The sequence below is a fragment of the Rhinolophus sinicus genome, chromosome 5, assembly GCF_057876585.1.
Source record: "Rhinolophus sinicus isolate RSI-liver-muscle chromosome 5, RSI-T2T, whole genome shotgun sequence".
Lineage (NCBI taxonomy): Eukaryota > Metazoa > Chordata > Mammalia > Chiroptera > Rhinolophidae > Rhinolophus > Rhinolophus sinicus.
This window is the reverse complement of record NC_142505.1, coordinates 63,917,738-63,989,826: the sequence shown is the minus strand read 5'-3', so window position 1 is coordinate 63,989,826 and position 72,089 is coordinate 63,917,738.

Here is a 72,089-nt window from a genome sequence, read left to right as displayed (position 1 = left end):
AAACCCCAAACCCAGTGGGAGCCAGGTGGGGATGTAAACAAGAGATGCAGGCTGTATGTACAAGGACAGAGAACTGTGGAGAAAACGGTGAAGTGGACTGGAGTGCATCCTCCAGCTAGGTGCTCAGTCACTACTTGGCTGGAAGCTGCTGACATGCAAACGTATCACCCTGACCTGATTTTTAAGAGAAGCTGAAAAGCAGGAAGGTATGTGAAATTTCTTGCTATTTAAAACAATGGGTTAGAGGCCACAGTTTGCAACTTCTGACTGAAAGATAGAAAATACATTTCTGAATAACATTTTAGTCATTAAAAAAAAATGAGGAAACTGGTATGGAAGAGTGTCCATAATATATTGTTCAATGTTGAATGAAAAAAGCCATTTGCAATTCAAAATCTATTGAATGATTCCACCTTGGATACAACAGTATATGCAATTATGGGAAATGCAGAAGAAATTATTTATAGAGATTTGGGAGTGAATAATACCTACATAGATGTGTGCTGTTTGCTTTTCCCTAACATGTGTCACTTGTGATCACAAAGTTTCATTGATCCTAAGATACATTTTCTTCTACCTTTCCCCAAATTGAGGTTAGGCTTACAATTACAATTCACATTAGTACATAAAGTAATGGTGCATTATACAAGCAAGGCATCTTAGATTCAACGAAATATCTAAAAAGTTAAAAGCAAAAACTTAAAAAGAAAATTTATTTAATTCCATTCTTTGACATCTGAGGCCTGAGGAAAACAATTTGGTAGTTATGTTTCTTATAATTTATCTATTTATTTAAAAAATATAAAAATATTCAGATGCAAACTGAAAATTCAGTTACCTTCTTAGTTGACTACTACTCATGAGGTCACATTTTTTTACATTGGAAAGTACCTGAATTATTTCACTTTCCATTTTAATGGCTGAAGTGTCAAGCATCAAAACTCAAAATTTTCACATGACCCACAATCTCAGGGGCAGATTTTGGCATATGTAGAAATTCTTGCTTCTAAAGAAGTTAGGCCCAAACTGTTAAAGACTAATTGCCAGAACCTGTAATTGCCCCAGAAAACAAAAGAATCTTTTGTGCAGGTTTCACTCCGAGGTCTGATGTGCTCTGTACGGCTACCAGCACCCAGAGCTGGGCAGCTCCACCCAGCACCAGCTGACGCATCCACGAGGTCTTGGGTCTGCCATACTGTTAGGTGAAATTATGAATAATTCCTAGGAAATACTTAATGAATAATTTCTTTTCCCCCTCATATGTGTCATTATGGCCTAGACCTTAAAGAAATTGCTAATAAAAGTATATTACATTCTCTTTTCTTCATTAGTAACTACAATGTGTAAGCCATTGGTGTCAGGAGAGTTCAGTATAAATCTGCAATCAGGTATATTGCACGAGGTACCACAACAGCCAATATTAAAATACAACACACCCGAATCTACTGATGTGTTGTATTTTTTTATGCTATAGACCATGAAATTATAGAATCTCCCATAGTTCTGACATATTATTTCTCCTCCTAAATCATTATAATCACCAGAGCCATCTCATGCCTCAATCTCTAAATGATAATGGGAGCAGAATCACAGGATAATCAGGGAAGCTCTCAAGATTCATTTTCAGAAAAATACGATGCTCTCCTTTGCTAAGTAGAATTCTTCATTAATTAATAGTGTCATTGATGGCATCAAGTCACCCACCACCAACTTCTGAAAATCTTCCTTTATGGCACCATAAAAATCAGCATCTGTGGAAAGTATTATATGAATAAATAGTCATGTTATAGTCAAACAGGAACACTGGTGTGAAGAGACTCTAAAAATTCCTTAGTCCCCCTTATTTTCTGGAAATGGTTCTTTCCCCGTGAATGGAGTGCATGGACTGACTTTTTCCCTCCAGACCTCCATTACATGTTACCAGTGAGGGATATTATATGAATATGCAAGAGGCCTATTATATGAATTCCCCTCTCTCTGTCCCTTGCATTTCCAACGTGACTACCTTGGTCCAGGCTCTTATTAGCTCACTCCCTAGCTGGGTTTGGCTCTCAGTGAAGCTATCTTATTTGATGCTTCTAGACTAATTATAGAGAAAGGATGAGACTCGAATGTGTAGAAGATTGGTGCCTGGCCATAATAGGCATACAACAAAAGTGTATAAAATTAGTGAGTTAAATTAGTGAATTCGTAAACATAGTATGTGCCCGTTTGACAAAAAGAGAAAGAGACAGAAAAGTCCCACTGACTGTCACTCCCCTATATGGTCTCTTCCTCCTCTATAAGCACTGCTTCCAATCATGGGTACAGCTGTGACTGCCCGATACATGCATACATACATGTACATGTACATATATGTACACATCAGTCTATAACCTGTTTTCATCTTCATAACCAAAGTGACATCTTTCTAAGTCAATGGTTAGAAATCTGCTTCATTAGCTGCAATGGTTATATAGTATTCTCCAATATTCATTTGATCCCCAATTATGGTCATAAAAATTGGTTCCAATGATGCACTCTGTAAACAGTGCTGTACTGAACAACTTGTACGTTACAAAATATCTCAACTTTTTTTGGGAGGTGAGTTTATTCTCATTTCCATCACATCTTCATCGGACTTCCTTTCCCTCCTAAGTGTATACATTCTTTACATCCTTTCTCCTGATTTCCCAACAACACAGTCATTCACAGTGGAAATGTTTGGATTTTGGAATTAGACACATGCATGAGGTTGAATCCTGGATCTGCTACTTACTACCTGGGTGAGCATGCCTCCTTGCGCCTTGGTACCCCAAACCTCAAGTTGTGTGAGGATTAGACAATGACGTGCATGGGGAATGTCAGCACAGTGCCTGGCGCATAGACGTTCTTCACATCGAAGAAGTTGACATCATTGATGTCACTTCTACTACGAAAAGGCTTTTCAGGTACATGATAATACCATCATAGAGCAGTAGTCTAGAATAGTATAGTAATTCATTTGTGGAACAGGAATTCACCCTGCCTGTCAGCCACCAGACTAAAGGATGATGTACAACCAGCTGAATCCACAAGACAATACCCCATGCTAGGAGACTGTGGCAATATTTTTGCAAAGTGAATACATTTTACTTACATTAATATAATGTCCCCATATTTATTTGCTTTTACCCTAATTTACGGTCCACGTCACTGAGGTTTGAATTCATGCCTGTCTGATTTTGAAGCCACTGCTGTCGTTAAAATGCAAACCTGTTTTCTTCTTTGTCAAGTTAAAAGAGAAGAACACCCTATATAAAAGTGTTAAAAAATTGCAAATACTAAATTCACAAAAAGTGAAGTGATTATTGTTTTCTAACAATGTTATGGAGATATAATTTATACACCACACAATTCACTCATTTGATTATTGTATTTTAAACAAAATTTCTTGTTAAATAGCTTAGTAACTTCTTAGTAATATTCATTCTTTAATACATATTTATTGGTAGCCTGTTATATGGCAGATCCTATTCTAGGCACTGCAGATAAGACTTAGTGCAATAAATCAGGGCTTTTTGACCTCAGCGTTCTTGATATTTTAGGTCAGAGAGTTCTTTACTGTGGGGGCTGCCCTGTGTATTGTAGGATGCTGAGCAACATCCCTGACCTCTCCCTACTACACGCCAGTGGCCTCTCCTCCCCTTGTTGTGAAAACCGACAATGTCTCCAGACATTTCTCAATGTCTCCTGAGGAGCACGGTCATCCCTGTTGAGAATCACTGCTCTAAACCAGAGAGTCGAGCTCCACCCAGGCTCAGGGAGGCTCGTCTGTAATGCACTTTCAATGCCTCATTTTGATAGAAAAGTATGTACCTGCTTACGTATGTATACATCCTTGCACCCACCACAGTGCCAAAAGCAGCCTGGCACCAGTATATGACTACTTAAATATTTGTTGACTCATTTAAATTTTATAGTCAGTTCTATATCAAGTGGTTAAATTATTGCTTTATTGTATAACCCAAGGTATATATGTTAGGCAATATATTTTAAGTCCATGATAATCTCAGAAGTAAAAAGATTTAAATTTCTTAATTTGTATAGTTTGTGAGTTTATCGACTTATATTTTAAATATTTGTATCAGAATGTGTCTGTACAGCTTCCCTACTCAACATTCACACAAAAGAAACAACAAATGACTCAATAATCCCCCCAAAAGCTACTTTGTCAGGACAAATTTTCTTGTCCATATGCTGGATGACACTGATTGATACCTGCCTGCTGGCATTGTTTAGACAGCACAAAATTTAAGGCCATGTTGTGACCCCTGCCACGTCATTCCTCATTCTAAATTCCTGATTGATGCTGTTTCACTTACGTGAATGTGCAGTCTGTCTTCAGAACCCTCTACTTCCCTCACTGAGCACAATTCATGCTCAGCTTTGTCTTCTGTCTGTAGTCAACAGAGTAGAATGTGGCCAGAAATGGTTGCTACATCCCTTTGAAACCCAAGATAGAATGATAAAAGCCAAGAAGGCAAACTCCCTTTGAAGTGTGGCTGAGGAAAATTATTCTTTATTGGCTGGCTGGAGATATCCATGGTGGTATTTTAACAACTGTTTGGGTGCTCAGATTGTCACATGCCCAGTGCACAGGATTTCCATTTGACATACCTGATAATAATTCCTATCTGGAAATTACACAAGAACTATAATGAGACACCATTACCTAACAGCTACTTGCCTAAATGATTGCATTAGTGAGGTGTAAATCAATAAATGGTGATTAATGTGGTTACATTTCATTTGTGTTGATTCAGTGGTGCTCAATAAAATAAACTTTGGTTGCCTGTATTAGTTAAAATAGAAACATAGCAATAAAACAATTTCTTTTTCTTCTTTTACTAACATTCTCTTTTATGATTTGTCTGTGTGTGTTTTTTTTCCATAGCAACCCAAAGAGGAAAAAAAAGATTATTAAAAGATAGGAATGTGCCATATGGAGATCATGTCACGGTCCTTCATTGTAATAAAATAGGCAGTTATAATAATAAAAATGCCTGGTTTTATTGAGCAACTTACTGTATGCCAGGCCCTGTGTAAACAGCTTTACACGCATTACATCTTTTAACTCTCCCAACTCTCACATGAGACCATGTGAAAGGAGCTTGACTTCATTAGTCATCAGGGAAAAGAAAATTCAAACCACTGGACAATACCTCAGCGTGTCAGAATGACTGAAATAGCAAAGGCAATGATGGCCGTGGTTGGGATAATGTGGAATGACTGGAACTCTCAGGTACCATTAGTGGGACAGTAAGTTGGTATAACCATATTCGAATGATGTTTGGCAGACCTGCTAAAGTTAAATGCTCACATGCTCTGTGACCTGGTGGTTCTATTCCTAAGTATATAACCAATGTAAATATGTACATATATTTACTAATGACATGTACAGAATATCTATGGAAAAATATTCAAACTAGCCCCAAACTAGAAAGGAAACAAATACTTTTCAATAACAGAGTGGTGTATTCATACACACACACACATACACATACTCACACACACGCACACACGCATGCACACACAAACCAAAACTGTGCAATAATGATAATGAAAAAAACTATAGCTAGAGACACCAAGGATGATCTTCCCAAATATAGTATTGAGACAAAGAAACTAGACAAAGGAGTCTATATTACATAATTATGTAAAATAGGTTAAAAAAAAAGCACCAACATATAATGCTGGAAATCATGAGAGGATGAATGTTGGTGAGATGGTGGCGACCCGAAGGGGGTAGGAGGAGGGCTTACGTGGTGTTGTTTTTTAATCTGGGAACTGGGTACATGGTTGTGTTTACTTTGCAAAAACTCACCGAGCTCTGTACTTAATGATACACACTCTCCTGTATGTGTAAGCTGCAATAAAACAGTATACTAAGATGTTCTTAGAGAGCACAGACTACCATTTCCCCCCATTTTATATAGATGCAGACGTGGAGGATTGATGAAGTTAAGTAATTTGGCTAAGGTCACAAAGGGAGAATTGGAATCTAGTTGGTTTGACTGTAAATGCCTATTCTTAATTGTCGCTCTGGATGCCAGACTAGAGAGGTTTACTTTTGCTCTTCTCTTCAATGCTCATCACTTGCCTATGATTATCCAGAGCTGAAGCAATCATGAGAATTAAGCAGGATCACTGGGGTCTTCTCACACCAGTCCTTGAGTTTTTCCTCCTTGGGGAGGCCTGGGAAAAGACCTAACTGACCACTGTGTCCACACACCCGGAATATCACAAGTCACCGTATTCTCAGTTGCTAAACAACATGTCCAATTTCAGGAAATGAATTTCCCTCCAGGTTTGATCCCAGGAGAGAAACTTAAAGGTGAAGTCCTATACACAAATACGGTTGAATGTCCAGGGATATGGAATAAGGAAGCTAGAAACTGGAAGAGCTTCTAGTGAGAACTGCACAATGAAAAATGAGTAGCTGACGAGGGGGCCTCATGAGATAGGTTCGCTCTAATGCAGCAATGACACTTGGGGAAAAACTGGTTTGGTGAGCTGCCATTGAAAGAACATGCCTCTGCTGGTCTTCCAGCGTGTCTAGGCCCTTGGGTTAAAAGCACAAGAGAAAAATAGAATGGTACAGAGAGTTCATTCATTTTTCAAGCAGCATTTTGCAGGTTACATTTTAATTTAGTTTTAAATTGCTTTACAAACATGGCTTTGATTAAAAATAACAAAACCAAGAACAAAAGAAAGAATAAAATAAATCCCCAGTAATCCAAGTTATGCAAACCAAACTCATTTCTTAAGTACATTCTTATACACATATACACATAGTTTCTTAAGCCTTCCAAGCTTTCTAAAAATGTTAGCACGATATATATCCCGGAGTTAATTGAAGAAATAGTATAAATGTTGATATATTCCAGGAATTGGAAAAAAATGATAGTAATACCAGTGGCTTAGAATTTCAAAGCATGATACAGGATTTATACTTCCAGATTCTCTAAATATACCAGTAGAAAATATTGCTTTCCCCAAGATACTACTTGTTGCGTGATTATTTCTACACCCTAGAAAATTAGTATCTAATTTAAAATTTTATTTAACTTTATTCTATTTGATTATTATTTAACAATTAACTTGTAATGTATTTTAGAGAATTCTGCTTTTTCTGACAAAAGTTACTAGGGAATGTCTTACATCTATAACACATTTAGCCTGAGCTATTAGCATATTTTTAAAACATTATTTTTCAATTATAGTTGACATTCAGTATTATATTAGTTTCAGGTACACAGCAATATTATATTAAGTTCAGGTGTACATCATAACTTATGAAACAGTCCCCCCAGTGAGTCTTGCACCCCCTGACACCATGCATAGTTATTACAATATTATTGACTATATTCCCTAAGCTATACTTTACACCCTGTGACTATTTTGTAACTGCCAATTTGTACTTCTTAAGCCCTTCACCTTCTTTACCAGCACTTCAAACCCCCTCCCATGTGGCAACCATCAATTTTTTTCTCTGTATCTATGAGTCCGTTTCTGTTTTGTTTGTTCGTTTATTTTATTTCTTAGATTCCACATATGTGTATAAGTGAAATCATAGGGTATTTAACTTTCTCTGTCTGACTGATTTCACTTAGCATAATCACCTCTAAGTCCATAAATGTTGTCACAAATGGTAATATTTCATTCTTTTTTATGGCTGAGTAATATTCCATTGCATATACTTATGTATTGCATTGTATGTACCACCTCTTGTTTATCCAGTCGTCTTTTGATCAGAGCATTTAATCCATTTACATTTAAAGTAATTATTAATAGGTATGTAGTTATTGCGATTTTATTAATTGTTTTCTGATTGTTTTTGTAGTTCTTCTCTGTTCCTTTCTTATTCTTGCTCGCTTGTAGGTTGATGACTTTCTGTAGTGTTGTGTTTGGATTCCTGTTTCTTTATTTCTTCTGTATCTCTTGTAGATTTTGGGGTTGTGGTTACCATGTGCTTCATATATGCCAAGCTATGTATATACCAGTCTATTTTAAGTTGATGGTCACTTAAGTTCGAACCCATTCTAAAATCACTACCATTTTTACTCACCCCCACCACGTTTGTTTTTGTCACTAGTTTTTACTGCTTTTGTATGTATGTGTGTGTTTGTGTGTATCCCTTAATGTTGTAATTATATGATCTTCCTACTTTTGCCTTTTAACCTTTACACTAGCTTGGGGCTGGTTGATCTACTGCTTTTATGTGTTTGCCTTCGTCAGTGAGAATTTTTTTCTTTACTATATTTTTTATTTATTTTTTCTTCTTCTTCTGAAAGAAGTTCCTTTACCATTTCTTGTAATACTGGCTAGTGGTGATAAACTCCTTTAGCTTTTTTTTGTTTGGGAAACTATCTCACCTTCAATTCTAAGTGATAGCTTCCCTGGTTAGAGTGATATTGGTTGTAAGTCCTTGCTTTTCATCACTTTAAATATTTTGTGCCAATCCCTTCTGGCCTGCAAAGTTTCTGTTGAGAAATCAGCTGACAATCTTATGGGAGTTCCTTTGTAGGTAACTAACTACTTTTCTCTTGCTGCTTTTATGATTCTCTTTGTTTTTAACCTTTGGCATTTTAATTATAATGCATCTTGGTGTGGGCCTACTTGGGTTCATCTTGCTTGGGACTCTCTGCACTCCTGAACTTGCATGTCTATTTCCTTCACCAGGTTAAGTAAGTTTTCAGTCATTATTTCTTCAAATAGATTTTCAATTCCTTGCTGTCTCTCTTCTCCTTCTGGCACTCCTATAATGTGAATGTTGGTATGCTTGATGTTGTCCCAGAGATTCTTTAAACTGTCCTCATTTTTTAAATACTTTTTTTCTTTTTGCTATTCTCATTGGGTACTTCTGTCACTTTGTTTTTCAAATCACTGATCTGATCCCCTGCTTCATCTAATCTGCTATTGATTTCCTCTAATGTATTTTTCATTTCAGTTATTGTGATCTTCATCTCTGACTGGTTCTTTTTTATGTCTTTTTAAATCTCCTTTATAATGTTTCCTATCTCTTTGTTAAAGTTCTCACTGAGTTCATCTATTCTTCCCCTAAGGTTTCTGAGCCCCCTTATAACCAGTGTTTTGAACTCTGTATCTGGTAAATTGCTTGCCTCCATTTTGTTTGGTTCTTTTTCTGGAGTTTTCTCCTGTTCTTTTATTTGTGACATGTTTCTTTGACTCCTTATTTTGGCTGCCTCACTGTGTTTGTTTCTGTGTATAAGGTAGATCTGCTTCATCTCCCAGTCTTAGTGAATGTAGTAGGTGTCCTGTGGGACCCAGTGGCACAGTCTCTCTGGTCACCTGAGCCAAGGTCTCCAGGTGTGTGCCTTGTGTGGGTTGTGAGTGCCCTCTAATTGTAGTTGAGCCTTGATTGCTGTTGACAAGTGAGTGGGTAGGCTTGACCCTCAGGCTACTAGCTGTGAAGTCTGGCCATGACTATAGCAGACAAGCTGCCAGGGCTGACCCCACAGAGTAGGATTCACTTTAGAGGGCCTATGATGTCTGCCAAGTTCACCCTTTGGGTGTGTCATTTGTGGTACTAATTGGATGGTGCTCTGGTGTGGTCTGAAGCTGGCCACCAGGAATGTTTGTTCTGGAAGCTCTTGGGAGGAGCTCTGGTGCAGGCCAAGGTCAGCCACTGCCTGTGTCCAGCGTGGGGCCACTTGGCAGAAATTACAAAGTGATCTGCAGATGGTAGCTGCCTGTGCTGGGTTTGAAGACACCTGGGAGTTATTATGCTGCAAACTAAGGCCAGATGCCCCTAGTGCCAGGATTGAGGCCAGTTAGCAAGAGGTACAGGATACTCCAAGGCCCGCCACCATTTGTTTGGGGTTTTTGGATCTTTGAGTGATTTTAAGAAAGTCTGCATTGTGAGCCCAGGCTGGCTGCTTGTCTAGCATATTTGTCAATGGCATTTTGTATTACATAATCAAAGAATGTCCTATACTTTTACAAAGCATTTAAAGGAAAATCTATAAACATACATATAATAACATAAATAGTATGACATACATTAAATTTTTAAAAATTTGTCTCATGTTGCTTAGATTTAAAGTTTCCTAAAAACGAAAAACAAAAAATCTAGATTGTGAGCTTTTGCTTTGAAGTAGGATGTAACAGGTTACAGCAAATGGATATTCTCACTGACAATTAGACAAAGCTGAGTAATTACAAAAGTCATATTTTTATAGGCATTAGAGGCAACAAAAATCTTATAGTTGACAATGTTAGATTGAGGAGAACCAGTAGGAGGTGAGTTCATCAGTTCTTGAGCAATTATTTTACTGAGGGTATTTGTCATACTGGGAACAAGGGTCAGATCTTGGTGCAAGCGGAAGTCTATTATGGGAAAAAAAAGCAAAGTTTTTAGTGATACAATGAAGCCAGAATAATTAAATTTGGACATTTGAGGAATTTCAAAAAGCCCATTTCTACCAAAATTGATTCATCTAAGGCTGTGTGGAAGGCTAAAGAAATGGACCAAAAGATTCTGAAAGCCACAATGAAAAAGCCACAATCTTACAGACTTAGGAAACAAAGACTTTCTGGGGAGAAGACCTGCAAATGAATTGAGCAGCATATGAAAATCCTTAAAGATGGATGGATTAGCACTGAAGGTCTGCAACTGATGTTACTTGGGTGCACTTACTGATTTTAGACGCAGCTAAAGCTAAGAATACAGAAAGGTGCTCTTATGGGACAAGAAATTGTATGATTTTTGAATACTTATGTGGGAATGACAGTAAGGATGGAAGCTTAGAGGCCTCCAATGCATCGCCTTAATAAACATTTACTAAATTTTGAAGCTGCATAAAGTGAAAGGTCAAAGAGCTAAGGTGAAAAATTTTGAAGGGTAGAACTCAAACTTCTACAGAGATGGACTGAGTTTGCAAAAGCTACAGCCTGGCCCAAATCCGGCTGAATCCCTGATTTCATTCAGCCAGACTGTTCCTCACATATCTGCCTAAGCAGAGGGAAGAAGATAATTCTTTTGTGGAAGTTAACAACAGTTGAAATCTCTACAGTTTTTTTTATACATAATGTTTTACATACAATAAAAAATGATTATACACAAGCAAAATGGTCATAATCAATAACCAAGAGAAAAAATAGACAACAGAAACAAACCCACAGATAATGTAGATGCTGACATTAGCCAACGAAGTCTTTCAAATAGTTATGGTTAATGAGCTCAAGGTAAGAGAGAAAAAGATGGGGAAAATAAACGAAGGAGAATTTCAAAATACATATTTTAATCCATAAAAAATTATTCCAATGGGCAGTTTAGCATTAGAAACAAAATATCTGAATTTAGGAACTCAGTGAAGGGGTTTAACACAATGGAAAATGAGATTGGTAAACTCAAGACAGGTCAATAAAACTAGTTATTTAGTTCAAACTAAAACAGCAAGAAAAAAGTAAGGAAAGAACATAAAAGAGAGCAAGAGACATGTGAGACAGACAATAGTAGTATCACATGTGGAATTAAAGTTCCAGAAGTAGAAGAGAAAGACAATGGAAAAGTTCTCAAACAAATGAAAAAATCAAATAAATATTCAAGAAGCTTAGAAAATCCTTAAAATATATATTTTTTAATCCAATAGACTGTGAGAATCAGAGAGGGACAGTATCATTCTCTAGCCAGCTTTGTACTGTATGACATTGAGGTTGGGGGTGAGTACAGAAAAGACACTTAATAAATCTTTGTTGAAGTAATTACTTTCCTGCATAGCTTCCCACTACCACCATTATTTTTGCAAATATTTCTGTAAAAATTTTACAACACTATTAAACCTGTGAATCAATTACCTCCTAGAATTTTGAAATGTTCTTATGAAAAGAGTCTTTAGAATTCCTCTAATAAATAGTTTTAAATTGAACTTTGCTGGTTCTCAGTGCTCTCATTTTGCTCCATTAAAGAGGACCATGGTGGAAAAGAAAAATACTGGGCAGGAGGGCTCAGGGGTACCCATCCCTGCTTTATACAAAGTCACCCGGCTTTTATTTGTTTTATTGGTTTGTACTTACATTTCATTTGGAAAAAAAAAATCTTCAGATGAAAAAATGGTTGTGGAATCATGAATCTATTGCATGCACCACCCTTCCCCCACAGCACCACCACCACCACCACACACACACACACACACACACACACACACTCACACCCTTTATATAACAGACAATGTAATTGAGGCCTGGAGACACAATACGACCTTCTCAAGGTTACACAGCTAATTAATAGCAGAACAGGGACCAGACTAAATGTCTCCTGAATTCTGGTTCATGGCCTTTTCTAATACATCATACTGTTTCTCCTCATCTAAGAATTTATGCAAAAAAGGGTACTTGCAACATAATCATTAAGGACATGGTACTTTCCACCATGTTATTTGAATATTTGTTGTGAACTCCTATAAACTCATTATTTTGCTTTCACGGCAAGAGACATAATTAAATCTCATTGTTCCTTCCACTCTTTTCCTTTGTTTCCATGAGCTTTGCCTCTCTTTATCCTCCTCCTTATCTCATACTTGCTTAAATGATGTGGCCATAAGCTTGTACCATATGGGTATGATTATAACCATCTTAGTTCATGGTAAGAGTTCCTGATCTCGATTTTAAGTTAAAGTCTAGCTTAAGACCTATTTATTCTAACCCTTTTCTGAATGGTATCACAGGATAGTCATTTATTATTTAAAATTTCCCTAGCACTAAACATACTTTTTTGCACTTTCTCTTATATTGTTTTAAAATTAACACCTAATTTTTAAAAAGTTAATTAAATAGCCACAATAAATACTTGGACAAAATTCAAGATATACAAAAGGATATAGAGTGATAAATAAGTTGTCATCCCATCCTTATCCTCCAGACAAAAATTCATCTGTTCAGCATAACACATTTTCTTATGTGTACCTCTAGTGATGGCCTATGCATATGGAGATATATATATATAGGCCATAGATATATAGTTAAAGACAATTGGAATTATACTACAATACTTTTCTGCACCTTGTTGTTTTTCATTTAATAATATTTTTAGATACAACTCCATATTTGTACTAACACAGATGCTTCATTCTTGTAAGGGCTGCTTAGTATTCCATTGTATGAATGTACTGAAATATATTTAATGTGTCCTCTCCTGATGGACATTTAGATTGTTCCAATGAGGAATCTGCAGTTTGCTCATATGTGAGACTGTCCTAGAAATTAAATTGTCATGTGCCTTCTTTGGATAGATATAGTTAAGTTATTCCCCTAGGAGATTGTAACAATTTATACTTCTACCCATATAATGCTCATAACATTTTATATTCAGACCCTTGCTAACAAGTTTATTATAAAACTTTTTAAATTTTTACCAATACACTAGGTGAAACGGTATCTCATTAATTTGCATTTATCTTATGAAGAATGCAGATGAGCATTTTTTTCAAACGCAGTAGGTGTATTTCCTTTTTTTTTGGTCCATTTTCCTATTATGTTATAGATATTTTTCTTATTGATTTGAAGGAATATTGTATCTATTAAAAATTAGGGGGCGGCCAGTTAGCTCAGCTGGTTAGAGTGTGGCGCTCTTAACAACAAGGTTGCCGGTTCATCCCCACATGAGCTGTGCCCTTCACAAAGAGATTGAAACAACTACTTGACTTGGTCCTGGAAAAACACACTTAAAATTTTTTAAAAAGTTAAAGAAAATATTAGTCCTTTACTATGATATGAGTAGGAAAAATATTTCCCAGTTTGTTGTTTGTCTTTTGACATTTTTATAACTTTCTTTTGCCATCTGCACATTTTTTTCATATTTATGCAATAGAATTTATCATTTTTTCAATGTCATTGCATTTTTGGTCATATATAGAAAGTCCTTTCCCTCTCTAATGCTAAGATTATATGAGTATTTTAAAAGGTACATGTTTTCATTTAGTAGGTAATAACATCATTTTGCAAGTTTTATTCTGTTCAAACCGGAATTTATTTCACTATAAGCTATGAGGTAGGGATACAGCTTTATTTTTTTCCAGACAATATATCTAATTTTAAGAGATTTTTAAATTTCGATTTTATCATGATTTTCTAGTTTGTAACTTAAGTTCAGAGACATAATTTTTAATAATTGGCACAGTACTGAGCATAAAGTTAGCTTTCAATAAATGTTTATTGTACTGAAACAATACAGACAGCATAGTACTATAGTGATCAGCTTCAAGAAAATATGTGGGTTTTAGATAAATTTCATCTTATAGTTATTCCTTTTTCCAAGCTCAAATGAATAATCAATTTGATTTCTTTTTAGCTACTCTTGTTGGAATACCTATTTTCATAAACAAATTTCCTTCTTAAATATAGTCATTTTTATTTGTATTTGTTATTTTCTCATCAGTATTTTAACTGACAATAACTTGTAAAAATTAGTACAAAAATAGAAATTTAGTCCAGGACAAAGCAAATCACATAAATTCCTTTAGAAAAATGTAGAAAACATTTTTTGTTTCTACACTCACGTTTTATAGTCAATAGTCTCTCCAATATGTATACTATAAAGCAAGGATTGGAAACCACATTACAAAGAAAACTTTATGCATTAGATGAAGAATAAGGAAATCATAATAAAAAATGCTATAATTAGAAAAATGGCCACAGGAATTAAAACGAAACAATAGTGACCATAAGTTACTAAAGTCCCCGGATAACAGACCGAACACCCATCAATATTTTTTGCATATTTTATTTGCCTATTTATTCCAGAGTTCAATGAAAATTACATGTTGCTATGGAAACATGAAAAATCACAGATACCTGCTCTACTCAGAGATATGGCATTTCACTTTCTTAATGAAACACACATATCATAGAGGCTTAAGCCTTATATTTGGTTATAACTTTTGGAAAGTAAAATTTGTTATAAAATGATCAGTTAGTTACATTTGGTATTTGAATTGATGTAGCCAAAGTGCTGGAAATAGTACATAAAAATAAAACATTAAAAAAAAAAAAAAGCCTACATTCTAGAACAAGCTAAGTAAAACCTCTGTCTTCTCCAAAAGTATGAATTTTTTTTTTTATGCTTTTGAAAATAGTATCTAGGGTAAGGCCCACCTGTGGGGTAATATAAGATTCTTTTTTAAAGGGAAAAGAGACTGATTATTCGCTTTCTTTCCTAAAGGGGACCCGCGGGGTGATAGAAACATAAAGTCCCCTCCTTCCTTGAGCAGACATGTTTGAACTCTCCTGTGTTTCCAGAATCCATTCCAAGGTGACCAAAAATTCCACCCCAAGCTTTCCTGGTGCCTGTCACCGGTGCAAACATTACCTAGTGATGTCTGCAGAAGTGTCAGAGAGGTGGAGAAATCCTTCAAATCTGTTAAATGTGGAATAAAGAGGAGAATAACTTGAATTAAATTCCTGTCCCCACTTGAAATAGACTCTGACTGTGCCTCTGTACCTGGCCCTGATTTTTGCATGAAAATATTCCTTTTGTCCCTATCTGGTGCTAGCCTTCAAAAAGAAACAGGGTTTAAAAAGCAGGAAATAATGTGAGATTTGAAGCAAACAGTTCAGTATTCTTTTAGAATGCTCTCTGTATTCAAAAGCACTTTGATTTATATCTTTAGGAGTCTTTGAAACTGTACCTCTTTTAGAAGACCATCCCTGATTTGGGGTCTTTGTTCCTTTATGAGCTTTGTCCCTGATTTCTAATATAGAGACCTGAGAAGCATGTTGTTAAAGGAAGGAAAAATAATTTTTTAAAAGCCTGGCAAACTGTGTTAAATATGCTTTTGAAAATTAAGTTTAATATAAAGTTCAGTATTACCATCGCCATTGAGAGTATTGTCTGTGCCAAATAACTCTTCCGATAAAAATATCCTTTGTTTTCCTGTAATGTAATTAAAAGTGAACCCAAAAGAGTAGCAATAAATCAAGGTGCACAAAAGCAGGAAAATATTATAATTAATATTTAACATAAATCTTGATTGGTTTTAAATAAGTATTTAAAATATCAATTAGAATATATATTCAAAGTTTTCTTCCTTTCCCATTACACAGTGGAAGGGACTATTTTTAATTCTGGTTACTACAAACCAAATAATACATAGTCCCTAATTAAATAAAAGGCTGCAATTGAATTGAGAGTTCTGCTGATGTCATACATAATGAGAGCACAGCTCCAGCTATGAATGAATGGCAGTCTAACCCTGAGAATGAATTGCAATGTTAGCATTCAATCAGGGACTAGGTATTGTTATTCGTAATAGATGTAAAATGATTATTATTATTATTTTTAAATACAGACAAAGGGAAGGAAATTTGAATTAAAAAATCTGAGACTAGGAGGCAAAAGATTAGAAAGCATGTGATTAAAGTGAATACACTGTATTGGAAAATGAAATGTACAAATTTACCTATGAATAATTGCTTTCTATATTATATATAGATAAATAGCTAGGTATAATATCCATATCTGTGTAGGGATAGATATGTGTCGAGAAAGATTCCAAATAGAATAAGACTTTCAGTTTGCAGGCATTATTTTAAAATATTAAAAAGGAACTTATGGTAGATGATAAAATGGTATATATTTAACTTACCTAAAATTTTGCATAAAATACTGATTTACAGCCTCTATCAGAAAATACCAAAGACTCTCTTTCAGAACCTGATTTTCAGAGGCACATTTTAATCTGTGCATATGGTGACTTCAGCATATAAATCCAATATGGTTAATTACATATTGTTGCTGTGTATTGACAGTACACGTGACTCAGCATCAGGCATGGAAAATAATGTGTTTCCTACCTAAGGGGTTTCAAACTAGACAATGACTTCTGCCTCTTCTCTCTTTTCCGTCCACCTGCTCCCTAACTCAGAATATCACTATCACGCAGTGCTGGAGAACGTAGGTCCTACTCGTCCACCTTTTCCTGCCCCAAACCTCTGCTGGCCACTCCTCCTGTCTTATTTCCATGTGGAAAAGAAATAGACTACATTCAGTATAAGATGCTTCAACTCTAGAACAAAAGTGTGGAAATTGCACTTAAAACATCAAGACAGACAGAAAGCCTGAAAGTTTTGAGGAAAACGAATAGAAGGAGTAGGAAGTTTAAAAGTTTCAGAAAATTAATGTCAAGACACTGGTTGACAAAAATGAGGAAAAGTGATACAACAAAGGGACAGTTATCTAGAAAGATCCCATTAGTTCTATAGAACCAGTGTTTCCTGGTTGCCATATTCACCAAATGAAAATAGTACTAATGTAACAATTTGGATCCTTAGTGTTCAGTTACTTGTCAACGTCACCCATCTAGGACATAGTAATTAGGAAATAAGCAAAGGTTCCTGGTTAGTCAAATACTTTACTGTAAGCGAGTAGTGAAATTCATACCATATATTCTCAAACTTTAATGCATAAGAGAATCTCGTCAAGTAGTTGTTGAGAGCACAGACTCTAGGTTGTAACATTCCTCTTAGCTGTGTGATCTTGGATATGTTCCCTACCCTCTCTGCACTTCAGTGTCTGTAAAATGGAGATCATGATAGTACCCACCACCTCTAGAGTGGTAAGGTTTAAATGAATTAATATATGTGCCGGGTTGGAGCAGTGCCTTGTCCATATTAATCACCAAGTAATTGTTGATCATTTATTATTATTAAATGATGCAGAAAATGACGTGGGTGCCTTTGGTCAATCTCCACTGCTTCTTTTTTATTTGTTTGTTTAATACTTTTTATTTTGAAATTAATTCCGACTTACAAAATAGTTGCAAAAATTACAAAGAATTTCCCACACCCTTCATTTTGCTACTCTTAATCGTGACATCTCACATAACTGCAATGCAAGTACGAAAATCAGGAAATTAACATGATACTATACTATTCACTAATCTAGAGATCTTACTCAAATCTTGCCAATTATTTCACTAATATCCTTTTTTCTCATCCAATCTCATCTACTATAATTTTCCCACTGCATTTATTGCAATGTGTCTTTAGTCTCCTCCAATCTGGGACAGCTCTCTGCTCTTTGTCTTTCATAAATGACATTGTGAAGGGTTTTGGTTGGTTATTTTGTACAATTTCTCAGTATTAGTTTCCTATTGCTGCTGTAACAAATCACAGCAAATTTAATAGCTTAAAACAACACAGATTTATTATTTTACAGTTCTAAAGTTGAGAGGCCCCAAAAGAGTCTTATAGGGTCCAAATCAAGATGTCATCACGGCTGAGTTCCTTCTGGAGACTCTAGGGGAGACTCTCTTCCTTGCCTTTTCCAGTGTCTAGAGGCTGCCCAACTTCTTTGGCGTATGGCTATACATCACTCTAACCTCTGCTTTTGTTGTCATGTCTCTTGCTCTGAATCTGACCTCTTGGTTCCTGTGATTATGTTAAGTCACCTGGATAATTCAGCATAATCTTCCCATATCAAGATTCTACTATACTCATATCTGCAAAGTCTCTGCCAGGTTAAGTGACATACCCACAAGCTCCAGAAAAAAAGATGTGGGCATTATTTCACCTACCACAGACTGTTGAATTTTTCTGATGTTTGCTCATATTTAAAGTCAAGTTATGCATTTTTTGCATAACAGCTACAGAAATGGTATTTTGTTTTTCTCAGTATATTATGCTGCTTGTTTTTTCTTTAAAAGAGACAAACAATTCGGAAAGACCTACAATCTCTGAATTCACATTCTAAAATTATAAAAACTTTGAAAATTCTTTTTATTTTACCCTGCAAGTTTGGCACAAACTCATTTGGCATCAAAATCTGACCTAAGTAAACATAAGTCTATTTATAGTTTTTATTTATTCCACTTAGAATATTTACATATTTTCCTGCAAAATTATTAATATGTTTGACTATGAGGGTCAGACCCAAACCCTACTTGGTGGCGGGGGGATGTGAGTGTGTGTGTGGAGTATTACGTAATTTACAGATTTTGCACTGAATTACTTTTGTAAAATCTGAAGAATTCTAAAACATATATTGCTCCAAAGGTTTCATATAAGGAATATGAAGCTGTATATTGCAACACAATTAAAATAAAAACATTTGTTGGATAAAAACTATATCACATACCTACATTACTTAGGATGATGAATTATCCTGTTGAAAAAATGCAACAAAAATAATACACACATTATATTCAAATTGTAAGAACTAAGTGAATTGCTAAATAATTTTTCTTGCTGGTATTCTTTTGACATAAAGAAAGTACTACCTTAAAATATGTGCAAAATTCTAAAAGCTGTCATATAATCCACTAGTTTAGTTACTCAGTTGTTTCATTTGGGAAAGCAATTATGACAAATATAATATATAGCAGACAGATAATTTGTTTGTGAATTTTCAATAATTTTTAAATTTCAATATTCGTTCCCATCCCCCCGATTGAATTCAGCAAAGACTTATTTAAATGAGAAGTTAAAATTAAATATTTAATATTGTTCTGTTTATTTTTAATTTTGTGGTGTCAATCATTTCAATTTTATTAATCATAATATACAGCTTTAAAGAAGGTTAAGGTAATTTTATAGAAATAGTAAAAAATCAAAAGACCATATTGAAAACAATGTATTTTTTGGAAATACCAATACCACTCTATTTTACTTTCCTTCTTCAGGCTTTGAATCAGCATATTTCCCTGAGAAGCCGTAGTTTGATAGGAAATAGTATTTCAGGACCATATTGCTACTCATTGTTTCTAGACCTTTCCAGTGGAAATAGGAAATATTTATTTCATATACATGTATGCACACACACACATACACACACACGCAAACACACACACACACACACACACACACACACACAGAATGCCTCATGATTTCATACTGATATTTTTGTTTCAAAATCAGGGTTATAGATTTTCTTAACCTCTGGTATATTATATTTTATATGCTGAGAATCCTGGTTCTCAAGGACATAGGGAATTACAGAATTAGAACTGTCTCACAATTACTCATTGGTTCTATCCCACATTGCAAACACAATGTCTTAGAATAATAATAGTAATACAACCATCACCAATTGGATTCCTAAAAATAGTTAAGTATATTTTTTGCACTCCTTCACTTATTCTTCTGTCATTTCTTTTAGAGTCGTACTATGTCTACATTGAAAGAGCATATAATTTTATTTCTACAAGTATATAGATATAGATATATAGATAGATATTCACAAAAGTGTTTATTGATGTCTGTGGTCATTTTGGTTGTCAGAAACTCTATCAGCTGCACAGATGCCAATAACAAGCAGATATGGTGGCTTTTGTATTTTAGGGCATGTGGTAATGTCAACTTGTCTTATTACAAATATTGTTTATATGGTTCTGGTGTGGCTATTTCGTTGGTCTGATTTTTTTCTATGTGAGGTTTGAGGGATATCTAAGATTTATACTGCACTATAGTTGCTATCTTACCAAAATTTTGTCCTAAATGTTTTCAATGCATTATTTCCCTTAATTTTCACAAGCTTAGAAATCAGTCTTAATTCTCTCATGTTACAAATATCAAAACACAAGTGTCAAAAATGATAAATACTTGTCTAAGATCAAATACTTAGTTGCTAATGGAAAGGTATTTTAAGTCAGGTCTACCTGACTACAGATGATACTCTAAGCCCCTATTCTATGCTGCATTAATTTCACATACGGCATAAACCTTTTCTTAACATCACGTAAACCAGGGCCTTTTAATTTCTAAATAAGATAAGCTTTCAAAGGAAAATGGAGAAGAGGTACAAGATGGTGGAACAGATAAACACTATGCCTGCATTTTTCCATTACCACATTAAAATTACAACTAAATTATAGAACAATCAACATGGAGAACCATCTGAAGTCTGGCTGAACAAAAGTTCTACAACTGAAAATATAAAGAAACCATGTCAAGACTGGCAGGAGGGGCAGAAATGCTGAACGGGCCCCAGACCTGGCCCACAGCTGCATGTGGCAGTTGAGGATTAGGCGGGATATCTTGGCTGCCTTGGCTCCCCGTAGAGGAATGAGGGACCCCAGCCCCCCACACCAGGCTTCCCAGCCCAGAATACTGATGCCAAGAAGAGGAGCTCCCACACATTTGGCTGTGAAAAACTGGGAATTCCAACCATTCAGAAAGCTGAAAGGCTGTGGGAAACACAAATGTCCTCTTAAACAGCTTGCCTATAGACTCACTTGCTCATGGGCACTCACCTTGGGCTCCAGTGGAGGGCTGGTGAAGGAGGGGGCCTCAGAGATGTATGTGGGGAGGGGGGGCAGACTGAGATGTGTGGCTTCAGGGGAAGAATTAGAGAACAGTCAACATTTTCCCGGTGAGGAGTCCACCTTCATGCAGCTGGCAGGGGGGGTGCTATCTATCCTGTGTTGAGCCTGCCCCCTCTGCCCTATCTGAATCTGATTGACCTGGTAAACTCCACTAGCTCCACCCTGCTCCCTCAGCTGGGACCTCACCCCATGCAACTTGCTCACTGCTGGAGGCACTTTCTCCGTGATCTGCCAGCCCTGCCCATGTTGCACTCTTTCTTGGAAAACTATCGGAGTCCAACAGGCCCCAGGCAGGAGGCAACTGGCCTCCATGTGCTCTAAGACTTTTGCTGAATTGCTCCAGGCACAGCACTGGCACCAAACAAGAGTTTACATTAACCTGGTGAACACAATTCTTCCCATTCTAGTGACTCCCTGAGACCCTGCCTCAGCCAACTCATGTACTACACAAGGCATTATCAGTCGCTAAACCTTAAGATAGCTGGCAGGTGGCAACAGGCCTCAGGGTGACCTGGCTGTATAGAGAGCTACCCTAGACCCAGTACTGGTGGCAGACTTCCTGGTTCACAGCACGGCCTCTCCCACACACCTGCAGGTCCAGCATAGGCAGCGAACAACTGCAGATCACTTTGTAGCTCCAACCAGTAGCCCCTGGCAAGTCACAGACAGTAGGTGACCTGGGCCTGCACTGGAGCCTTTCCTAAGAGGCCCCAGAACCAACATACTAAGAGGTTGGCTTCAGACCACAGCAGAACACTGCCCAATTAGCCCCACAAGCAGCACACACAAAGGGTGGTCTCAACAGGCACCAGAATCCACTGGGGCAAATCCCACTCAGTGGGGTAAGCCTCCAGGACTGCAGCCCATCAGCAGTGGATGAGGCCAAAATCCACAGCCAATCAGCCTGAGGGTAAATCCCACCCACTGACATACTAAAAGCAATCAAGGCTCAACTATAATAGGAGGGAGGACACACACAACCCACACAAGGGACACTGCTGGAGCACCCTGTTCAGCTGACCATGAAGACTGTGCCAAGGCCCCAAAGGACACCTACTACATAAAGCCACCCAGCCGGACTGGGAAACATAACAGCTTTACCTAATACGTAGAAACAAACACAGAGAAGCAGCCAAAATGAGGAAACAAAGAAATGCATCCTAAATGAAAGAACAGGAGAAAATCCAGACAAAGAACTAAATGAAATGGAGGCAAGCAACCCACCAGAGAAAGAGTTCAAAACAGTGGTTACAAGAATGATAAAAAAACTTAGTGAAAACTTCAGCAAAGAGATAGCAAGCATAAAAAAGGACAAAGAAACCATAAAAAAGAATCAGTCAGAAGTGAAGAATACAATAACTGAAGAATGAACTAGAAGAAATCACCAGCAGACTAGATTCAGCAGAGGATCAAATCAGAAATTTGGAAGACAAGGTATAAGAAAACACCCAATTAGAACAGCAAAAAGAAAAAAGAATCCAAAAAAAAAAAAAATGAGGATAGTTTAAGAGACTTTTGGGACAACATCAAGCATAACAACATTTGCGTCATAGGGATATCAGAAGAAGAGAAAAAGCAAGGAATTGAGAACATATTTGAAGAAATAATTACTGAAAAACTTTCCTACCTGGTGAGGGAAATAGGCATACAAGTCCAGGAAGCACAGAGAGTCCCAAACAGGGTGAACCCAAACAGGCCCACACCAAGACACATTATAATTAAAATGGCAAAGGTTAAAGACAAAGAGAGAATCTTAAAAGCAGCAAGAGAAAGGCAACCAGTAACTTATAAGGGAGCTCCCATAAGGCTGTCAGTTGATTTCTCAACAGAAACTGCAGGCTGGAAGGGATTGGCATGAAATATTCAAAGTGATGAAAAATAAGGACCTACAACCAAGATTTCTCTACCCAGCAAAGCTATCATTTAGAATTGAAAGACGGGTAAAAGAGCTTCCCAGACAAAGAAAAGCTAAAGGAGTTCATCACCACCAAACCAATATTACAAGGAATGTTAGAGGTACTTCTATAAGACAGAAAAAATAAATAAATAAAATCAAAATTATGAATAATAAAATGGCAATAGTTACATATCTATCAACAATTAATGTCAATGTAAATAGATTAAATGCTCCAATCAAAAGACATAGGTGGGCTGAATGGATAAGAAAACAAAACCTTTACATGTGCTGCCTACAAGACACTCACTTCAGATTGAAAGACACACACAGACAGAAAGTAAAGGGATGGAAAAATATATTTCATGAAAATTAAAATGAAAAAAAAAACACACAAAAAAAGCTGAGGTAGCAATACTTACACCAGACAAAACAGACTTTCAAATAAATGCTATAAGAAGAGACAATGAAGGATCCAGTAATCCTACTTCTGGGTATTTATCTGAAGAAACCCAAAATGCTACTTCGAGGAGACATGTGCATCCATGTGTTCATTGCAGCATTGTTTACAATGGCCAAGATATGGAAGCACCCTGGGTGTGTGTTCATGGAAGAACGGACAAAGAAGAGGTGATACATACATACAATGGGATATTGCTCAGCCAGGAAAGGGAATGTGTTCTTGCCATCTGCGGTGAAATAGATGGACCTGGAGGGTGTTATGCTGAGTGGAGTATATCAGACAGAAAGACAGATACAATGTGATTTCACTTATATGTGGAATCTAAAGAATAAAATTAACAAACAAAACAAACAAACTCATAGATAAAGAAAATATTTTTATGGTTGTCAGAAGGGAGAGTGTTCACGGGGGTGGGTGAAAAAGGGGGAAGGGATTAAGAAGTACAAATTGGTAGTTACAAAGTAGTCACGGGGATGTAGGGTACAGTATAAGGAATATAGTCAATAATATTGTAATAACTATGTATGGTGTCACACAGGTACTAGATTTGTTGGGGTGATAGGATGGGGTAAAAGGTGGGGGTAGGGTGAAAAGGTGAACAGATTAAAAAGTACAAATTGGTAGTTACAAAAAAATTATGGGGATATAAAGTAAAGCACAGGGAATCTAGTCAATAATACAGTCATGACTATGTACAGTGCTAGGTGGGTAGTAGGTCTTTTAGGGAGATCACTTCTTAAATTATACAAATGTCTAAGCACTTGCTTTATACCTGAAATTAATATAAAATAATATTGAATGTTAACTGTAATCGATAAATTTAAAAAGTGGGAGGAAAGGGTAAGGGGAATAAGAGATTCAAATTTCCAGATATAAAACAAATAAGTCATGGGAATATAGTATGCAGCATAAGAAATATAGTCAATAATATTGTGATAACGTGGTATGGTGTCAGATGGTTGCTGGACTTGTCATGGTTATCACTTCTTTAGGTATATAAATGCTGAATAACTATGATGTACCCCTGAAACTAATATAATATTGTATGTTAGCTATATTTTTCATAAAAATCTTAGAAAAAGGAAAATGTCAATGCCCTATCCAAGTTGTAATAATTTTACCTTAAACAAAATAGCATTGCACGTATAGTCATACAAAGAGTCTTTTCTTTCAGAACTTTTGTATAATCACTACAGAAATTTTCATGGGATTATTTTAAAAACACTCCATGTTACCAGTAAATGGACTGCTTTCAGCAAGCCTTTACTAAATAGTAAGAACAGACACTATCATCTGTGGACAGAAAGCAAGGCAAATGGTTGGAATTCCTAGGTTTCATTCTTGATTCTGTCATCAGCATACTGTGTGGCCTCCTGAAAGCCCATTTAGTCATATGATTAGAGACTCCTTCAACACCAACATTAATTCACTCCTGCAGAGTTAGTCCCTGGTATCTAATATCCTTTGACATCATCTTGAGACAATAGTTGGAGAAAATACGATAAGAGGCACATAATGGATTGTGTATCTATGACATAAAGGAGGCATAATAAGGAATGGAAAATAAATTCTAAGCAAGTATGACAATAATGGGATTGTTTTGTTCTTTTTGAGAAGAGAAAAAAGGCATTTTTATTTTCAAAAATCCATTCATTGACAAGCGTTTTATCAATAAACTAATTTCTTCAATTGTTTCAGTCACAATCTGAGATGGTTTATACACATGAGAAACTTCCATGTAAAATACCTGATTTTCAACTTCAAATTATGACTCAGCAACAACAGTGACAAAGAAAACCCAAGATTATTAGGGAAGAAGCAGTTTTAGACATACAGCTATTAGGACATTTAGCTCACTAAGATCTGAGCGTTGGGTTAGGTGTTGAGGGCTGAAAGAGCTGCAGGGACAGCAGTGGGAATTCTCGTGCACTTTGGTTTCAAAGTCTGGAATTTTCATAGAGTTGCTCTGCATATGTGGAATGAAAATTAAAAGGTAAATCCATGTTCTGAAATAGTCTCCTTCTCTCTCTCTGTCTCAAACATATTCCTTGAAGTCTGTTTAGAAACAAATCTAGAATTATTATGTAATTATTCTATTACTAACATCTGTCAAGTTACATAGAATAAGAAGACAAACAAATCTCTCTGGTTTGGATTCTTTCAAAGTAACCTAAAACCTTTAGCACACTGGGGCATTTCCTTATATACCCAGGGAGGAGACACAGAGGAGGAGAAAGCCAGCAGGTGTAATGCCTTAGAGAAAGCAAAGGGTCCAGGAATCATTTGAACTGTGCCCTCTAAACTCAGTCTATTTGGTTAACTAGCCATCCTTGACTATCTCTCCTTCATTGTAAGCTGGCATTCTAGAGAGAATTTCCCCTAATAGGATGAAAGTTTCAAAGTGTTTTTATTTTAAATATGTGAGGAAAAAAAAAACCAGTAATAGAATCACTTCACTTCATGAAGAAGGCAAACCATGTTAATTCATCATAATTTGAGGCTAATTATGTGTGGATGACACTGAATAGCAGTAATTATTTCAGATCCAAATCACAGTGTCTTCAAGCTATAAGATAAGCAAGGAGAACATAACAATACAAAGACTTCTAAATGGATCATGCATACAATTCAGAGCTCTTCTGAAACCACTTTTCAGTATCTAAAAGTCTAGATGCTCTTGGGTTGAAGTGTGGTGGGAGATGGGTGGGGGAAAGGAGACTCTCCAGACTCCTCCCCCACCAAAAATATCAGTCCCAACCTTCTGCACTCTGACATTTTTTTCTGTCCATTTCATTACTTGATCTGACTTTGAAAATACTTTCATCTTAACCACTTAATTGTTGAAGTTAAAAATTTCTGGGCAACATTACAAATGCATAAATCCCAACTTTAGCTATGTAATCTCATTAAACCCAGAACCCACATGCCACATAGAAGAGAACAACCAGAATTCAATAGCACAGGATGTGAGTTTTGGTGCAAATGGGGATTTGGGTAGAATTTTAAACAATTAATCTACTTCCAAAGCAGCTAAAAGGGTCTTATGAAGTTCCCCGGAGACAGACGTTCAATAGGATGAGAAATGACGATGAGGATGATGATGATGATGATGGTGGTGATGGTGATGGTGATGATGATGATTCGAGATAGGAGAGAAAGAGTAAAATTATTTTTCCTAGATCTGGTGGTTTATAAAATCTAGTCTCCACCACTGACATTCTGGTATGGTATTTCTATAGGTGTTAGATATCATTGTTTTTATCTGTAAAATGGCCTTCTCTCCCTTGGGACACTGCCCCTTATTCATGTTGCTCTGTTACTGTGGGACTATCAAGTATAAAGTGCATTGCACAGAGCTGAGCACATGACCCAGGGCTCATTTATCCTATGGTGTCTCATCTTTTTGGCCACAGTGCTGATCCAAGGGCTCATCCATGATTCAAGCAGGTAGAGCCTTTTTACAGATTAATATATAGGTACTAGGAGAGACCAGGTTCTCTTCCTTGTGGATAACAAGCTATTCAGAACTAGTCTGAAGCTATAATGCTGCCAGTAGCAATCATCTTCCACGGGACAGGATCTGGACCATCTATGGCAAAAGAGAAAAGCAAATGCGCAAAAAGAGTCTGACTGTGCCAGTAGTTGGTGGAAGAGCCCTGACAGCATCTTTGAGCCTCTGAATTCAGTTCTCCCTGAAGTCCATTTAACATTTAACTTCCCAGTTGCATGAGACCATCAATTTATCCTCCAACCATTTAGGTTTTTTTAAGGGAGCTAGTTTGAGTTTGTTTTTGTTACATAAAAATAGAAGAGTTTTGACTAATATGACATGGAAGGGCAAAACTAATTTTTTTTCCCAATTGCATAATTAAAACCCCAGAAGACAGTAAATAATAATCAATTAGGGTAGGTAAATTAACTTCATATCTACTTGAAATGACTGACATGACTATTTGCCAATAACAAACATACATAGCAAATTTGCTCAATGAAACTACATGGACTTGAAAGTAATTCAACAACAAAAAAAAGAATACATCTCTAAAATACGTGTATGTATTAATTTACCTGGGATTTAGACTACATGGTTGATAAATTTGTTTCCATAGAGGCCAAATAGTAAATAGTTTGGCTTTGTGAATGATGCGATCTCTGTCACAACTAGTCAAATCTGCCATTATAGCGTGAAAGCAGCCATAGACAATACATTAAAGTGTAGCATGGCTGTATTCCAATAAAACCTTATTTACAAAAACAGGTGGTAGGCTGGATTTGGCTCATGGGCTGTAGTTTGCCAACCCCTATTTAGAAGATCAACTCTGGATTTTTCTCAATTCACTTTATCGTGAATTCCTGGAACAGCTACATTATATTAGGTGACATTTTTAGCTCTATAAAAGATTCAGAGTTGTGTATGGAAAAGTTCCTACCCTTAAGGAGTTTGCAATATAATAAAAAAAAATATGGCAAGTTTATCCCTAAACTATCATTCAAACCAAATATCAAGTGTCTCAAAAATAAGAGGAAACAAAATTATACGGAAGCCCAGAGGTAAAGATTAAGTCTGCTGAGAGCATTTTTCCCCCAATGGTCTAAAAGGATATTATTTACTCAGGATGACACTTAATCTCATGTATTCTATGTCGCTATGTGACAAGGAGGAAAGAAATATAATGATTCCACCTTTTTTCTCTTTCCTTGTTCTGAAAGGTATATCCTTTGCACTGCTCAGCTAAACAGACATTTTAGTGTTGATTTGAATTTAATGATGGAAATGTGAAATTAGAGATGGGGAAAGACGGCTCGTGGCACTACAGCTCTACAAATGAAAAGAAATGGTGATACATAAGGAAAGTTTTCCAAAATAGTATATATTTTAGTCTGCCCTGTACTTCCCACTTGGAAGTACAGGGCAGACTAAAGTTCCCTAGTACTTCCCATTTCCTGTTTCAGATTGGAACAGGATTATTGGGAAAAGATTATTAATCTAAAAAATATCTTTATTGCTTCTGAATGTTTGGAGTCAGCTATCTGTTGCTTTTGAGAGTGATAACATGTAATAATGAACATTTAGGTAGGAGGAAGAAGTCCTAGATTAAATGAATGCTAAATATACACATGACATTGGACATTCAGAGTTAAAAGTGTCTTTGCAAAGCACAACTAGTATACCCTGTTGCAAACTGTTTTCTGTAGAGTCCTCCTGTCCAGGGCAGGTCATGAGCGAGTGGGCGAGATGCAAGGAGGAGGCTCTATTGGAGGGACTTAGGACCTTTGCCCTCAGTGCAACCAGAGCCAATGGTTTGTTTTCAATCTATTTTATATACTAGGGTTGCAGGTAAAATAGTTGACAACAAAGGCACTAAGGCTGAACAAAGAAATGCTTCGACACTACCGAAGTGAACCAGAGGTGCCACACAGGTTGAGTCAGAGCTGGGATGAGATCCCATGGTTAGTTCCCTTTCGACTATGCAGGACTACTCTTTTATGTGCATTCTCAGTAAGAAAGTGAGCGGCCTGGAAACATACAGGAAATTAAACTGGATTCAAATGATTAGCTCTGGATTCCCTTGTTATGTTTAATACTAGAATCCCTGCTATGGCCAAGTGCTATGTTTCCTGTGTGTTCTCTTTGACCGGGGGGCTATACACATTTGATGAATCAAATTGAGAGTGTTTGTGCCTCCATACCTGATACCTTAAATGTAAAATTCTCTCCTTCTCCAGGGATCCATCTCCCTGGAACCGGGTTTCTCCTTTGACTCTTGAATAACTGCTTCTACCTTTTCATCAAGACATCTCTGAAGGCCTGCTGGCCCTGTCAGAAGGGAACCACATTCTCCTTCTTTACTCTAGCACTGAATCTTGGGACAAAGTTCTCCAAAGAGATCTGGTTAGTCTCTGGAAATGTTTATGATGTTATCCTTTCACACTATGGTTTGCTTTTCTTTCATACCACATTCTGATTCTGGCTTATAGAGTTAATCCAGTTCTTTTTGGGGCTTATACTCAGTTTATTATGTAAAATTGTTCCATCTTATATAAACTCCCAAATACCTTGCATTCATAATATCTATCTGAAAAATTCTATCTGAATCGTTTTTTGGTAACATTCTGTGATTAAGTGGAAATCAAAGGTGTCTAGTCAATGGAGTGATAACCATTTATTTCTCTGGTCAGATGCCTCTTACTCCTTATCATAGAGAAACAAAGTGAGATTCCCTGACCTCATCAACAAGAATGTTGTAACAGTTATAAAGAAAACAATGGGTAAGAGAAAAATAGCCTTGGTAAAAAGATTGGAAGTAGGAGGAGTGATTAGATTTGGCAATCCACAGATTTTTACTCCTAAGCCACATACTCAGAGATAAAACCTCAATGCTCAGTTGTTACTGATTTATTTTAACTACTCTTCCATTAAACAGCTATCCAAAGGCATGCCCACCAACAACAGCCCACCAACAACACAAAATCACTTGGTACTCTGTTCAGGATTGATTAACAACAATCCCTGCAACAACTATAATAAAAATAACATCAATAATCAATAATTCAAGAGGCTGACTGGGTTCTAGGCACTGTTCTAAGTGCTTCAACATCTACTGAATGTCAAGGGATAGAAAAGAATCAAATCCCACCCATCTCTCTACAAGCTTGCCATTTAGGTGAAGAGCACCAAAAGGACAAGAAAGTAGTTGGATGCAAAAATATTGCATAGATCTTAAGAAAAACACAGCCCACAGAAGTGAAAAGCTTTGTGGTAGCCCCCAGGAAATTAACACATTTGAAAGAAAAATCACCACTCTGAAGAACAGAATACCATGAAATAAACAATGACATGCCATTTGCTTGTTTTTATTAAAAATATCAGCTTTTTGGTTAATCAACAAATTTCATCAAGCATTTATTGCTCTTTAAGTTTCACATATTTTGTTTAACTATTCAAAAAGTCTTGTGTGGTGTGTTAACCACAAAGCATTTAATGAATTAAGGGTACATTGGGAATGTCACAAATTAGGTGACATAGACCTTTAAGTACAATAAATCTGTACAGTCAGCACTTTGTGTCTCTAGGTTCCACATCCATGGATTCGACCAACCACGGATCAAAAACATTTTTTTAAAAAGTTATGTTGCTGCTTATGTCTACTATGTAGTTAGGTCTACGATGGTGATGATTGGATCTATACTGAACATATACAGACTTTCTTCTTGTCATTATTCCCTAAATAATACATTGTAATAACTATTTATATAGCATTCACATTATTTTAGGTATGATATAAGTAATCTAGACATCATTTAAAGTATACAGAAGGTTGTGCACAGGTTATATGTAAACACTATGCCATTTTATATAAAGGATTTAAGCATCACTGAATGTTAGTATTCGAGGGGGTCCTGGAACCAATCCCCTGTGGATACCGAGGGATGACTGGATACTTAATTTTTGATGCCTTTCATAGGTGATCTTTCTTATCTAAAAATCGCATAATACATTTTAAGAACAAAATTTTTTATCAACAGTCATTTGCAGTTATAACATTAAACATTTAAACTATAGCCAGAAATATAAAAGTTATAAGATTTCACTGAAAGATAAATTATTTTAAATTACTTTTTACATAAACATTTAGCTGCTGGCATAAAGGCTAAAAGTATCAGAAGCCAGGGGAAAGAAACTGTAACAGTTATAAAGGTAACAATAGGCTCAAAATATAAAAAGGACCAATTCAGCTGGTTTAAAAAAAGAAAAGAAAACACAATAGCACACCAGTAAGTTCACCTATTATATAATTACAGGTTTTGTATACATGTGCAGACAAGCAGACAGAATAAAAACCTCCTCTAGGAAATCCAAAAAATTTGGCAGGTCTGTCCAGGTGGGATGTGATGCTGGTACCAACAACAAAGAGAAGCAGCCTGCAACTAGGGTTTGGCCTATTTGAATTTGGCTTCTCTTTGCTAAACAGCAGTTTGCTGCAAAACTCTGGGAAACAAAGGAAAAACGGAAAGTGCTAGAAAATGAAGGCAGAGAGCTCAGGCAACTGAAAAAAGATGTTGTCAGTCACAGACTTTGCCAAGCAGTGCTTCTGCCTTCATTTATGAGGACAACTCACTCGAGATCTTTCAAGAACTTCAAAAGACGGGATTTCATAAGCGAAGCTCTTCATCAGAAGGCAAAGGTAGAGACAAATAAAACTGTTTGGGGAACATGAAGCTGTGGTATTATGTACAATTCACAGTGTTTTACACTCAAAACAGCTCAGGTTTAACTGGGATTGTGGAAACTTGTGAACGAGACTTCTGAAATCCACAGGCAATTTATTTCCTTTCCTAGTATGCTTATCTTTCTGCCTGATTGTTTTCCATACTGTGCTGACTTGCTGTGTAGGGAAGTCAAAAGATAATCAATCCAGCAATTCTGCATCTCAGTATATACCCAAAGAATTAAAAGCAGGGAATTCAAGAGATTTTTGTATACCCATGTTCGTAACAGTACTATCCACAATAGCCCAAAAGTGGCAGTACCCGAATGTCCAGTGATAGGTGAGCGGATACACAAAATGGGTTATCCGCATACAATGGAATAGTATTCAGCCTTCAAAAGGAAGGAAATGCCAACACATGCTACAATATTGATGAATCTTGACAATACTATGCTAAATGAAATTAGCCAGTCACAAAAGAACAAAGATTGTATGATTCCTCTTATATGAGGTTTCTACAAGTAAAATAGTCAGATTCATAGGGACAGAAAGTAGAATAGAGATCACCCAGGTGAGGGGGTCGGGGGAGTGGGGAGTTAGTATTTAATGGGCAGAGTTTCAGTTTTGCAAGATGAAAAACTTCTGTGAAAGGATGGTGGCAATGAGAATGTACTCAGTGCCAGTGAATTGTACACTTAAAAATGGTTAAGATGACAAATTTTATGTTATGTGTATTTTACTAATTTTTTAAAAGTCAAGTATTTGGGGGCAAAGAGAGAAGAGGCCAGTAAATGATGACAGTGTTGCCCCTGAGGAAGGTTCTACCAGCAGCTGGAGTTGGGGCCGACTGACGATGGCTGCTCACAACTGTGGCAGATGCTGTCAATGCCTTGGCCACAGGCCTTTGGCCACTTAGCACTTACCACACGTCACTCTGAGTCCCAGCTGCCAGGACCAGCACTTTTTTGCCTGACAAATTTCATTAGCAGCCTGAGCCTGCTCTTCCTGTGTATGCAGCAGGCCAGAAGTGCCAGGAAATTAAAGCCCCTGGGAACAGTGCTCAATTACCGACTGATGGGAACTGGTGTACAAATATCCCCGTTACCTCATTTCCCTTGAATAGGATGGATAACTGTGAGACACGAGTTTTATACCATTTCCCAGTTTCCAGAGCAGAACTGCGTTCCCATTTCCATTAGAACTTGCTTAATAATGTACCCTTTCCTTTCTGTGATGGTTAATTTTATGTGTCAACATGGCTAGGCCATGGTTCCCAGATATTTAGTCAAACATTCTAGATGTTTCCATGAAAGTATTGTTTAAACAAGATTAGTATTTAAATCAGCAGATCAACTACAGCAGATTCTGCTCCACAATGTGAGTGGGCTTTATCCAATTAGGTGAAGGTCTTAGGAGAAAAAGACTCTCTTCTTCTGAAGAGGAGGGGTTCTGCCAGCAGATGGCCTTCAGACTTGAAATGCAACGTTGACTCTTCCCTGGACTCCACCCTGCTGACCATCTCCGTAGATTTTGGACTTGCACCTCCACAATTGTGTGGGGCAATTCCTTAAAGCAACCTCTCTCTGCAGCTCTCTAGATAGATAGATGACAGCTAGATAGGTGGATAGATGGATGATAGATGGATAGATAGATGATAGATAGATACATAATAGATAGGTACAGATAGCCATCCTGTTTCTCCGGAGAACCCTGACTAATACACTTGTCTACTATCATAACAGTTTTTGGGGTCACTTTGCAACTCAGCTGTACTTGCACATGAATCCCTAACTTGGGGCAGTGGTTCTCCATCCACAGCACATTTGGTAATAGCTGGAGGCATTTGAGTTGTCATAATTGGGGGTGCATCTGGAGGGCAGGGATGCAGCTCAACATCCTATGACGCTCAGGACAGCTCCACACAGCAAAGACCCATCCAGCTCAAAATGCCAGGAGTGCCAGGGTGAGATGCCCTGATTGAGAGTTGTCTTCTGGGGAAAGCAAACGAAGGCAGGTGCTAACACGAGAAAGGAAATGTGGCTGAACCAGGAAGAAGTTCTAGAGTTGGGGTTTATTAAAAGTCTGTAAAATAAACAAACAAAATCTTAAATACTTGCAGATGAGAGGTACAAAGCTATTAGAGAATACAGTTTCTTCTGCCACCTGAGAGGGGCCTAAGAGGTGCTTTGCCCTTTAAATGGGTTATGTCACAAAATGAGAACAAAACCATGTAGGATTTCGCTCTGTGTGGTCAATCTTCACACAGAAATCAGGATTAAAGAAAGGTCTAGTAAGATGGCTGATAGTGGACAGAGACTCTTCCTGCATGTTCCAGCACTGTACTAATGCTCTAACTGACTTATGCCCAGGTCCAGGTCTCCTAGACCATGAAATTTAAATCCTTGTCTAAAACAAAACAAAAATACAAACAAACAAACAAAAACCCCACAATTATGTAGCATCATTGAGCTTTAGGAAGGTTCTCAAAATTTCATTTTTGCCAAGGTTGTATCTGTGGATTTCTTGGGCCTCACTTACTAGATTTCTGGATCTATGAAAAACATAACTGGTTGTTATGTACATAAGCTCATTTTCCTTTATTGGAACTAAATTCTCTCATGGCCACATTAAGAAGTAAACGTGTCAACACTTCCATATGCTCTCCATAAAGAAAGTCTCTCCTTCTTAGTTGCCTTGCCAGAAAGTTGCCTGTCCGGTGTTGCCTGTCCAGTGTTGCCTGTCCGGTGTTGCCTGTCAGGTCTCCTGTCTCCCTTGGGAGACACTGTTTTCTTCAGTCACCGGAATTGTTCAGGTTCCCTGGGACTGTGACTTTAACAGGTGCTGCAGAGTGTTACAATATCTGTTCCTCAGTATCTGTGTGTTGTTCATTCTCAGACAAGCCAATTGCTGAGCTTGCCCTGGTATCTTTGATAATGGGGTTGGATCCAGGGCAAAACACTGGAGCTGGCAGTTAGTGAGAAAATAAGTGAGAGTCGAAGAGAAGCTTCTAAGAAATCATTTCTGGCTGCTTTGCTAATGCTTGGATTGATTTGATGCAGAGATATTCTTGGAGAGTCTGGATTATTAATTGCCTAATTATACAGTTTCCATGGGTTAAGAATGGAGCCCGTGGAGGTTCACAGGTAGGATCAATGGGAAGAGAGCCTCTCGCCCCACACAACATGTTGACTAGAACGTCCACGACTAAAGCTTCAATTGTGCCACTGAAAACGCCAGACATTATTCTTGGACTGTAACAATAGTTTCTGTTCCTTCTGATTCTATTCCAACATGAGAATAGCACAGACAATGTCAGAACCTGTAGTTTTATAGACAAAATTTGAAAAAATATATGTGAAAGGGAAACAGTCAAACATCACAGTTACCTTTGAAAACTGTGAGCTGTGACCCTTGTGTACTGAAAAATTAGTTGGTTTGAATTCTTATTTTACCTCTGTTATGAATTATAGTCTTGGAAGACTATAGTCTTGGAAGATTATACTTAATTCCACTGGGCCTTAGTTTCCTCAACTGTAAAACAAAGATGTGAGCAGGACCAGGTCAGAGAATCCAGCTCAAGCATTCTATGATATCTCAGCAAAGATGGACAAATCAGATGTCATAGCATTAACATGGTTTTCATAATATTAGTTAGATTATTTCCCAAGTCACTCGATCAATGGCAAAAACAATGCTGATAAAAAACAAAAAAAAACAAACAAAAAAAAACATTGAAATGACAATTTTGTACACATAAGGTTGATTTGGGATTGAATTAATGAGTACTGTGTGGGGGTGAAAGTTAGATAAATGTTTTTTTTAAGCCAGTAAAACATACTGAAGTCTATGGGGGGAAAATGATTGGTATGACTCTAGGTAGGAAGGGGAGAAGTTTTAGGGAGGTATCTATCTCATCAGATGTTCTAGCATTTACCATGCAGAACAGTTTACAGTGGCACACTTTGAGACCCAGAGAGAAAAAGTATTGTTTGTGAACAGAAATTGTTATATGTGAAAATTGTAAGTTAGTCATGGTCTTTGTATGGATTCTCCCAAAAGCAGATCCTGGGACAAAGCTTTTGGAGCATGTAGTTTATTTGGGAGAGAACACCAGGAGGCAGGCGAAGGAACTGGGACAAGTAAGACAGGGAAGAGAGGAAAGCCAGAGGAAATGTGGGTAAGCTCGTTGCCACAGTAGCATACTGGTGCCCAATCACGCTGGCGCTATTGTGAGGAGTCGCATGAGAATCGTTCTCATCATTGACCCACTACAGAAAGTTTGGGGAATTTATGCACTAATTCCCATTTCCCTTTGATTGAAGGCTGTTCCAGAGGCAGCAACTGTGAGTTGTGTCTATCTGCTACCTTGTTATATCTGCCACCCTATGTAGTTAGGTCAAATTCCGTATTTTGTTCAATCAGCTGTTGCAAGGGCAGGGCCAAAGGGTCTCATCGTCTCACAGCGTCAGAGGAAGTGAACTGGAGAGAGCCTCAGTCCATGATGCTTCTTGTTGGACATCTCCAAGTAGAGACAACTGCCCAGCAGAGCTGCCTTGAAATCAGCCGGGTCAACTGGACATGGCCAGGTGCATCACACATGCCACATCTATTTTAATCACATATAATTATTTACAACTTAATTCAGTTAATAGGTGAAAAGCATGTGTGCCAAAATATTTTAAAACCTGTAATATAGTTAAATGGTGACCAGAAAAAAATGATCTATACTAAGTTAGAAATATCTTTCAAAAATGTGAGCTGGGAGAAGAGGGGTGGAAGGTGCCCAGGTGGTGGGGCGGGGGGTGGGGGGGGTGCCCTGCTCTGGACATGCTGGTCAGCAGTTGAGCACATTACTCGATGCCCTTGTATTCCTTTTTCATGTCATGACTACACCAAACAGTGGCTGCTTACCCTTCACTTCTTCCTTTTAGTCCACATATTTTTCCTCCGGATTTGAAAAACTAGAAAAGCGGGAGAGACAATAAACATCACTCCAAAATCCATAAGCCCATTGTCTGTACACCTTTATTTAGCCTTAGACAATCCTATCTGCTGAAGTAAAACTTAAGGAGCCTTGATTTAGACTTACTTAGATGTCCCAACCTGGCAAACTTCCAGAAGGCAACAGAGGGGAACATTTTATCATTGAATATAAAAAGGCCACCTCATAACTTCACTGGCTTCATATGATTCAAAGATCAGAGTCCCCACTCAAGCTTGGATGAAACAAAGGGCGATTAATTTTAATGATACAACATAGATATACACAGACCCCAACAAAGAACAGCTGGGCTTCACAAAGACTAGAATCAGAAACTGAAGATTCAGCAATGAAATATTTCTCCCTTTATTAGGGGTTATTCTCTCTCTCTCTCTCTCTCTCTCTCTCTCTCTCTCTCTGTCTCTCTCTCTCTCTCTCACACACACACACACACACACACACACACACACACACACACACACACACACAGGCACACCTCACCTCTCCCCATTACTTTCACCCTAACTTCCTCTACTGACTCTTATTCTAGGACCTCAAATTCCCTTCACTCATAATCTTCCAGTTCTAGTAACCCTTTCCAACCAAGAATCTCCAGCTTCTCTAAGACCAAGTTCCCCAGAGAGGAATCTATCTTATCCATTCCAGTTCACACTAAGCCAGACAAGTAAATTGTTGGAAACTATACAGATAGGTCATGTTCCCATCTTTTGTTCTATCAGCTGTTGCAAGGGCCAGGATCACAGAGACAACACACACTCAGTAGGGCTGTGGCCAGGACAGGTCCCCACAGAAGAGGGCATGTGTAAGGTAGGCAGGGAATATCTAGAGATTCCGGAATAGCCCATTACAAAGTGAATGACTAAGTTACTTAATTTTTTATACTACTGTAGTTTATTGATTGATGTATCTTAGAATAAATTTAACTAGTACTAATTTGAATTCATAATCCATCATTTATCTGTGAGACCTCGGGTAAATAAATTAACGTTTCTGGGCTTCAGTTCTGTCTTCCTCAAGTAGCAGTAATAATATTTACCACCAGATCAAAGGTTGGCAATACAGACCAGTGGGCCAATTCCTGGCAGATGCCTGTTTTTGTAAATAAAGTTTTGTTGGAACACAGTCATGTTCATACATTTATGTGTTATAACAATGATGGAGTTAAATAATTTGGACACAAATCTTATTTCCCATAAAGCCTAAAATATTTACTATCCGCTACGGACTGAATCGTAACCCCTCAAAATTTATGTGTTGAAGCCCTAGCCCCCAATGTGATGGTATTTGGAGGTGGGGCCTTCGGAAGGTAATGAGGTTAGATGAGGTTATGAGGGAGGGGACTTCATGATGGGATTACTGCCCTTAGAAGAAGAGGAAGAGGGAGATGTCTTTCCACATACAAACACCTAGGGAAGACCTTGTGAACCCACAGTGAGAAGGACATATGCAAGCCAGAAAGAGTGACTTCATGCATATCTAAATTGTCCAACACCTTGACCTTGGACTTCCCAGCCTCCAGAATGGCGAGAAAGAAATGTCTATTGTTTAAGCCACCCAGTCTATGGTATTTTGTCACAGCAGCCTGCAGGGACTAAGACAATGTCTCTCCTTGTACAGAAAACGTTTGCTGAGGCTAGAAAATTGCGAAGATTCATTGTGATAGTGACTCCTGAACACATAGCCTGGCGAGCGCACACTTTCTCAATGTGTATTCAATTCCTTTCGCTGCACTCAGAACACATTCAGTGCTCTAAAACCACATACCTGGAGGAGCGGGGGCAGTAGCCTACAAGTTCAAGATCAAGGAAATGGTTTTAATGAATCGAATATACTCTTGAAATCTTCACAGGTTTTCAGTTAATCTGTTAAATGCAGCAGTGTGTTCATAACTTAATTTGTATATTTTAGCCATTTACCTTAATGCAAGTAATTGGCAGGTACCACGTTAACACACAAAGGTAGTTAATGCCACATACAAAAAAAGCACATTTAGTTCTTTATTATTTTTGCTAAATAATATAATGCACAAATCATAGAACTAAAGGGCCTGAAAAGATGTGTGAAGGTGGGTTCATTCATCCCTCAGCTTCTGGGCAGCACTTCACATCAATTATCCTACAAAAATGGTTATGCGTTAGTCATTAAAATCACCAGATAATGAGATTGCACAGAGTCCCTTGGTAATATGTACCAGGGTCCCACAATTCTTTTATTGGGATATTTTTCTGCAATGGAGCCCAAATTCTCCCTGCTGCTTGGCCTTTTCATGTGATTCTCAAAGGTCTCAGCTGCTCCACCTGAGATTGTACGTACCATAAAGTCACTGGAATGCACTAGTTCTTTTCCTTGGTTCTTGGGGCCGGGTCACAGCCACACTGCCTTCGTGGCACCCTTGACCTTGCAGATCATGGTTCTATGGCCAGGGACACATGTGAGCAAGGGGAAGAAGGTCAAAGCCATTTTTCAGGAGCCTATGCTTAAGAAGAGAGGCTTCTGGGGCAAAAGAAGACATTTTTCATCTGTCTTGTCCACAGGACCACTGCCTTTTTTTTCTAACTTTAAAGCAAGAGGCTGTTATAGTGCTATAAACAATGTCACCTTCTGCATTGAAACAGAGTCAACTCTTTGGAATACTTTTATTTAATGATGTTTTTATTTAATGTTTGAAATGTATTTTCTTAAATCTATATCTTTGATAGGGAAAGAAAATGCAGGATGTCATGACAGTAAAATGCTTAAAAGATTGAGAAAAATTAACTGCTTCAGGATGATATAGGGTCATTTAACAGTCCTATCAACTAAAAAGCTTGCTTTTCTGAAAACACTTTCCAAGAGGATCAAGCTAACAAAAATGAAGTAAACTGTGTTTCTATGAAAACACTGCAGCTAAAAGCAAAAGAATGCAAGTGAAGACGTGTCTAAAACTCTATTGGTGTATTTCTCTCTCCTCCCAGGGGGGAAAATGTGTTTGAGATTCTTTTTCTCATTTTAATGATTACCTTTTAAAATGTCATGTTTGGGGGCTTACTTGCCATCCCTTGTTTCTCCCTTCTCCATGCTCCATCATCACATCATTTCAGAAACTCACCACAGAGGCTGTTTCTATAGCTTAATTGTCATCAGTCATTAGACTTGGTGACAAGAGGAGCTACCTAAAGAAATCATAGTTAAAGATGCAAAGGCAGAAAAGGAAATAAAGGCTTCTAATTAGCCAGAGAGCTGTTGAAGAGAAGGATCAGTAATATTATTTGATAAGATTGGTACCCTCAAATCTGAGATGTATGCATTCACTTCTATCACAGGACTTTTTAAATAGACAGTGGTGAAAGAAGCAAGCCATTTGGATCATATTGACTGATATGGAAACACAACAATAAAAATTGGAATATTCCTTGGTAACTATATCATATGGGCTAAATAACAATTTATCAATATTTCTTTCAGATATAAATAATTATAAGATAGTGACCACATTCCTAGAAATATACATGAGTTTGAAACAAATATTTTTCTGAAAATTTTAGGCCATACCTCACTCCTGTTTAAAAATATGATGTTTGTAGTATCAGTCACCGGAGAGATCATAAAAATGATAAAGTTTAATTCAATGACCTAATAATGTATAATTATTACCCAAAATGGGTCAGAGAGGTTTTTTTACAACTGAGGCATAAGCCATTATTAACTGTCTCTAGTAGTTTTGAAGAAATAGATAGAAATAGCTCCATTTTTATCCAGGTAGAAGTTTTCCTTCTGGGTAGTTTTTTTTTTGAGATATAATTGCATATAGCATTATATTAGTTTCAGTTGTAGAACATGATGATTTCATATTTGTATATATTGCAAAATGTTCACCACGATAAGTGTAGTTAACATCTGATCCAGATAGAATTTTGAAACTTAGCTATTCTTTTGAAAATTTGTTTCCAGTTTTAGAATACCGTTGGTGCCATTTTCTTAAAGAAGAATCTAGGATGACTTTTTAGGTTGGATGGATTCAACTTTCAAATTAGGTTAATGAAATATGTTATATACGGAAAGGCTACTGATTTTTCATTTAGTTCTGCATCACATACTCACCAAAACACTGTGAGAGGTACCTGTAATCATGCTAATTTCAGGCAGGTTCATAATGTCCCGGAGATTTGTGTATTTCAAGTGAATCAATCATCATCTCCCCCCCATCTAATCCCATATTAAGTAGTCCCCACCTTCTGTGTCCTTTCCTTTCTGTTAATGGCACTTCCACACTCTAAGCCGCCCAGACTCAAAACCTCACAGTCATGATTGTCACATTTTTTTCCCTTACCTAACATTTAACAAAATGACAAGGACCACTAATGCTACCATTGTAATATTTCTTATATCTATTCTACCTCTTTATGTCATTAATTTACGGACCTACTTCCTTAAGCTCAAACCAGAGTTCCATCATTCTGGAACCCAAAAAGTTCCGATAATCCAGTTTTTGTTTGGTTTTTCATAATTTACAAACTTAACTGTCATAGAGTTTTTATAGACATCATTTATAATATTTAGGTTGAATATATCTGGAGATCAATGCAAGAATGTCCAAACCAGTAGAAAATTTTTGTAAGAGTTTATTTTAGAGACGTCATCAAAATGGCGGTGTGAGGTGAGCCTCTGTAAAGCTCCCCTGGAATTTACAACTAATCGAACAACAATAACTCCACAAAGGACTCCCTGCACAGCAGACAGGCAAGACGAAGAGGCCGAATACTGAAATCACCTACAGGTGGGAGATTTGCGTGAGCGGGGGAAGAGGGAAGGGAGAACTGCGGAGAGGGAGCCGCACGGGCACAGGACACAGACCCAGCTCAGTGCTCCAAGCTCGCTGCTTCCCGGAACTACCGCAGCTACGGGAGAGGGAAGAACACGGGCTGCTAGGGCTCCACTTGTGGCCCACAGGGCTGAAGGGGCAGCATATAACACGGCTGAACCCAACGCTCACGGCAGAGACCTCGGAGAAAAGACTGAAAGAAGAAGACTGAAAACGGTGGTTTAAGCCCTCACTGCCGAGCAGAGAACGGAGCCTTAGGCACTGAGACTAGCCGCCCCCTCCCTCCCCTCCCAGAGCTTGCCCCGCCCCCACCTGCCCAGTGCTAGAAGCGAAACAGTAGCAGTGTCAGATCAAAGGAACAGAGTATTTGCTGTTCTGAGAACTGTGGACCGCAGATACAGATTCACAGCCCAACTAGTTCTGGCAAAGGGGAGGGAGCTGTGGAAGCAGGACCGGCTGTGGTGGTGGTAGCTGCCATTGCTCTGGGCCACCTCTCACAACTCACCCCGCCACTGACCCCACCTATCTGGGCGGATCCCTGCAGGAGAAAACAGAACTGCTGAAACTTACGGGCTCTGAATCTGGTGCAGGAAGTGCTTTGGAACTTCAAATGCTCTCCGCATACCCACACGGGCACTGCGCCCTGTGACCCAGGCAAACTATTAACAGAGGAGAAGCCCATCTCCCAGGGAATCCCCCCATCGTGTGAGAAGCTGGAATAGTGCAGAGAAAACATAGCACTACCGTGTGAGAGAGAAAAAAAATGCTGCAGTCGGAGAAAAAATAAAACATTCTACCAACAAGTACTGGAAAACAAAAGAAAGACCTCTTCCTATCAACCTTTTGCAGAAGTCACTCCTGCAGATGTCTAGGAAGAGAAATAATAAATCAGTAATTGCCATGAATAACCAAGGCAACAAGATAGCTCAGAAAGAAAGTGAAAAGTCTCCAGAAAAGGAACTTAAAAATACGGAAACATGTGACTTAAATGACAGAGAATTCAAGATTGCAGTTCTGAGAAAACTCAACGAGATGCAAGAAAACACAGATAGGCAGTTAAATGAACTCAGAAACACAATCAAAGAACAGCATCAGCATTTTACGAAAGAGATTGAAATTTTAAAAAAGAGCCAAATAGTATTTCTGGAGATTAAGAACTCAACACAAGAAATTAAGAATGAAATAACCAGCTTAGGTAGTAGAGTTGATCAGATGGAGGAAAGAATCAGTGACATCGAAGATAGAAACCTGGAAATTACACAGATGGAAGAAGAAAGAGACTTGAGACTTAACAGAAAAGAAAGAACTCTACAAGAACTTTCTGACTCCATCAGTAAGAGCAATATAAGAATAATGGGCATACCAGAAGGAGAAGAAAGAGAGAAGGGAATAGAGAATATATTCAAACAAATTGTCGATGAGAACTTCCCAAACTTGTGGACAGAACTGGACCCTCAAATCCAAGAAGCAAATAAGACACCTAATTACCTCAATCCCAACAGGACTTCTCCAAGGCACATTGTAGGGACAGAGCCCCAGAAAGCAGTTTCCAGGCTCTTGGCCTCACATAGAAAGGTGCTGGCTCAGGTAGTAAATGGCCATCAAATGTGATTGGATGGCCATCAGCTGTGGCTAGTTGGCCGTCAGCTGTAACCAGTGAGCCATTGGCCACTAATATAACTGCTGTGGCTAGGCTAGCAGAAAAATGGGGGGCTGGCAAGAAGATGGGGGCTGAGCTAGCAAGAGTGGATTGCAGTTAGCACGGCGGATGCCGCCAGTGAGAATATGGTGATATGACTCCCCTACTTATTGCTCCATGGGTGTTCCTTTTTGGCCTCACCATGTCCTGTGTTCTTATGTGGGGAGCAGGAGTAGAGACCCCGCCTGTAACCCTGCAGGACACACATTGTATTGAAGCTGTCTAAAATCAATGACAAAGAAAGAATCCTCAGGGCAGCCATGGAAAAGAAGACGGTAACTTACATGGGAAAGCCCATTAGATTATCATCAGATTTTGCAGCAGAAACTCTACAAGCCAGGAGGGAGTGAAACATAATATTTAAACTATTGAAAGAGAGAAATTATGAGCCAAGAATAATATATCCAGCAAAGATATCCTTTAGATATGAAGGAGAAATAAAGACCTTTCCAGACATACAGAAGCTGAGGGAATTTTCTAATACACGACCTGCACTACAAGAAATACTAAAGGAGGCTATTCCACCAACATCAACAGGCACAATTTGTGGCAACCAAAACATAAAAGGGAGAGTAAAGGCCTGAACCGGAATATGGGAATAGAGAAAGTAAGCGTGCTGAAGAAAATGGAATACTCTAAATATCAAACTTTCTTTTACATAAACTTAAGGGTAACCACTCAAACAAAATCCAGAACTGAAATATATACTGTAATAAAAGAAGAAACAGAGGGAAACATCATAGAATACCACCACACAGAAAAAATAGACAACAACAAAAAGGCAAAGAAACAATGGAGACACAACCTTACCAGAAAACTAAAGATAGAATGATAGGAAATCCTCACATATCAATAATCACCCTAAATGTAAATGGACCGAAATCACCAATAAAAAGGAACAGAGTAGCAGATTGGATAACAAAACTAAACCCAACCGTATGCTGTCTTCAAGAGACACATCGCAGTTACAAGGACAAGCATAGACTCAAAATGAAAGGGTGGAAATTGACACTCCAAGGAAATGGTACCCAGAGAAAATCAGGTGTAGCCATAGTGATATCAGATGAAACAGACTTCAGGGTGAAAAAGATAACAAGAGACAAAGATGGACATTTCATAATGGTAAAGGGGACTATACAACAAGAAGACAAAACAGTCATCAATATTTATGCCCCCAATCAGGGAGCACAGAAATATACCAAGCAACTACTAACAGAACTAAAGGGACAAATTGACCAAAACACAATTATACTAGGGGACCTAAATACATCATTGACAGCTATGGATAGATTATCCAAACTGAAAATAAATAAGAAAATAGCAGCCTTAAATGACACATTAGGTGAAATGGACATACTTGACATTTATAGAGCACGTCATCCTAAAACATCAGACTATACATTCGTTTCTAGTGTACATGGAACATTATCAAGGATAGACCATATATTGGGACATAAAATCAGCCTCAGCAAATTTAAGAAGATTGAAATCATACCAAGCATATTCTCTGATCACAAGGCTTTGAAATTGGATATCAACTGCAAAAAGAAAGCGGGAAAAAACCCAAATACATGGAGATTAAACAACATACTTTTAAAGAACGACTGGGTCAAAGAAGAAATTAGAGGAGAGATCAAAAGATACAAGGAAACAAATGACAATGAAAATACATCCTACCAAAATTTTTGGGATGCAGCGAAAGCAGTTTTAAGAGGGAAATTTATATCATTATAGGCCTATCTCAAGAAACAAGAAAACTCCCAAATAAATAACCTCATGTTACACCTTAAAGAACTAGAAAAGGAAGAACAAGTGAAACCCAAGGTCAGCAGAAGAAAGGAAATAACAAAAATCAGATCAGAACTAAATGAAATAGAGAACAAATGGACAATAGAAAAAATGTGACAAAGAGCTGGTTCTTTGAAAAGATTAACAAAATTGACAAACCCTTGGCTAGTCTCACTAAGATAAAAAGAGAGACGACACTAACAAAATCAGAAACGAAAAAGGGGAAGTAATCACGGACACCACAGAAATACAAAGGATCATCCAAGAATACTATGAAGGACATTATGCCACCAAATTCAAAAACCTAGAAGAAATGGACAAATTCTTAGAAACATATAGCCTGCCAAGGCTGAACCATGAAGAACTGGAAAATCTAAACAGACCGATCACCAGTAACGAAATTGAATCAGTCATCCAAAACCTTCCCAAAAGCAAAAGTCCGGGACCAGATGGCTTCACTAGTAAATTCTACCAAACCTTCAAAGAGGATCTAATACTAATCCTGCTCAAACTCTTCCAAAATATTGAAGAAGAGACAATACTCCGTAACTCATTTTATGAGGCCAAAATTACCCTGATACCAAAACCTGGTAAGGACAGCACAAAAAAAAGAAAACTACAGACCAATATCTCTGATGAATACCGATTGAAAAATCCTAAATAAAATTCTAGCAAATCGAATAAAACAATGCATTAAAATGATTATTCATCACGACCAAGTGGGGTTCATCCCCGGGGCACAAGGATGCTTCAACATCTGCAAATCCATCAATGTAATACATCACATAAACAAAATAAAGGACAAAAATCATATGATTATATCAATTGATGCAGAAAAAGCATTTGACAAGATGCAACATCCATTTATGATTAAAACACTTAATAAAATGGGTATAGAAGGAAAATACCTTAACATAATAAAGGCCATATATGACAAGCCCTCAGCTAATCTCATAATTAATGGTGAAAAACTGAAGCCCTTTGCTCTACATTCAGGAACACGACAGGGCTGTGCCCTATCACCTCTGCTTTTCAACATAGTGTTGGAAGTCCTTGACAGAGCAATCAGGCAAGAGAAAGAAATAAAAGGCATCCAAATTGGGAATGAAGAAGTTAAATTATCACTCTTTGCAGATGACATGATACTATATATAGAAAACCCTAAAGACTCCACCGAAAAGCTGTTAGAAACAATCAACGAATACAGTAAAGTTGCTGGCTACAAAATCAACGTACAAAATCCATTGCTTTCCTATCCACTAACAATGAAATTTCAGAAAAAGAAATACAAAAAACAATTCCTTTTGCAATTGCAGCAAAAATAAAAAAATACCTAGGAATAGAGGTGATGTGAAGGACCTATATGCTGAAAACTATAAGACATTTTTGAAAGAAATTGAAAAAGACACAAAGAAATGGAAAGACATCCGTGCTCATGGATTGGAAGAATCAACATAGTCAAAATGGCCATATTACCCAAAGCAATATACAGATTTAATGCAATCCCCATCAAAATCCCAATGGCATTTTTTAAAGAAATAGAACAAAAAAATCATCAGATTTGTTGGGAACCACAAAAGACCCTGAATAGCCACAGCAATCTTAAGAAAAAAGAACAATAATGGAGGTATCACACTTCCTGATTTAGCTTGTACTACAGGGCAACAATAATCAAAACAGCATGGTATTGGCAAAAAAACAGACACATAGACCAATGGAATAGAATTGAGAACCCAGAAATTAAACCACATAAATATGGACAGATAATTTTTGACAAAGAAGTTAAAAACATACAATGGAGGAAAGACAGCCTCTTCAATAAATGGTGCTGGGAGAATTGGATAGCCACGTGCAAAAGAATGAAACTGGACTGCTATTTGTCAGCATGTACCAAAATTAATTCAAAATGGATCAAAGAGTTAAGCATAAGACCTGACACAATAAACTGCATAGAAGGAAACATAGGTACTAAGCTTATGGACCTTGGGTTCAAAGAGCATTTTATGAATGTGACTCCAAAGGCGAAGGAAGTAAAAGCAAAAATAAACGAATGGGACTATATGAAACTTAAAAGCTTCTGCACAGCAAAAGAAACCATCAACAAAATAAAGAGACCACCAACTGAATGGGAGAAGATTTTTGCAAACAGTGCCTCCGATAAGGGGCTAATATCCAAAATATACAAGGAACTCATGCAACTCAACAACAAAAAAACAAACAACCCAACTGAAAAATGGGCAGAGGATCTGGAGAGACATTTTTCCAAAGAGGACATACAAATGGAAAATAGACGTATGAAAAAATGCTCAACATCACTAATCAGCAGAGAAATGCAAATCAAAACCACAATGAGATATCACCTCACCCCAGTCAGAATGGCTATCATCAACAAGACAAATAGTAACAAGTGTTGGAGAGGCTGTGGAGAAAAAGGAACCCTCATACACTGTTGGTGGGAATGCAGACTGGTGCAGCCGTTATGGAAGGCAGTGTGGAGGTTCCTCAAAAAATTACGAATAGAATTACCATATGACCCAGCAATCCCTCTCCTGGATATCTACCCAAAAAATCTGAAAACGTTTATACATAAAGACACATGTGCTCCAATGTTCATTGCAGCTTTTTTTTACGGTGGCCAAGACATGGAAACAACCAAAATGTCCTTCGATAGATGAATGGATAAAGAAGTTGTGGTATATATACACAATGGAATACTATTCGGCGGTAAGAAAAGATGATATAGGAACATTTGTGACAACATGGATGGATCTTGAGAGTATAATGTTGAGTGAAATAAGTCAGACAGCAAAATAAGTCAGACAGAAAACCATATGATTTCACTGATATGTGGTATATAAACCAAAAACAGCAAAAGAACAAGACAAACAAATGAGAAACAGAAACTCATAGACACAGACAAGAGTTTAGTGGTTACCAGAGGGTAAGGGTGGTGGGGGGTGGGAGATGACGGTAATGGGGATCAAATATATGGTGATGGAAGGAGAACTGACTCTGGGTGGTGAACACACAATGGGATTTATAGATGATGTTATACAGAATTGTACACCTGAAATCTATGTAATTTTACTAACAATTGTCACCCCAATAAATTAAAAAAATAAATAACAAGAACAAAAAAAAAGAGTTTATTTTAGTCACACTGATAATATCCTGGGAAACAAGTTCTCAAATGCTTCTGAGAATAACAGTTTTGCAGTACCTTTTATGCTTTTGGAATTAAGGAGGGAACCTAAGGAAGATTACGGGAAGTTGCGATAACGTAAGGCAGAGAAACCTCTATGATTGGAAACTTATGTGCTCCCTTGAGGATGGTTGCACCTCTGAGGGGTCTGAAAAAGAGGATTACTCTTACATTTCAAAGGTGTATTAACCTAAATGCACAAGAACATTGGACATGGCTTGCTTAAGATAAAGATAAACCTTTGTTACTAAAGAAGTTACATGCCTGGGATGTGATGACCCTACCTGCCAAGTTAGGAATTTATGACCAAATCACCCTGTAAAGTTACTTTCAGTCACTGGACTTGTCAGACTTATTAGAGCCCCTTTTTCGTTCACTGGAGAAGTATTTAAATGTTTGAGCATAGGGAGCTCCTCCAGACCCCCAGTGTTATCCAATATATGGTATATGCCTTGTAGCACCTTACTAAAATCAGGAAAATTCTAAATCCAATATACATTTGGCCTCAAGGATTTCAATGTAGGAATGTAGATTTTTGTCATCATAACCTATTCACAGAGACTCTATTTGTTATTTCTCCTTTCTTTAATCTATTCTATACCTTTCTAGTAAAGGAACTTTTCTGAATACATTTACTCTGAAACTTTAGTGTTTGACAGATATTTCCAACTCCACATTCTGGCATTCAGGCCCTTTGTGATCTGGTCTATATTTTCTACCCACAGCAGATGAGACCTAAAGGACATTTAGATTACCTATTGACAAACTTTGAAAAATATAAAACTTCCAAAGTTAAGAATCATGGGTATACTCAATAAATATTTGTTGAATAAATTTTAAAAAATTATTAACTGGCTGAGAAAAGAAAGATTGGATAAAAAAATGAACACATATTGATTGGGAAAAGTAGGAATGGTAATGTAAGATGGCAGGTTTTAGTTCATACTCCTATGCTGAACATTGATCAGGCTCTATTGAGTCAATGTTGGAATTCCTTAACTCAAGAGACATAATGAAATTTTAGAAAAGATCTAGAGAAGAAACAACTAACCAATGAAGAGTTCCTAGTAAGAAATTATAAATAATAGGCTTTTTTTGACTGAAGAAGAAAAAGTAGAGCTGTATGATAGTCATTTGTGATGGCCTTGACTTACTAATTGCCTATGTTATAAGCTAAAGGAAGGGTACAGTGTCAGAGGACAGTTTGACACACTCAGCAAAGACACACAGGGACACTCAGGGCTACGGTGGTTTGCCTCTCCCAACACTGGTATGAACTGATTTAAACACATATAGAGGGATTTTGTTTATATGAAACCAAGTGAATATATTTAGACTGAAATTTCGGGAATTTCAGGTATAACTATTGAAGAAACAGATTGAAATTAATATAATATAAAGAGCAGAATACACTTAAGTAATATATATTTAAATAATAAATATATTTGAGTAATAAAAAGAACTTCATGAGATGGATTAAAGACATTGAAATGAGCATTAAATATTTATATTATTTTTATTTGGATCTCTAAATGAAAAATACAGACAGCTATCTTCTTTAGAATCATTCCAGTCTGGGAGCAGGCATGCAAACTCAAGAGCTTTTTGCATAGTCTTTTGTAAAGTAGCATTCTGAAGGACTATATTCAAAGGGCATTAGAAGGGAAAAAAAAAAATGCAAGAAAGCAAGCTACTAGTGACAGAAATAGCAGTACAGGGGTTTGTGATCCTTTTGACAATTCATAAGGAAAGCTTCATCTGTCATACCTTAAGCACAGTAGAATATCTACGAACACTCCAATAACGGTGGCTTATATTTGAATCACCTAGTCAGCAGCTCTGGTAGTATCAATATGACATATATGAATGGACCTACTCAATCCGCATTCCAATCATTCACTTCACTTCTAACCTAGGACTTTAATGACTGCCAAGCTTCAACATTTGCTTGCATGCACTCATCTCAGACATGCGCTTCTGACAGCTTATTCAAACAAAAGGAATATGACTAAAGTTCCAAAGCAGGACATAGGGAATTCTAATGCTAAAAAGCAGGCCAAATTTATAATTTAAAAATAAATTCCAGCAATGTTCAATAAATTACATATTGCATACTATAAGAATTACATTATTATTGCCATAATAATATATGGCAGTTATTAGAATTACATCAATAACATATGCAACTGCTAATGGACTTATAATGTAGCATGCCATTGGGAAATAAAAACTAACTATATTTTTTTCCTGTTCCCAAACAAATGCTGCTATAATCTATACAGTAATTTGAAACTGAATAGTTATAAGTAGAAGTTTGTATCCATATTTGCTATTCATATATGGGCCTCTGTCATATAATTTCCCACTGATGTTAAATAAAAGGAAAATATCACACACAGACTGTTCCTATATACCCAAACTGTTTTGATTATTTTGATTGACTAAACTAGCTAAGTCAAATTATTCGGTTAAAAAAGTTGATACCAACCAAAAAAAGTCAGAGAGGTCAAAATAGTAGTCAAGTCAGACAAAAACTGAATTGTAAGTTTCTTTTTTTTTTCTCTTAAGAGATTGATTTGATTGGTCAAGTCAGTCCAAATAGTCAAACCAGTTGGTATGTATAGACATCACCACAGCATTTAGTCATACTTGGCTCATTGGAAAAAAATAGTAACAATACATTTATTTACTAATTTGATATTCATACATACTCTCTGAGATGGGTGAGACAAATGTTTCCATTCCCATTTTTAAGCTGAAGAGTTTTAGAGAGAAGTGGTTAGAATGTGTTATCTATAACTACATTACAGACAACCCCAAATCATAGTTACTTAAAACAATGATGTATTATTTCTCACAATTCTGTGCATTAAATGGGATTAGCTGGACAGTTTTCTTCCATTTGTATACACTGAGCTCACTCACAAAGTTGCGTTTAGCTGGGAGCTTGACTGGGAATGGAATATCCAGGGTAACCGCTCATCCAATGGGGCCTCTCTCCATGTACCCACTCATTATTTAATAGCTTAGCCTCAGTTTCTTTCCAACAAAGCAGTGGACTTCCAAGTGGAAGCATTCCAACAGGACAAGCCACCATGTACAAGCATTAATTGAACCTCTGATTGCATCACACTTGCTAATGTTCCATTGTCAAAAAAAGCCCAGAAACAGGTGGGAAGGGACTACACAAGAGCATGAATACTAAATGTGGTTCATTGAAGGTCACCAGTGTGACATTCTGCGATATGGCTGGTATGTTACAGAGCGAAGATTAGAATTCAGGCCTCCTTGTTGTGGTTCTTCTCATCAGACCAAACCGAGTCTCCAATGTCACATTTGACCTTTCCTTAGTAATATTAAGAGGATTCACCATTTTAGTATTGGTTGTGTCTTTAAATTCATATAGAGAGGACAGTTTAATATTGTATATCTGTTTTGAAGTTACCAGTTAAAATTACCTTCCAGATTAAATTCTAGTTACTTTTACCTAAGACAAACATATCTTTGCTAGTTTTCACATGTCTTCATTTCCAACAACTCAAAACCTCATAAAGATCCAAGAATAATCTTGCTATCTACCATCTTGTTTTGTATAGGTCCAACACTGGGAGGAAGAGCTAGAATTATTATTTCCTCTGATACATATTTGTGGAAACTGAGAATCACCATATTGACCGACTTGCTCAAGATCTCATGGTGTGTAATGAAGCCAAGCTTCCAACTCCAGAAGGTTCTTACTCTGGAAGAACTCATTGTCTTTTGGGAACACATTTGCCTAAATTTCATGTGGGTCTTCTCTACCTGCTGATTGTAGCAGACATTTATGGTGCTGTATATTTTGGCATTTGAGGAGCTCCATTTCTTTCAGTATAGCACAAAGGATACCCCAAACCAGCAGTTCTCTAGCTTTTTGGTCTCAAAATCCCTTCACATTCTTTAAAATTGTTTTTAAACATCTTGAAGAGCTTTTTTATGCAAATTATGCCTCTCAATATTTACTTGACAAAAATGAGAATTTTTTCAGAGGCACGCATTCCATTTGCTGTCAGAATGATGACACCATAGCATGTCATGTTGCCATTGTACACTCCTAGGAGGGGATGGAAGGGACAAAAGCAAAAAGTATCTCATTTATTATTACAGAAATACTTTTGATCCTGCAACAGTCTCAGAGGCACTCAGAAGCTTCTAAAACCACATTTTAAGAACTATTCTAAGTAATTTTCCCCCAAAATATAATACAGAGACACAGTGCTAATAATCAAATTATTAAACATCTTTTTCAATTCACTGTTAAGCTGACAAGAAATTAAAAGCTATCCTTAGAGAATAAAACTGAAATGACAGCACAAATCCAGAGTGGTTAAGGAAAAAGTGAGACTGGAGGTACCAATCCATCTTTTGTGACTAACAGATTTTACTTTGACACATAACGTTGGGTAGAGAAGTTATAAAAACTGATTAGATCTGGCCCAAAGTGGTTCATTTGATAGAGAGCAGCTTTACTGGGCTCTCAGCTTTCTGCCAAGATCCCTACGGGACAGCACCTCTCAGCAAAAGGATGAATGAGGGAAAAGACCTGCCTCGCAGAAAAGGACATGAGGAAATTTTCTCTCAGCATTGGTTTTGGATAAAGGAGAAAAAGTTTCCCCTGAAAATTCATAACAACAGGGTCACCCTCTTACAGGTTTTCAGCCCATTTGTATTATGAAGTTGTCCCAGGTTTGTGGTGCTTCCAGGCACCTAAATATGAATGCAGATCCTACCTGGAGGGACACACTTTTACCATGGGCTTCAAAGAATTCCCACACATGTGTCATTAAAAATTAAGCTCACAATTTTTAAAAAATCATGAAAGGAAAGAAGAAACAAATGGGTAAGTAAAATGGGTGAAAACCACAAATGTAAAGATTATAAAATAAGAATGTTTAACAGGCTTATAAAAGTAAAAGAAGATTTGAAAACGAATCAAGTGACCAGTCAGATATGAAAAGGAATAAAATAATCAAGTTAAATAGTTCACGAGGTTGTGAATCTTTTGGAATTCTCACATAGTGCTAATAGGAAGGTAAATTGGTAACACCATTTTGGAAAACTGTTTGGTAGTATTCACTAAGGATGAGTGACAGATAGTCCATGGCAAAGCAATTCCTCTAGGTATAAACTCAATAAAAATGCTCAATGTATGCTCACTCAAAGAAATATGCAATAAAGTTTATAGTAGCATTACTTATAGTGAATACAAATGTGTGTTCACTTTATAAAAATCCATCTAGCTCCACATTTAGGATTTGTTCATTTTTCTGTATGTATGTTGTAACTGGATAAAATGTTTATACTTGTGCACATACACAAATCGCTTGCACGCAAAAATTCCTTAACATCTAAAGAAAAGGCATTACTGATAAATAAGAGCAAATACCACACTTATGAGTAAATGGATTTTTTGCACAAAATAGAAAAAATATCAACAAAGGAATTAAAAAATAAACTAGATACCTTTAAAGAGGAAACTAATCAAAAGTTACATCTATGGAAATTACAAAACTTGGTGCAAAGAGACCAAGAGATGGAAATTCTGAAAAAAAAAAAATGAAAGATATAGAAGATTGGGTAAGAAGACCATAAGTATATTAAATCCCAAAAGGAGTTAATAGAGAATATGAGAGGCAATCTTTGAAGTTAAAGACTAAAAATTTTCCAGAATTGATGCAGTACCTGAACCTCAAAGTCTGGAAGAAAATAATTTCCAGGTTGATACATATAACGAAATACACATCAAAATGCATCATAGAAAAATTGCAGAACAGCAAATATAAAAGACAGATCCTAAAAGCAGCAAGAAAAGTGCACAATTTATTCCAAAAAAAATTGTTTTTAAGGCTGGCAGCAACAATGGAAGCCAGAAATTACAGAATGATATATTCAAAAGTTCTGAGAGAAAATAATTATCAATCTAAAAATAATTTAAGTGGGGAGAAAGTCATGCAGAATTAAAGCATGTGAATACTTTGTGTTGTCTATAAAGATATGATATCAAGGAACTGTTATTTCATCTTGATTTTCTACATAAAAGAGCAGTTGTTTGTGAAATGTAAACATATAGTTAATAAAATTGCTCTGTTAATAAAGTGTGCTTTTTACCTACAATGGGTCAAATAGATGTGATCAGTCTAAGCTAAAATCTCATTCACTTTCCCAGGTTTCAGCATTAGTTTGTGTAGTAGATGCTCAGAACATATATCAGTAGAAGGATGGATAAATGGATGAATGGATACATAGATAGATGGTAGATAGATAGATAGATAGATAGATAGATAGATAGATAGATATAGATATAGATATAGATATAGATATAGATTGATTGATTGATTGATTGATATAGATAGATAGATATAGATAGATGATAGATGGTAGATAGACATTGAAAGAGAGAGAGAGAGAGAGAGAGAGAGAGAGAGAGAGAGAGAGAGAGATAAAAGAGAGGGATGAATATGTACATAGATACATACATTTATTCTGTGGAATAATTTTCTCATTTGTCTCTGACCCTGATACTGAATACCTCTAAGGCAGAGTCCCAAATGTTGATTTTTCTGAGTTTGAGCTCCTGGATCTGAATAGTGTTTCTTGGACCAAAGGACATACAGGGAACAGCTTTATGTGTCTATATGTACAGCATTTGTCTCTATGAACACTCTTTGGGCGCCACTGTTGTGTTATTCAGTGAAATCAACTGATGAAAGATCCCTGCCAGGGTGGAGGTCAGGGTCTTTCTCTTTTTCTGAGTGAAATGTGACATCAAATGTTGGGCCAGTTGTGAATATCTTTGCCCAAGGCCCAGAACTTATTTATCTTCTCTTGACACTGACAAAAAGAAAAAGAAAAAAAAGAAAGAAAGAAAGAAAGAAAGAAAGAAAGAAAGAAAGAAAGAAAGAAAGAAAGAAAGAAAGAAAGAAAGAAAGAAAAAATTCTATGGCACACTTTAAAAAGTGTGTCACCATTTCCTGAGAGAAATGATCTCCTCTCTCAGATCTGACTGAAAATCATGGGCAATTGAAAGTCTGGTTTATCCCTGTGGACTATTAGTCACCCTATAAAAGTTAATTTAAAACAAATTAATCCATAAATCTCTACATTGTCTGCAAATACTTAGCACTATAAAAAAACCTAATTTAAACCCTTTCCCCTGTATTCTAAATTAGGGTTGCACTGCATTTACAAAATGTCTTCCCGACTCAGAATAAATTACCAGTTATTTCCTTTCTTATTGATGTCAGTGGAAGTTTTAGGGTAGTATGAGTTCCAATATTACAATGTCTTTGTACTCAAAGAGGAGAAAGAACGCACACTATTTTACAAAAGCGTTAATGCATAAACTTCATGCATCGGAGAAGTTTAAATTTAAATGAAGCTTTTCAGGCTATTCCTCCTGAAAGTCACTTAATAGAGTTTTTTACTTAACACTTTAGTCAAACTTAGAATGTGGAAGAAAATGAAATCAGAGAGGTAGGTATCCGATAGACAGAAGTTTTAGTTTTATCAGGATCATTAATATTGGAGTTTCGAAGAAGAATGAAGAACAGTGCCCTGCACTTAATCAAAAAGGCTAAATAAAAATGGCAACTTGAAACAAAGTTAATTTCTTAAATGGTTTAGATGTCTGTTGAAAAGTCAAAATGCAAAGGCTATTTATTCTAGAAAAACTGCTTTGAAATATTTGTGGAGCATGGTAAATGACCAGGGTAAAAATAATGTTTCTTATCTTTTCTAAGTACATGCGGTTGTAACTAGAATCACAGTCATTTAAAACACTAATTTATATTGTCCCTATCTTGAAGCGCAGCCTGTTCAAAAGGGGGCATTGCCACCTCTGGTAGTTTGGAACTTCTAGAAGTGCAATTTTTGCATAGCAAAATCCTGTTTTTCATGCTCAGTGATTTCTATCCCTGCATATTTAAAAAAATGGCTACCTTCTAAATCAGAAGGGGACTCAGTTGGTGATTAAATCAATTAAATCCAAATGCCCCCCAATTCCATTGTCTACAGCCAATAAGAATAAACAAGAGAGAAACTAGCACATTGAAAGGTGTTCCAGGGCTGTCATTCCATAATCTAAAAAAAGGCACTTATGGAGCTACTAATTATAAAGCTCTCCTGCACTACTACACTTATGTTAAACGGAACTGTTCCATTAGCTGTAATTATTCCATTTGTAATAAATAAGCATTAACCATTTTCAAATGTACACTCACAAATCATTTTTAAAGGATGAGTTTCATGCATTTAAAATCATATATTTCAAAACAGCTTAGGTAACAAATCTGTGTGAAGGCCTAAATTCAAATTAGAAGAGCATTTAAAACATGAAAATGAAATACATTCAGCAACAGAAATTATTACAGCCTGCAAAACCTTAAAAAAAATAGAGAATATTAAAACCAAGTTTAAAAAAAAGTGTTTAGATGTTCCGTTGGGCGAATGTATTAATTCTTCAAAAGATCCAGGTTTCTTCACAGAACTCAGCACCTGAAACCTAGGAAATGATTTGTATGAAAATAGACTCTTGTAGTTGAAAACCAGATGCAGTCCCATAACTACACAGATGACTCTGACCTCTATTGTAAGTAAGTGGGAAGTAAGCATCCATTCGCAAATGCAGATACAGACGTGGATGGGAGGGAGTGGTAGGAGGGTTTGGATGTGGAAGAAAGAAGTAGCTAGACTAGGCTTCGACCTTCCTTCCAACTGCTAACTGGAGATCATTTTAGAGAGAGCAAGATTTATCCACCAGTCCTTAAAAGTTTACCCACCTTGGCTAAACTCAGAACAAAACCATTAATTAGCAATACTATAGTAAGTCATGGAACCATCCATACAGGTATGATGTGTGCACCTTTCCTTATGTATGCTGTACTGCAATGAAATTTACAAAGCAACACAAAAAGTGAATTAATAAATTATAAAGTTACTGTAAAAATATTGGTATACCTATATGTGAGTAACGAAAAGCTAATGTCGATGTAAGGGATAAAGCCTAACAATAATTTTCAAAGCAAATAAAAAAGAAATCTCACTTTATTGATGAGCTCAAAAAGTCAATGTTCTGATTGCTACCAACCTTGTATGTAAAAGAGGTGCCTACACATTGTTCTCAAATTTGTTCCAAGTATGAACTCCCTGAATGTCTCAGTGCTTTTAATGAGAATACAGTGGAAGCTATTCTTACATCTCAACTGATTTCATGAACACCGAATAGTTTTACTAGTAGAAAATACAACTTGTTATATGTATATAATATAAATTCCCAATCACGAAAAAAAATCCATCAACACCACCAACAAACAGAATTAATCTCTTTGCTATTGTAAAAGAGTGATTACTTAGTATTGTGTCCTGTCTGTCCAATGCAGCACTAATGTGGCTATTTAAATTGAATTAAATTTAAACAAAGCTAAAAATTCAGTTATCCAGTTGCATTAATGAGATTTCAAACGCTCGATAGCCACACATAGTAAATGGCTATGATTTGGGGCAACACAGACCCAGAACACATCCATCATTGCAGAAAGTTGTATGGGACAGTACTTTCTAGAAGCACTTTCTAACAGTCAGCAAAAGGGATACATTCAGACAGCTCACAGTTTTCTAGCCAACCAACGAAGATGGTGAGTTGTTTTTACTTCTAAGGTTTTCTATAACAAATAGGCTTTTGAAATATTGTGGTCAACGCATACTCTGAAGTTAAATTTTATATTCCTGATAAATTAAATGGAAACTTCAGATCTGAAGTTGAATGTCTTGGGGAGCTTTATTTACATTTTCTATAAACACTAGGAACCAGAACTGTGATTTTCTGATGACAAGAAGCAGAACCTGTGTAGATTTCAACTTAAACAGATTCCTTACCCTGCTTGCCTAGTGCTGACAGTTCATTGTGCTTCTCACCTCACCTAAATGTAAATATTTCCTAAATGTCTCTTTCTTATCTCTGCCCATTTCAAACATAGGACAACAACATCATTTTATTTCAAGTATTCTCATCAAATGCCATTGTCAATTCAAGCTTTTGGTGGGGAAAAATCTTCTTCTTCACTATGACCATCTGTTTTGTTCTTTGTTCACTTAGAGCACTTTGCAACATGTAGCATTCTGAGAAAGTACAGAAGCCTCAGGACAGATTTCTAACTGGAGCAACGGATCTCTTTTTCCCCAACATGGTACCCAAATCTTGACTAATAGTTAAGTAGGAGCCATTCTATCTAGTATGTTATATGTAAAATAGTATATTAATACATACAACATGTTATATATTGCATTATATAAATCTATATATACCTATAATCTATCATATATTATAAAATGATACCTCAAAAAATTTCTTTCATTCCAGTTTTTTGGCTGAACCCACACTGATCAGAGTTTACTCTTTGCATCTATGCACATTAAGCACTCCGGAGCACAGAGTGAGTGGCTTTGCTCTGCGGTCTGTTCTGCACTCGGAGAAACTTAGGAAAGGTCCCCCTGAGTTATCCAGGGGAATTGTCACTGCTGGCTGGTCTGGTCTGGCTGCCCATTCTATGGACCGAGCTGTGCTGGTGCCATGTGGTCATTCGGTCTGTCCTGGAAAGTCCTCTTCTCACCTCACGGTCTTCACTAAAAGGTTCTACCCCTGCTTACACACTTGCCCAAAGCAAGATGTTTATATTCTGATTATTTAATCAACTGATTGTTTCAGAAAGCTTTATTTCCTTATATTAAACAAAATTCTGCCTCTGTCTACGGCTGCAGCTCTGTCTCCCTTATTGTTTCTTAAAATATAATTTTATCTATTCCTGCTCAATTAAATCAGAGTCCCTAGGGGAGAAGGGCAGGCAACAGCATTTTGGAACATTTCCTTGGGCAACTCTAAGTCACATTCAGAGGTAAGAAACTGCTCCAATCTGAGGGTGGTTCATTTTACTCCCCACTGCAGGGGTGTACTTCATGGTCCTGTCACTCACTCAGGATGTGACATACCCAACCTTACAGTGTGTCACTGTCTTCATCCATAAAGTAGGAATAGCTGCAGTCTCATGCAATTGTTGAGAGACTTAAGATACAACTTGCATCTCTTTATGGATATTTGATTTCTTCTCATCCACCTGTGTTCTTTGTACTAGGAAGGTGCTTTCCAAACTTATTTTGGGGGAGAGGCACATTCCTACTTAGGGTCCAAGTACGTTAGACCCACTGTAGTGGGTTCCTTGTTGGGCAATGCTACTAAATGGCCCCATCCCTGTGCTGTTGCCACTGGGAGAGACGCTGCTCTATGTAGTGACTGCTTAATCACCCTATACCCAGTATTGCACTGGTTGCAAACTCAGTCGATTTTATAAATTGCTTATTAGCATTCTGAGAGACTCCAGTCATTTAAGAAAACCATGGGAGAGAAAAAGTTTCACTTGAGACAATTTTATCCATTTGCTTAATTTGATTTGGTGTACTGTGAAAAGACCATTATTCTACTTGTATTAGAATACCTTCCTTCAGCAAAGGAGCAGGGTTTGAGTACCACCACTGAGGCAGTCAAATACATTTTCTGAGCTACTTAGCTGTATGAAAACAGAGGTCATGTATAGTTCATTTTGGGGTCTCGAACATGCCTTGCAAATAAAAGACGTTCAGTAAATACTTAGGGAATTGCAATTGAGAGAAACAGGCGGGTTTTAGATTTCAAACAGTAGTATGACATTCTTTTTTTTTTTTTTAATTGGAATATATTACTTGTTTTCACCTTCCCATTAAGGAATGTTTGAAAGAATCTGGCCTCATTGTGTATTACTTGAGCCCAAATCAAATCATACATAAGATGACCAAGAGGGGAAAATACTCAGGGGTTTCAGTTTTCCATGAATAATCCTCATGTGTTCTCCAGTGTTTCAAGCACTTATAAAGCAAAACCCCAGTGCGCTGGCAGAGCCACAGACTTTTCTAAGACAGCCTTGACAGACAGATCAATTTAATTCCTGACAACGTGAGGGGGGTTGGCTCATTTTTAGCACAGTTATGTGGAGCTCTGCAGGTGAAAAATTAGAATTACCCCAAATGACTTGCCCTGCATTCTAGAGCTGGTCCAGCCACAATCTAGCTGAAAGGCCATGAGTGTTGACTATCAAGGTATAACACTGGTTGAAGATGTGTTTGGGGACTCATGAGATAAAGAAGAGATCCTCTATTTCATAAACCCTACAGCAACAAATTCTGGAACAGGCCAAAGTTAAAAAAACAAACAGAAAAACATATTCACACATCCTAGAATTAGAGTTGTCTTGACTCATTTCCCAAATAAAGTCAAAAGGACGACCCTTAGAAAATTCTGAAAGGCACAAAATGTGTCTTGTTCACCTCTAACCTTTCTCTGCCCCCTTTCACCAGCTCTCACAAATACTCCTCTTGGTGCCAGGAGCCCTGTGAATTCCTGTCAATCATTTGTGATGGCTGAGTGATTGGCATACTCTGAATGAAATTCATTCACACTCAAGTGTTACCTTGAGCTCTCATTTGCATTTAAACCCTTTTCTTTTTGTGGAGTTGCCAGCTTTTTTTTTTCCCTTCCTCCAAAGACTTTCCAGCAGCACACAGGAGAGACCTGGTGTGGAGGCTGGGGTTTATGATCACCCTGTGTCTATTTTCTCAAGTCTGAAAGAAAAGCTCAGAGCACCTTTTATGTTTCACTTGGGGAAAGTAAGAGGAATGGGAGGATGGACGAATGGAGAGATGAAAGGAAGGTAGGAAGGATGAAATGAAGAAAGGGTAGAAGGAAGGGAAGGAAGAAGATGATTTTTATTTTTATTCCAGAGTTGAAGATTTCCTGTCTACTGTCCCTTTAAGGGTGGCCTTGGGGTTACAGAGAATGGGGAAATGGTCCCCTTGGTAATTATTTCTTTTCGAAACTAAAACCTGTCTGCCTTCCCCTCTAAATACAAGTAATTAGGGATCTGGTAACTCCCGATTCCCACAATTTTAACAACCTTATTCCACTCCATTTTTGGTAGGTTTATTTCTTATGTTTATATACCGGGGGTGCCAAAAAAATGTATACTAGCGGACACTTTCGTCAACGTTGCTCAAGCAGTAGTTTGCCATAATCAGAAGTGTCTGGATGCTGGTGGTAACCACTTTGAGCACCTCTTGTAATTGCAGAAGTCAAACGTGACTTGTGTTCATCTTTTGTTATCAGTATATATTGAGTATTACAATTGTAATACAATTTTCCTTTCTTAAAATGTGTATACATTTTTTTGGCACCCTCTGTATTTGAATGATTTAAAATAATCCTTGTATGTTATTTTATTGCTCCAACTTCTGTTTCTGACAAAATAGCAGCCTGAATCTCTGTTTAGGTATCATCATATAGCATGCTGTCATCAACCCTTCACAGCGCTTCCACTCAGCTGAGCACTGAGCAGGGAACTGGCTTAAGACCAAGCAAGACCAGACTGAAACCTCATATGGAAAGGTGGGCTCTCAACACACTTCTCTAAAGTTGGATTATTAACAGTCTGACTGGCCTTGCACACTTAGCAGGAAAGACTGATTAGTAATGTCTGCTATGGGCCCAGGGCGGCTGTAGGACACTTACTTGCCTGCTCTTGTCTAAGCATCTAAAACAGTCTTAACTCTGACCAATCACTGGCAGGCAATTTATGCCCTAGTCACACACCTCTCTTACTTCCAGTCAGTTTGTTAAATCTTACTTGATCTGAGTTTGTCTGTTGTAAGTTACATGACATGAATTGATGGAGATGACGTTTGAATGTTGTCAGCATAGCATCTCACGCACCCCCTTCCCAGAGGCAACTCATTTTATAAATTGTAGCTAGTCTTTGGATGGTGAAAATGTCATGGACAGTCCAGCAGAGTAGTTATTACGAAACTGCAAAATATCTCACACTTCTAGTTCTGCGATGGGATTACAATTACAAATGTTTTATATCAAGGCCATATTAATGACGATGATGATGACAGCTAACTACTTATCTTTAAACAACACACTCAGAAAGCAAGACAGCCAAGACTGGTGGAGAGGACAGCACATAGCCACCCCCCACCTCACTCTCACTCCAGCATGAATGGCAGGTGGAATGACTAGCACTAGTGAAATTCACTCCCCCAGGCATTTTGGAAGGTTGTTGTTGCTAGTGGTGAAAAGCTGAAGTCCTCTAAGTGAGCTGTTCTTACTGGGAATGTGTATTGTTTTCCCAGCCACCGTCACACCTGGAGAGCAGCCCCGGTAGTTTCTTGCAATAGACCAGAATGGGGTGTCAGCAAGCACACCCCGGTGATCTCCAGCCCACCAGCTCACCCCTAGTCCTAAATGGCCTTCATAGAGATGCACTTCGCTGCTCAGAAGGGGACGAGTCTGCACATTTGCACACAGGAGTGACTGTCTCAGTCACACAGGCCTTCAAACCAGGCTCTGGAACGAGAGGTAAGCAGAGGCCTGCCCCACCGCTGCCTGCCCATGGCACTGCCTGCCCGCGGCACTGCCTGCCCGTGTCCCTTCTCTGTGCTCTTCTTCATCTGTAAAGGAGTGTAATGGCACCCGCCTCAGGCCATCCAAGGACACATTGTACAGTAGGGATAAAGCATCTTTTTTTTTTAACATGGATTCCAAAAAGAAGTGTATTCTGATCACGTCAGCGAGAGAAACTGTTTTGGTCTAAGAATAAAATTGGGCTTGTGGGGGCTGTCATAACATGGAAAGAGCGCGCGGCCATCAAAAGCGGGCATCCGGAACGCACTCCAGCCAATTGTTGCCAAGCAGGAATCTATCCCCATATTTTCAGATTTTCTAATTTATCAATGGATTTTTTCCCTCCAACTTAAATAAAAAGCATAAAGTTTCACGTGAAATTTGCCAACAATTTTTGAAAGACTACCAGATCAACTGGGTAGGCTAGAGAGAGCCTGCTCTGCAGCAGGACATAGCCTGACGAATCATAAACACTCAGCGTGAAAATGCACATCAGTATTATTATTAGCCTTGCCATGAGCAGAAAAACAAACCAAATTGGAAATCTCTTAACATTTGTATGACAAGGGACTAGTAAAGTTGATGTTGGAATCCTTAAAATTAACTGAGGGCCTGAGGACCTGTAGGTTCAGAGCTAATTATGAATGTATCAGTTAGTGCCTGCATAAGCAAGCCCTGTCTTATCTAAACTTAAATAAGCGCAGCCAGTTCCGACTGGAAACTCAGTATCATCCTATGAACAAAATACAATGCATATGCCAGCGTATGAAGAGTGCATTCTACTCAGAAAGCAGGAGAAAAAAATGAAAGGTGCCTGTTTCTATGTATAAGGCATAACCTATACATGCTAAATGTAGTTTTACATCATAATAGTACATAAGGAAGGTGCCTGTGATATATTTATACACTCTCACATAGAGAAAGACATGAGGAAAAAGAAGCTGTCATTTAGTCATGTTGCATTTTCACCCCATGAGTAAAGGAGGAGGCTTGTTAAGTGCTCAGAGGTACATTTAGAATTTATTTTGTCAAAGCTCTCCCTTTCTTTAGCAGTATAGTAAGTGGCCAGAGAGCCTCCAACTCTTTGAGCCTCATCTGTTAGATGGGAATAAACATTAGGTTCTACCTCAGAAAGGGGACTCTGCAGAATAAAAAAACTTCATGTAAACGTGCGTAGCCGAACTCCCAGAACACAGTAAATGCTTAGCTATTCGGATGAAATGACTGAAGTTAAGCTGGTGAAATTAGTATATGAATAACTTGGTTGTTTTAAATGAGCTAATGTTTTTATTATGCTATCTGTCTAGGAGCAAATTACAAAAATAAAGACTTCTGACACTTTTTAATCTTAACATCCATAAGGTACGATTTATATACCTTTCTCCAGGACAAATGGTTGGAGGAAAGATATTCTAATGCAACGTTCCAGTGTTATGAACAAGGAGCTTTTGCCTTGTAAACTCATGGGGTAAAATCTTATCCTTTGATCTTCAAAGTGTGACAAAGAGCTATTGATTGAGAGCATATTGTCATTTAAATTACAATTAGGGATGGGTGAAAGGTGGTTATTCAACAATTCAAACCTTTCTTTTAATACTGTCAAGGACGACTTAACCTTCACCCAAACACACTTCTAAAACTTCTGAGTTTCAAGATGTCTAAAATCAATGTGCTTTTCTTAAAGTAAGAGAATCATGCCATTACTCTCAGATGTGGAAGTCGGTAGTTTTGAATCTGGTGATGACAATCTTTCAGAAAGCTTGGCTCTTGGTCACAAAACCCTTGTGTCTCAACACAAATCCAGCATTACATTTGCGCCTTAATGTGAGATGAAATCATTCGGTGCGTTTTCCTATAGTGGCTAGTTATAAAACTATCTGCATTTTCAAAAACTCCAGCGCTATGTGGGTGATGTATGTTTTAATTTAGAGTACTTTAAATAGGAAACCATCCTTCTGATGGCACAAATCGCTATGAACTTCATGTCTTTTATTACTGGAAAACAATGTTCAATTCTAAGTCATTAGGTGTTTGGGATGTTAAACGAACAATGGAAAGAACGGAGGCTGCGTGTGCTTGTGTCTGAGTATTTATGCTGCATTACCAATCCTCTTGAATTTTGCCATATGAATACACTCTATAAATAATTTTCTTTGATATTGCAAACACACACAGACACACACACGCTAACATGCTATGTCTGCATTGGCAAAATGCTGGGTTCAATCTCACCATCTTGCTCAGACCAAGCTCCCTGCAGCTTTCCCAGGAATGCAGACAGCATGAAGACAGCAGCTTAGATCTCCTATATTGAAGTCATTTAGAATTTGTTTTGTCAGAGCACCTCCTCTCTCTCTCATGCATGCACACCTGTCTGCTTTTCTCAGGAATGGCAGGCGTTTACTGAGATGACATATTATGCCAGAGGTGCCTTTGGCAGCCTCTCGTCCTCAGGGTGACTATTGTTCTGGCAGCAGTAAGCCAGTGCAAGGTCACCCAGTGCAAGGTCACCCAGCCCCACAGTCCTCTGCCACCTTCTCTTGTATGGGGCAAGGGCTCCAAGGTATCCTTCACGTGCTTGACACATGAGGTCATGGGAGATAGTTTCCAACTCAGGTACACACCAGGTAAGCAATAGCCCTGAGAAGGCATTTCGCCGTCTCCATCGGTGAGGGGGAGACCTACTACAGCAGTTCTGACTGAACCTTCAGCTCTCACTATCATTACATGTTTTCTCCTCGCTTGTGAAGGAAACCTATTAAAAGTATATTTTTCTGTACTGCAGTGATTTGTCTGGGTGTCTGCTAAACAAATAGGAACATCCAATTTTACATGTTATTTGAAAACTCCGAGTGGAAAAATCACATGTGAATGCCGTCTTCACGTAATATGATTAGGAATGGAGAGAAACACACTAAGCCTATCATTGCTCAGAAAAAAACTTCGCCTGTTAGAAAACGTACAGGGACTCATTGTAACCCAGAAAAACAGGACAGGCATAGTGCTTGTCAATATAAATAAGCAATGTATGTTATCAAAACTTTAACTATTTCTAGTCATCTGTCACAAGGAAAATTACGGGTCTCATCATGACCAACTTATATTTACCAATACATTCTTTTTGAATGGCAAAGCAAAAATTTAAAGGCAGAATAGTTAGCTTTTAGTGTTATTCAGGTAAGTATAACATCTGAATGTTTAGAAAATGAACACTTGGGAATTCAAGGTATTGGGGGGAAGAAAGATGTTTTACTGCCGCCTTGTGGACAATTTAAAAGAACTGAGTACTTATTTAAACCAATGGTTAATTTGTGAATCTTGGGTATGGAATAAAGGTGGGATAAAATTAAATATTAACTAATTGCACTTACTCAGAATAATATTTTCTTTTTTTAAAATCCAAGGAGTTCCATAAATTCTTCAAGTCATTTTTTCACTTAATTTCAAGAAAATTTAGAAAATCTCAGTTACCATAGAATTAAATGCAGCACCCAAAAAGCAGCGATAAGAAAAGCGAGACGTATTCTAGGGTTTAGTCCAGTATTTTAGCTTAGAATATTTACTTAAACATAACGTGAGCTTATAAACTTGTTTTCTAGGGAAATACATAGTTGCTGTCTGATTTGGGCTGACTTTTTGAAAGAGTCCAGCTTGACTTCCTGTAAAGAAGGTGCTTGTGTAAACCACTTTCTTCTTAAATTTTGGCATGAAAAATAAATTTTCACTGGATATATTTCTAATTACAAACAAATGTCCAGGTAGATGTCAAATTTAGATCAAGCTACAAATATCTCAGCAATAGCATCCTGAAACGTTTAGCATTCCAGTAGCACATAAATCCTTGTTAACAAAGCATCAACAAATATATTGTAACTTCCAATTTCCCATTGTTCATCTGTTGGCTATATACTGAAAATGTTTAATCCATTAAGGAAAAAGGTGTCTTAGCACTTTGGAGCAGTGAATCTAATTTAAAATTGAAAGTACAAATTAATAGAGTTTAATTAAAAAGTATTTTTAAATATATCGAGTTATAAAAATAAATGCTGTAAAATTTAGACCATGATTTTCAATGATTCTGTAGCCACCATCGAGTCATATTTTTTTCACTGGGAAGTGGAGAAGTATCTTCAGTGAAGTAATCTGTAAATGAACTTATAGGATAATCTAAATTTTGCTAAGTAATCTAAAATTTATTCACTTTTTATTATTAAATTGATGTTGATTTGAGTGAGAAGTGGGTGTAGGAAAGTTATTTAAATAAAATAAACATAAACCTGTATTCTCTACCAAACAACACTCAATACTCCATAAGCTACAAAGCAGGGTGCAGTGGCATTCCTTGTTTTTTCTTGGTCTTGAACGTGACAAACCTTAAATAAATGTCATTTTCAAAGTCTCTGTCTTATTTTTGTTGTAGTAGAAAAGACTTTCAGATCATTGATGAATATACCCATCCCTATAGTTAAAATAGGGTTCAGTTCTAACTTATTTCACAAGCATATTGTTCTTGCCTACCATCAGTATGATGTTAATCACTTATTTTTCAGTGTTGCTGAATGTTCAATATATGCTATACACTTTGCTTGTATTCTCATTACAGTCTCATTACAACCTATGAATATTTGTTATTATTTCCTTCTTTACAGATCAGAAAATGAAGGTTCAGAGAGGTTAAGTAAACTAGCCATGATCACACAACCTTTCAATGTTTCTTTGAGTAGTATCAATGACTTAGAGTGCCTTTGTACCTCCTCCAAAGATCTTTGGGGAACCAACATTACCTGTTTCTTGTTGTTGTTTTTTCAGTGGTTGGCAAACTTGTTTTCAGGAGTTGTGCTCCTGCTAAGGACCAAAGACCATCCAAAAGTGGTCAAGCAAGTATTGAACAAGTGCTAAATGTGTTTATTATTTACTTTTTAATTAAATTAATGAATATTTATTTAACACTTTTTCTAAGCTGGGTATAGTGCTAGGATCAGAGGCTCAATAATACCACACCCAGAATGGTCATTGCATTTTTGGAGCTTACAGTTTAGACACAGCTTCAGAAATATAAAAGTGAGTAGGGCTCAGTCCTTCTTGATACAAGGAAGAAAGCAGTAGCTTTGGAATTGTGTGAGGCTCAAGTGGTTCTGCGATCTTTTATTTCTGAGAAAGTTAGAATACATTTGTCGTTCACCTTAGTTTCCTCTTCTGTGCAAACAAGTTTATTTAGAGACTTAACATAAGCATGTAATGTTGCTGGCCAAAATGTTGGTGCTCCGTGCACATGACAATCATGAGACCAGGGCAGAGGATGCAGAAGATGTGTAAACAAGTCAGTGATCATGTGGAAGGTGCATCCTAATGGTATTGACAAGGTTTCTGTAACCCAGGGGTAAGGTACCCAAGAAGATTGATGGAAATGTCATGTCAGAAGTGATACTTGCTTTGGGTCTGCAAGGATAAGAAGAAGCCTGCAGGGCAGAGAGCCCTTCCTATACAAAGACAGATGACTGAGTATTTCTATGGGCCAGAGACTCAGGGTGCAAAGAGTTAGGACTGGGAAAAGATGGCAGTCAGCTCTTGAAGGCCCTAAATTGCACAGTTTAAGAATTGTTCTAAATAATTCTAGAGCATATTCTTCCTCTATCATTCAGGAATCTTTGCAAGTATAAGTACATTAAACTCAGGTGAGATTAAATACAAAAGGAAACTATAGGTTTAAATAACTAAATTCAAAATTGATACTGGCTTCAAGTAAGGTTTGATCCAGATGTTCTCATGCCCCATTCTGCTAGTCTCTCAGGTCTTCTTTCTTCCATGTGGTGACATCATCTTCAGGTGAGGCTCCATTCTTGGTAGCAACAATGCCTGCAAACAGTGACATCAGGTCACCTGGGCCCAGTAGGGCCACCTGGTCACCTTTCTACCAAACACTCTATCCTGGTGGAATGATGTGCTGATTGGTAGGCATAAGCACTCCCCAAGAGCGGGAGTACTGCCAGCCAAACAATGTGGCTGTGAATGAGAGAGGTCAACTACAGGAGCTGTGGGCCAAAGGGAGAAATGCAACCAACTAACACTGACTCTTCTCCCCTTACACAATGGAGTCTCAGTTAGAGTTCATCCCCGGAAGTGCTGGCATCCAGCTCTCTTTAAAACTATTAAACTAAACAAAAACAAGAAGAAACAGAATAAGTATATTTTCCTATTTTTAAACAAGGAGTATATCATTGATACATTTGAGACACAGCTTAAGATACAGCTAAAAATAATTCCCCAAAATTTATTTTTCCAATTCATCAATATGTGTTCACAAAGGTGAGACTCTGAATCAAGCATATTTCGAGGTTAATTCTGAAACATGTACTTCTAGAATTCCTCTTGAGTTCATAGTTCTTTAGAGTCCGTTATTTATTTATTTATTTTAATGCTAACACAGGCCAGAATGAGTTTAAATATGAAGGCAACCAGAAAATTTCAATTAAACATTGTTGTATTTTTTCTTGGTGTTTCCCAAAATGTTTCCCTTGTGTAAGCTTCTAATATCTGTAGCTGTAGATGTGTCATCATTACTTAGCTGGAATGCTTGCGTTATTAGAACCACATTAGGCAGTAAGCAAAAACACATGCCCGGGAGTCTAGTTATGAGATTTGTGCATGTTTTCTTTGAGTTGAAACAAAAGAATAATGACCAGCAGCATTCAGCAACTTAGCCTTGTCTCTATCCTATTAGGATCATATTCCCAAGAGAGAGCTCTGGTTTTAAAAGCTATTTGCAAATGTATAGTGACTTTTTTTTATTGTAATTTTTCACAAAGCAGTTGCAGAATAGAGCAAGGGGGAAGCGCAATACCTCATCACTTGAGGATGTCCATTTTTCTGAAATGACTAGTGAATGACCAGAATACTAAGGAAAATCATGATTTGTGTTTTTCATTTAGTAATGTAGTTATTTTTTTTTTTTTCCTTTTGCAGCTTTTAGCTTGCGAAGAAGGGTCTTTGGAATGTTCAGATTGATGATGTACCTTGATTAGTTGGGATTATAGTAATGTGCTGAAAGAAAGTCATGCCATAGTTTATTTTTATTCCTGATACAGTAACACGTACATTATCTTATCTAAAGTCCATAAATTAAATCCACTGAAATGTAACTTCATTACATTCCTCTATTCAGTTGTATGTCAATGTAGCTTACTAGAGACAGTCCCTAAACTTTTGACATTTTAGTTAGGACATCCATTAATTTTTTGAATGTTTATGGAGTCCTACTACGTGCCGGGCATTGTTTGAGGCCCTGCAAATGTGGAAATCAACACAGTCTCTAACCTCATAGAAATAATGTCAAGAGAAAGTCAAGGAATAATTAATTACAAGTTTGAGGAACACTTTAAAAGTAAGGAAGGGAATAATTAGCAGAGAGCCATGAGAACATATGAAAAGTAGATCTAAACTAGTCTGTGGTCAGAGAATGTCCCTGAGAAAGAGGCTTTTAAGTTGAGATCAGATGGATGAATCAGGATTACGTGGCTCTGGTCTCCGGGTTGAGAGACAGCAGGATACAAGGCAGGCTTCACAGACCCGTGTGTAGAGCAGAGAGAACATACAAGGGTGTCCATGCCAGAATGACCACAGAGCCGTGTAAGACAGGCTCTGGTGGCCTGGAAATCAAGCCAAGTCCTGGTTCTTTATCTTATAGGCAGTGGGAAGCGATTGCTGGATTTTAATTTGGGGGTGACATGAACAAATCTGAATTTTTACGTGGTCACTCCAGCTGCTGCATAGGAAATTCCTTCCCACATGTGTGTGGATTGTAAGTAGAATGTTTTTATTCTTGTTGTAAAACTTGATTTCTTTCTCTTTATTTGCTTCAAGATGGCAACAAGGACTCCTGACTTAACACCTTTAATTACCAGATCAACAACTAGTAGATTAATTCTGACAACTGATTTCACCCAACTTTGTATGGAATTAGACAGTTTGGGGTTAAAGTGCTTTCATTCAGAGGCTATCTAAGTAGTCCAGTTAATGCCAAATGTAAGGCTGCATAAAGGACTTAGAGTGAAGTTCTTTTGGAGATAGCCAGAACTAAAGCCAACCAATTTCCAGCCTTTAAAATTAGTTTCACTCAATTGTCTTCTTTTAATTATGTTTCCCCATCTCATATGATAGCCCCATAAGATTGCGGTCATATGACATAAAAAAAAATATTGAACGGATGATTTTCTAATTGCTCCTTTCAAGAAGTCTATGCCACTTAGTACATGGAATTATGGGAAAATTTACTTGCCCCTAGCAAGAGATAAAAGGAGAGTATATGCCCAAAAGAATAAAAATGTTCCTCTTAATTCAACAATTCTGTTCTTCAAGTTATTAAGAGAAAATCTGACTTATTCGGCCTGATTGTACAAGAGAAACAGAACTCCCAGTTTTCTGGTGAATCAGCTTTTCAGAATGCAAGCCCCTCTTTGCTTTGGCTGCCAGGCATCACAAGGTCAGATTCGGGCCCATCTCTGCTATTGTAAATGGCATTTAATATGCAGTCAATAGCCCAATGAACCTAGAATTAACTTACAATAAGTTTTATTTTCATCCTTTTGCCCAAGTTTCCTCTTTATTTCCTTCTAATGAGCACATTACTGTAAGTCACCTCAAGTAATTTTTTTTTTTTAACAAAGTGGAGGTATAAATAAAGTTTTTGCTGTCTTAGATTCTCCCAACAAAAGCTCTCTCTTACCAGGCCGTTCTGGTGTATTAAAATATGTGTTAAATAATATTTCAAAATCGTGCTTCTTATTTCAAAATAGCTGTGGGATTGAAATGTTCCAAGAAACCCAAACAAATTATCTGCAGTAACCTCCCCTCACCGTCACCAAATTCTGCCTGCATGAAACCAATAAGACAGTGAATGCTGGAATTTGGCCCCACCCTTCTCAATAATTGATCTAAACGCACTGTGCTTCTGATCAGATTTTGTGTCAGCAAGGTCAGGTTGAAGGGAACGAAGGTGGAGAACATTTCCCTGCTGCACTGGCCCCTTTGGGAGCTCTGGCTCCTTTGTGAGTGTAAACAGGACTTCAAAGGGAAGGGAACGGTCAGCCTGAGATGAGGTTAGCCACCAGCCCCTTTTCCCTACACTCAGCAGAAGGCCTATGGGCCCTCCAGTGTTTTTAACTTAAAAAAGAAATATTTTCTCCTGGGGTCATTATAACCACTGAAGAGAAAGAG